The sequence below is a fragment of the Taudactylus pleione genome, unplaced genomic scaffold, assembly GCF_031769625.1.
Source record: "Taudactylus pleione unplaced genomic scaffold, aTauple2 ptg000541l, whole genome shotgun sequence".
Lineage (NCBI taxonomy): Eukaryota > Metazoa > Chordata > Amphibia > Anura > Myobatrachidae > Taudactylus > Taudactylus pleione.
The window spans coordinates 2,769,626-2,830,573 of record NW_028284943.1 but is presented as its reverse complement, the minus strand read 5'-3'; the positions used below and the strand labels follow the sequence as shown (position 1 = coordinate 2,830,573).

Sequence of the window (60,948 nt, the reverse complement as noted above, 5' to 3'; positions counted from 1 at the left end):
AACGATTTGAACGATTTTACCAAAGTTTTGAACGATTTGAACGATTGAACGATTTTTGACTGCATTAAAATGAATGGAATCGTCCAAGTCTGACTGCAAACACATCAGATGTCAGAAATCGTTATCTGACCATCGGGAACGCGCATCGTTGATCGTCCATCGTTCAGGCATGTCAGATATGAACGATTTTCCTTCAGATATGAACGACTGAACGATTTTTAAATCGTTATCGTTCATATCTGAAGGAAAAATCTGACCGTGTGTATGCACCATATGATAGCATGTTGTTTGCTATCAAAGGGTAGACTGTCGAAGCCGGATAATTGGCTGATACAGGATCGGTGTAAAATTAGATCGGGGCAACGCCATTTTGCGAATGGCAATGAGATGGCATTTTGCGACTGGCGGCCCAGCGCCATTTTGTTGAAACTCGCCATTATAAGTACATGCCGCGATGCTATTATTTAGCATTGTACGATTCCCACGCAATAGAAAGAAGTTAAAGGTCCTCACCATACAAATACAGGCAGTCATTAAAACATATAAAATGATTAGCCCTGCAAAACATGTACCATGGTGTACTCCACAAAACACATAGTCGCACAACTCTAACTACCATCTTTTCCCAATTCCCCAATACTTACACACTGCACACTTACATAAAAGGTTCCCTAGCATTAAAGTGTAATATCCAAGGTTTATGCAGTAATTATTAATGTTGTGTAATAAAGGTTATTTGATATCTAAGGTTTAGTACATGGTAAGCAGACCGTGTTTGGTGTTGTACTGATCTACTGTGTCTCCACAGACTTCCGGTATCATCGGTGAGAAGATCGCAACATGCATCTGCAAACTATGGACTATAGAGAGTTAAAACATTAAAATGTACTCTGTAATGTTAGCAGCTTAGATTAGCATGCAGCGGGAAAAAGGACACAAAGGGTTGTTACAGGCTGTTTGTGTCTATTCGAATTGACCTATGAACTATCCTGTAACAGAAGCACCTTTAAGAAGAACCAATGGAATCATGTCAAACTTGTCTATTGTATTGCCTATCCCTGTAAGAGTATATATATGCACTCTCTGACCCCAGTATTGAGTCTTCTTGCTGTGCTGTTGACGGAGGTTTCTAATGCTGATGCCGGTATCTGGGCCCAGAGCGCGTGCATATATAACAACTGTACCTTGGGTCTGTATGATTTATTTGTGCTAATTGTCTTTAGATCACAGCGTGTAACCATCTGTTTTTATATTGAATAATAACTTTTTGTGCTTTGGAACCACATTCAAAGTCTGAAAGCATTTATTTACTGTGTGACTCATTACGCTAAATAGCGACAATTTGAGAAGGTATAGACAGGATTGCATAGAGGTTTTAATTAGTATCCATAACCCCCAAAAAACCTCCTGTGTGTGGCTCGGTTTGCTGCTCCCATCCCTGATAGTTAATACATTTAAAAAAAACCAATGAAATTCCATAGACAAAAAACCTTATGGTTTCACATGTCCCATTAAGGCTTCTTAGACATGATCTGAAATTTCACAAAACCTATTGAATTTCTGCCACTCAAACTGAAAAAAAGCAGTGAAATTCTGATCATTAAGGCTGACACCTTAATGGACGTGTTCCTTGCGCAATACAGATATGGTATGCCACCACACCCTGTGGTTAACTGCAGATTCAGCACTCTCACAGAGTGAGCTTGCTGTCACTCACAAAATGATGGAGCTGCTAATTCACAGAATTGTGTGCTCATTGGAATACACATATGCAGTGTATGCAACTGAGGTCTGAGCAGAAGATAGAACTGCGCAGATGGGATTAGAGTGGTGTGGATGGTGGGAGGATACAGAGCTGCATAAATGGGTGAGACAGAAAGGCTTGTAGAGGGGGGAAGATTAAGCAGTACAGAGGGGGGGAGCCAAAGTGATGCAGATGAGTTGAAAACAGTGGTGCGGAAATAGAGTAGCACGGTTTAGGGGGACAGAGCGATGTGGATGAGGGTACAGAACAGTGCAGATGGGTAAAGGCAGATTGGTGCGGATGAGGGAATACACACTAGCACAAATGGGAGAACACACAACAGTAGGGATTGGGGAAGACAGATTGGTGCAGATGGGGAGGAAGACAAAGTGGTGTGGGTGGGGCGAGGAGAGTTGCATGGTTGGGGGGGGACAGAATGGTGCAGATGGAGGAAGAAAGACAGGGCGGTGTGGCTGGGTGGAAGGCAGTGGTGCAAATGGAAGGAAACAGAGTGACACTGATGCAGGAAGACAGGGCAGTGCAGATGGGGAAAGACAGATTGGTGCAGATGAGGGAATAAAGAACTAGCACAGTTAAGAGACCACACAGCAGCAGAGTTAGGGGAAGATAGAGCACAATGGAAGCACAGATAGTCTACATGCATAGACAGAGTATGATAGTTTTGGAAATTAGGGAGCTGAATGTCTGAATGAGATGGATGTATGGAGTGAGTGAGAAAGACTTTTCTGGACTTTTTAAATACAGATTTGCATAAGTGATAATGCACCAGATAGGTGTGAATGTATTGCTTTTCTAGAGGACCCATTGGAGTGTGGTCCCATTGCTTTATGCCATCTTGAGATGGGGTAAGGCGATTTATGCCTATGTAGACATATTCACAGTAGAGGACAGTCCCAGATTAAGGCCCACAAGGGCCCAGAGCTAAAAATTATTGAAAAGCCTCTTGTGTGATGCCGCAGGTAATTTGACCAAAGATGGGAGTGTGTAACTAGCGATGTAGGGGGTGAGACCAGTGATGTGGGGGTGTGGCCTGTACAAGGTTTGTGGGCGTGGCTAGCACCATGGAGGGCATAGCTAGCTCCTACCTTCAACCCACTTATTCTCCCCTCTTCTCTTATATCAATAGTATAATGTGAGGGTCTACCAATGAACAAAGCAGGGGCGTTTCAAGGGAGAAGAGGGCCCATGTGCAGTCTCCGTCCCCGGCCCCCTCCTCTCAGTTTGGCAGCTGGCAGCGCACTGAGCGCAGTGCCGCACTGATAGACTCTGGGCACTAAAGTGTGCCCAGAGTCTACAGTACATGCGCAGGTCACCGGGAAAATAGCTGCGGTGGCCATTTACCGCAGCAGGCGTGGAGGTACCGGTGGACTACCACCGCTGCTCCACATGCGTGATGATGGTAGGACTGAATCCTTGTGATTTCAAACCCCACCAATCGGCACACGCCCGTTCGAACTTGGTGTCGACTGTGAGCCAATCAGGGCTCGCAGACCGGCAGCCAGCAGGGGATGGCTGGAGCGAGCCAATCACAGCTCCCCACATTATTGCCCTGCCTCCGGGCGCCAGATTGCTTTAGCTGGCATGCTTGGAGCGGAGAACAGTCCGATGGCTGGGAAGGAGCGGTGAAGAGTTCCCGAAGACTGAAGAAGGAAGACGACGCCAAAAGTCCCGGAGGGCGGCGGCCATTACAAAAAATCTTACACAGGCCCCCGCCCGCTGGGCAAAGAGCAGCGGGCTGACACTCACCAGGAGTGGGGTCGGTGAAAACAGCTGAAGCCCTGGGACAGGAAAAAGAGCTAACACCAGCCACTGCTGCCCGGGTGAAGGCTCCAGGAAGCCTGGAGCTGGTGGAAGGCATTCCACCTCCAGTGAAGACCATGCAGAGGCTGTGGCTGGGCCCGGCTCGGCTCAGCCGAAGACCACAGGACTGGTAAGCCCCTGCATACCTAGCTAGACCATCAGGGTTCGGCGCTAGGCCGTGGATAAAGGTAACTCTGCGCTAGGCCGTGGGCATTGTAAGTTCAGCGCTAGGCCGTGGAGACTGGTAAATTCGGCGCAAGGCTGTGGGTACTGTAAAGTTTGGTGCTAGGCCGTGGAGACTGGTAAATTCGGCGGTAGGCCGTGGGCACTGTACAGTTTGGCGCTAGGCCGTGGAGAATGGTATATTCAGCGCTAGGCCATGGGCACTGTAAAGGTTCGGTGCTAAGGCGCAGGTATTTTTTGGAATTGGCGCTAGACCACAGGTACTAAGGGCAGGAGACCCTAAAGGCATTGTGTGCAACAGAGTTAAGGCAGTCAGGCCCCCCTTGAAAGGTAGGCTGTACTAGATCGAAGGATCCCCCACAGTCATGCGCCCCCTGAAAGGTAGGCTGTTGGTAAGTCGCAGTATCCTCTGCAGTCAGGCCCCCATTAAAGGTAGGCTGTTGGTAAGTCACTGGATCTCCCACAGTTAGGCCCCCATTAAAGGTAGGATGTGGTAAGGCATTGGTTATTGCATTGGGGTCTGGGTTGGGCTCTTGCTGTTGTGTTTGTTTGCAGATGCTGAGATCAGGACAAGAGTTTATTCGGTGAGCGTAAACTGTATTTTGTGTGCGGTTTGTGTTGTGTGTCACCCATTCCCTCTTCCCCCTTTTGGGCATTTTCATTAGGGGTACACCCTTGTGCTTGGCACGTAGGTTTAACCAGTCTGAGGCGAAAAGTTCCAATGAAGACCATCCACTGATCCCAGTGGAGGTCATCCCGACTCAGCACGTGTTTCCCTTCCAGAGCCAGGAGGGCGATTCCCAACCGTTACTGTCCGCGTCCAACCTGACGGTAGGAGCGTCATCGGTGGCCTGAAGGTGAGAGCCACGGAGTGCGAGAGGTAAGTGCCACACCTGCACAGCAGCAGGTGCACACATCGGCCTGCACCCCTCCCTTACACTACATACGCTGACCTTGGGGAGAGTACACTGATCCTGGAGAGAGGTATGCAGGGGGACCGGTCCATGTGCTGTCATGGAAGAACTGCGAGTGCACACTTAGAAAATGGCCATCGGAGAGCTCAGAGGGGGCATGTCCGGAGGAGGAGAGCAGCACAGGGAAGCCAGACTGCAGTGGAAAGGCACGCTGAGCTGAGCCTTACCTGTCCCCTGATGTCCGGGTGCAGTCTGGGTCATCTTTGGGGGCCCTGGCTAGCACTGACTCCTGGAAGAATGCCTACTGAGATCCCCAGATCAGTACTGGCGTCGCGGCACCGCAGGGGTGGCAGAGCGGCAGCACAGACGTTCCATGGACAGTCTGCTGCTGTGCGCTCTAGTCGCTTGTAGAAGTAACTAAATAAGATAAAGAAAAAAGATTTACGGGCTGATGAACAGCCCCCCTGCAAAATGGTGACCCGACTCCGGCTGGGCATCAACGAAACGGAGGTGGCTCGGGTCAGGGTATAGGGAGAGTGGACCCAATGCATCCTGGGGCTGTAAAGCTTTAACTGCGTGGAGCCCGGATTGGTTCCCATCACCTACACCCCAAAGTCTCCCTGTGGAGCTTATGGATCCTGAAGAAGAAATATCAAATCTTTCTGCTGATATCAGATTGCTACCAGACTCACTGTTTTGGAAGAAATAGCAAGGAGTCTGAGAACAGCACAAATGGTGTTATGGTTAGCATTTGTGCCTTACAGCACTGAGGTTGTGGGTTTGATTCCCACTACGGTCCTTCCACACTACAAAAATACACTGGTAGGGTAATTGGCCCCCAACACAAAAATGACCTTAGTGCAGAGGTTCCCAAACGAGGTCAGTTAGTACCTCAGGTTTTAGAGATATCCATGGTTGGGCACAGGTGGTTAAATCAAATTGACTGAGGTACTAAGTAATACCTCTTTTCCACCAAAAACCCGGGTCCGACCTGGGTTTTGAGACATGGTTCCAACCCAGGTCAGACACTGTTTACACAGCACCATCGATCTGGGTTATTTTCAGGTCAGCCCCGTTCACACTGAACCTGGGTCTGCCCTGCTAAACTTGTGAGGTCATAAAAAGTGTGAGGTGACTGCTCCATAATCACCAATCAGTTCATTTTAGGCATGATCCAGGTCGGATAACCCAGGTTGCGCCATTTACACTGCACCATTACCCAGGTCCATCCTGGGTCTGACCCTGTTAGCTACCTGGGTTGGATTGCTAGGTCACTTGAACCGGGTTATTTTTCAGGGACCCTTTTACATTGAGCTGCGACCTGGTGCGACCCTCTGGTGTAAAATGGGTATAAGTTACCTATGCTCAGCCATGGATATCTCTAAAACCTGAACTGTTGGGGAGCCTTGAGGACCGCATTTGGGAACCTCTGCCCTAGTGTGTATGTGTGTGCATGTGGTAGGGCACAGGTTCTCAAACTTGATCCTCAGGACCCCAAACAGTGCATGTTTTCCTGGTCTCCTTACAGAATCACAAGTGCTGGGTGACCTGGAAAACATGAACTGTGTGGGGCCCTGAGGACCAAGTTTGAGAACCACTGTGGTAGGGAATATACTGTAGATTGTAAGCTCTACTGGGACAGGGACTGATGTGAATGGACAAATATTCTCTTTAACCTTGACAAAGACTTGAATTGTTGAAACGCGTTGGTGTTTATGGGGAAGGAACAGACGCAGATGTGAGGAGTGGATTGTTTACATCAGGGATCGTGAAGACAGGGGCTTTTTCCGGGATTGCTTCTTGACTCACACATGTTTGCCGGTGTACATATACACCTCTCCATCTGGTACGTTACCTAAACCCCCAAGTGCTGGAGGATAATATGTTTTAAAATTGTTTTTCAAATAAATAGATTGTACTTCACTATATGTGGGAAAAAAAAATTTCTCTTTTATATACGTCTGAAATATATGCCTGGTGGCAATTATTGTGGAACAAGAAAGAAGAACCATTTATAAAGGGACTTTCTGTCTAAAGGACCTACAGGAGGGAATTACACTTTATACTGACCTAGGAGGAAGCGCTGGGACTTTACTGTTTCTGTTTATTCTCTTTAAAGTGCTGCAGAATTTGCGTGCGCTATATAAATAACTGGTAATAATAATATTAATAATAATAATTCCAAGTTAAAATCCACAACATTGTGTACTTACATGCTCTTGAAGACCTATGCAACATCACTTGGTTTACCTGGACACTAGGAGGTGTCAAAATAACTTGAGAGTACGGGGTAAATTTACTAAAGTGAGTGTTTTCAGAAGTGGAGATGTTACCCATAGCAACCAATCAGATTCTACTTAACATGTAACTAGCAGCTTCTAGAAGATAATAGCTAGAATCTGATTGGTTGCTATGGGCAACATCTCCACTTCTAAAAACTCTCACTTTAGTAAATTTACCCCTAAGAGGTATCCATGACTTTATCCAGTCACAGGGTATCATTGATGCCTTAATGAAGATCTTCAATGAGATTCTAGGGCAAAAACCTGATGCTCAGAATGCAAATAGAGCCCTCTGACCACGTGATCTACTAAGTGGAGAGCCACAGGACAATGTCTGTAGATTGCATTATCACATTATGATATCTTTAGGATATTGCAAAGGATGGAGGGGAGATGTGTCAAACATTCAAGAGAGGTAAAGTGAAGAAGTAGCCCACAGGTTCTCAAACAGGGTCCTCAGGACCCCAAACAGTGTACATTTTCCAGGTTTCCTCACAGGATCACAGGTGAAATAAATTCAAATAATTAGCTCCATCTGTGGATCTTTTATAATGTATCAGTGAGTAATGAGTACACATGTGCACCTGCTAGGTTACCTGCAAAACATGAACTGTGTGGGGTCCTGAGGACCGAGTTTGAGAACCTCTGCAGTAGCCTATAGCAACCAATCAGCTTCTAGCTATCATTTATCTAGCAGAGTCTATAAAATGACAGAAGCTGATTAGTTGCTAAGGGCAACTTCTCCACTTTATCTCTATCAAAGTGTTGATACTACTCCTCCTGGATGAGATCAAATTAATTATCCAAGATTAAAATATTAAAGGATCTATCCGGAATACTTTCCAACAAATGCGTTGTCTCAAGTCATTAATGGATGAACTTCAGCCCAATAATGTAAAATTAAGTATACAAACCACTCATAATGGAAGACAAGTCAATTTTCAAGGACCTGTTGCAGCAACTGGCGTGAATCAATGGACGGCACAGATTTCCGCAGCAAATGCTCGAACCCCCACATTAATTGAATGCATACTGCCATTAGCATAAGGTATTAAATCAGGGCCCTGTGCTGCCCGCCGCTACAGCCACTTTGTATGAGACTCAGTATCAACCTCTTAATGCCATATGGACTATTTATTTTATTATTATTTTTATTGAAAAAAATGGCAGTGATTAAGGCAGAGCAATGGCAATTATGAGATAACAGCTTTTTAGTGTGAAAAATAAATAAAACAATTGTTTGAAATTGGTTTCCGTGAAGGGATTTTGTCCTGTTCATGTGACTTCTTGTTGTGGAAACATAATACTCAGGAACAAATGTCATTTTATAGCAGTATATTCACACGTTGACAACCTGGAGTCATTAGTGGTCTTCGCTTACAAGTTCCCATATTCGTTGCCAGGACATCTCTCTATGTTCTGTAGGCAGTAAGTATCGGAGGAAGAACCCTACAGATATAATGCACAATGTGAGTATTACTCTTCTCATGAGCATGCCCCAAACACCCACACAAGACTTGCTTTGGCTCTCACCTTCCCACAGTCGTAAGCTTTGTGGTGCCACTGACGGCCAGATGACTAGTGGGTTCTTTTCATATATTGGGTTTAGGAGGTTTTGCCTCTGCTTGAAGTTATTAAGGAAACCCCAAAGAGAATGAGTCTGTTCCTGCACCTTGTATAAATGCCTGTTGAAAAACATGAATTATCATAGACTTTGTTATGAAGAAAAAAATACTCTGAACAAAACAAAGTAGTTTCCAAAACACTAATACGAGTTGCATCTCTCATTTAAGAGCCATATTTTAGAACCTGTAAGCTTCACCTTTATGTAATACTATTGCCATTATCCTCTTACTGTCTGGCCGCTCAGTGAATAGTCACCATTATCTCTGGACTACAGCGCACACTGTATAGATGCACCACTCACACCCTCTTCTTCTCTTATCCCTAACCCTTTTATCCCTCCTCTCTCTGACTTTCCAGAAACCTTAATCTGTTCCCATTTCCTTTATCTATTCCAAATAAATCTGTCCAACCTTTCTATCCCATAGCCACTATCAGAATACGAAATCTTTACCCTCCATTAAACTTCATGATTCATGGCTTCTGCTCCTATTCCTTCTCATGCCCCCTCCCTAATACCCCTTTTACACCAAAATCCCAGGTCCAACCCTGGAATTTGAACGCTGGTCAATCCCGGGTCGAACTCTGCTTCAGGCCCCGTTTACACTGCAACTCGACCCGGGTTATTCCCGGATTTGCCCCGTTTACACTGAACCCGGGTAATCCCTGCTTTTCTCTATAGAAGTCATTAAAAATAGTCTGTTTTAAGGTCTGACAAAGATGGTCACAAAAGGCAACAAAAGAGAGGGGTGGGGACTGTTTCCAGCATTGCTACAGGCTGCTGTTCTGGCTGTGGCAGGCTGTGTATCAGCCTGCATTTGTGGCTGCAGGTCAGGCTGTGGTGCAGGCTGCAGTTCTGGCTATGGCAGGCTGTGTGCCTGTCTGCTTTTGTGGCTGCTGGTCAGGCTGCTGTGGTGCAGGAGGTTAGGCAGGCAAGCGATGGCTTCATGTGCGTCTCTCTCTGCAGGGCACTGACAAATTACATCATCTGCCGATGCCCCAGAAGCTCCAATCAGCATCTTTCAGAGCTAGCCGGGTCAAATAAGCAGGGTAGCACCCGTTTACACTGCCTCATGACCCGGGAACAACCCGTTTTCAACCCTGCTCTCAACCCGAGTAAGATTGCCCGGTAAATCGACCCGGGTTTTTTTGTTGGGAGCCGTTCACACAGAGCCTCAACCCGGATCGACCTGGCAATAACCCGGGTTATTTGTTTGGTGTAAAAGGGGTATAACACTCCTCCACAACCTGTGTGGATCCTCTTTTTACAAAGTATGTTTGTAGGTCAGGCAAAATATATACAGTCTCTGGAGGAAAAAGTAAATCACCTGGAGAACAGTCTTTGCCAACACAACCTGTGCTACATCGGAATCCCAAACAACAAGGACCCAAATATACCTATGACTATACCGCAACCACTAGGGTTACACAGCAAAACTGACACTACTCAAATAGAAAAAAAGGTCAAAATAATTAAGCCCTGTCCAGTCATCACCAAAGAGGAAAACTTCATGGCCTACATAGAGACTAAACAACTGCATATTGAAGATAAAAATATCCTATTTTGCAAGATTTTTCAGTTGCAGTCTACCAACATCTATTTGAATATAATAAATGTTTCAATACATAAAAAGACAATAAAGTGAGGTAGAATCTGTGCCAGAGGGTTGGAGCAGAGGTGAACATGGACAAGCCAATTCCACAGCCCCAAATAATTACAAAATCAAAACATTGTGCAAGTGGTGGAGGTTTGGGAGGAAAGCCACACAAAGTGCATTGTCATTTTCAGTTCGTTATTTAATGCAGATGTGCTTCTATCTGGTCTTTAACTCTTTATATGTATATATTATGAGAACAAACCACCAATACACCAAGTGGGAGAGACATTTTAATTTGGTGTACATGTGTTCAGAGTAGTAATGCCTATGAGAGAGGTAGTGCCACATGCACACCTCTGTACCTACCACCTTCTGTTAAACCTGTCTACAGTATTTGAAACAATACCGAATCCCAGGAGGCCATAAGTAAATAACAAAAAGCATTCAGGACCTCATTCAGAGTCGGTCGTTGCGGCCGCACGGTCGTAAGGGAAAAGGGGCCGGATATGCAAATGATGCACTCGCAAGTTGCGTCCTTAAGATCGGATCGTTAGCTGGCCGACCAAGGGGAGGATGCGGCCGTAAGACAAAAAATACGCCCCCTTCTCGTACGCATTACACGTCATCTCCGGCCATATAAAGATTAATCGAGACCATCGGTAACCATCGGAACTGGTCGTAGAGCTTAAGGTTGACCATACCCTCTCTTAAGCACTACGATCAGGTCAGTGTACAAACCACCCATGTCACGTGTGCCATGACACTACTTTGTTAATTATACACTCCCATAAAACGCCGTTCGCATAATTAGGCACGCCTGCGTTCGGATCTCCACTCCCCCATTTTCAAGCACCTTCCCCTGTTACCACCCACAAACGCCTCATTCTGTCACTCAAACTACCGACCTGGCTGTGTTCAAGGAGAGAGAAATTTCTGATCGTAGCAGCTAGTTTGCGCACGCGCATTGCGAACTTTACGCATGCGCAGTTTAGCGAACATCGGTAGCGTACGACCGTGCGGCCGCAACGACCGACTCTGAATGAGGTCCTCAGTCTCTTCTTCTAGCGTGTGTATTCTTCCCTGACGTCAATCCACTCAGTGCTCTGGCATGGAAATTTTAAAAGCGGGATGGATATTGGTGAGTGACCATGATTTATAGAGACTGAATAATGTTGCTCCACATATAGTGACAGCTGTTCCAGATAATATAACCATGATGGAAGATACTGTACAATACACCCATGATTGGCATGCTGTTTTGGATTTAGCTAATGTAATATATTCTTTTCCCATTGCACCAGAATCTACCGATAGATATACATAGAAACAGAGACCACCTCTACCACCTCTGATGGGAGACTATTCCACCTATCCACTAACCTTTCTGTGTAGTCATTTTTCCTCAAATTTCCCCTGAACCCACTTTCAGTCTATGTCCTCGTGTTCTAGTACTTCTCTCCCTTTGAAAAATGTTTCCCTACTGTACCTTGTTAAAACCATTAATATATTTGAATGTTTATGTCATGTCCCCCTTTTCCTTCTCTGCTCCAAACTATAAATCTACAGATATTTTAGTATTTCCTGGTAAGTTTTGTGCTGTAGGCCATGCACCATATTAGTTGCTCTTCTTTGTACCGTCTCTAATGTATTTATATCCTTCTGGAGATATGGCCTCCAGAACTGAACACAGTATTCTAGATGAGGCCATCCCAATGTCCTATACAGTGGTATTATCACTTCTTTCTTCCTGCTACTGATTTCTCTCCCTGTGTAACCAAGCATCTGACTTGCCTTCCTCATTGCTTTGTTACATTGCTTACCTGCCTTTAAGTCACCTGAAATTGTGACTCCTAGATCCATTTCCACCTCAGCAATGTCTAATTTTACTTGAGAAGGACAGATATATATACATTGACTGTATCGAATAGGGTGTGTTTTCACTATTTAGACAATTCTATAATATCAGTGAACACTGAAAAACAAGTGAAGTGTGACTTACAAACTAAGGCCCGTATTCAATTTGAGGCGAAAAGCCGTTTTCGTGTGTTTTTAGCGGAAACTTTTTGCCGATTACGTCGTCATTTTCGCCTGTTTTAATTTTACTCCGTATTCAATTTGGAAGACTTTCCGCCTAGGCGGAAAGTCAATGCAATGTAATAGGCGGAAAAAAGTGCAGAATTGGGGTTTTAGGGTGCAACATTGCAGGAACCCCCGTGCAGCCTTCAGACAGTCCCCCAAAGGTACACTGTGTAAAAAAATAAAATAAAAAAACATTTAAGGACACCCCAAAAAAATCACTTTGAATTTGGGGTGAAAAAAAAAATGTTGGGGGACAAAGATAAAAACTTGCGAACTTAACTCTGGGAGGGTCCCCAAGTATGCCCCAGGTGTTTTTTTCATTGCAGGTGCTTGCAGCAGGTGGATTTTTCATGATTTTTTCAACTTAACTTTAGCAACTTTCAAATATGCTGATCCCCATTTTCAAGTACCCCAAATTTGCTGGGATAAGTTATTTTCTGCAAAAAAACCTCCAGAATACTATTCTTTACCACTTATACAAAAACGCTATTTAGCAGATATTGAGCCTGTTTAAAAACACCAAATACCTTCAGCAAGCCAAATCGGGGGGTACCATAGCTAACCCTCATGTCAGAGCATCTTTTGGGGGGTGTCAGGCTGATTTCCCCAAATCTGACAGTACTTTCCGCTAGTTTAAGTTTCGACGGGTCCTGTTTTCGCATACTTTCAAATTGAATAAGGTGATACGCGGGCACGCGTGATACTTTTCTGCCTGCGAAACACGTGATGTAGGCGAAAAGTCCAGGAGGCGAAAAAGTATCGTGGCTCAGCTCAAATTGAATACGGGTCTATACTGGGACACGTACAGTATTAGGGCCGTTTGTATCAACCCAAGAATATACAAGGACCCAGCGAGACAGCAATATTTTTAGGAATGCTGTCGTTGGGGCCAAAAAAGGTTATAACTTCCTGGGTGTCCATCCAGAGTGTCCGGCAGCAGCAGGCCATCATCTTATTTAAGAAACAGCTAGAGTGCATCTTGAATTACTCTATCAATTGGGGACTAAGAAAACCTCACGCCAGTGAACTTGAAACCAGGGTAACCAGTATCTGAAGTGATACTATATCTCATACCACTAACTTCATTTTCTAACAAGGGGAGCACATATCCCGAACTTTACTTTCAATTATAACTTAACCTGTCCTTGATTCATTTTCTACAGTGACTGTAGATGCGAAAGAGCCACAAAAGATCTTAGGACTCTTTGAGTTTGGGCCACCTAATATAGCACACATGGGACAAATATTACTATAAGGTTACACAGACAAAAAGTGTTTTCACATAGAACAAGAACATGCTTTATAAGCAGGGAAGGGAAGGCAGCTGTACAAAAACCTTACAGAAAGTAGTGATCACAGATCATGGTTTGCCTAGGGACCTCTGGCAAAAATCTGGTAACCTGGAACTTAGGAAATGCCTATTGAGTTTTGGTACAAGCAATTTACTGGACCTCGGGCAAAAATCTGGTAACTTGGAACTTAGGAAATGCCTATTGAGTTTTGGTACAAGCAATTTACTGGACCTCGGGCAAAAATCTGGTAACTTGGAACTTAGGAAATGCCTATTGAGTTTTGGTCCAAGCAATTTACTGCAAACCAAAGAAAATGCAGTCCACATATATAAACAACTACAGATACATACATACTGATCTAACAGTTGCCAGATGGGATAAATAGCAAATAGGAAGCATATATAAGACTTGTTTCATACTGATTCCACTGTCTAAAGAACAACTGAAGACCATAGATTGGGGACCCATGGCCAACTCAAGTTTCCATACTTGTGACATTGCATTATAAATACTCCCTATTCTAAGTGTACACAACTCACTGTTTTTAACACATAATGTTAGATAATTGTTGGAGGGAACAGAAATTATGTAATTATACCTGTAATTGTCGATTTGTAAAACACATTGCATATTCATGTTATCCTGCTAACTTTACTTGGTTTTGTTATTTAGCAAGCTTACTTACATAGCTACACATTGTAATACCAGTGCATATATAAAGAAATGTGATGGATCATTTGCTCCTTATTGTGAATCTGATTTACCCTTATTAACACCCGCAGAATACTAAGCTTTGACATTTTCTTTAGTAGGAAATCCTCGTTAAAGTGGATACTACACAAAGCTCATCAATAATGTTGCTAGCAGTCTTATTAAACTCAATGCTACTTACATAGCAATTTCATTAATTGATGAAGAACTAAGGAAAGTTAGAGAAATAATGTTGCAGAACAGAGTAGTTATGGATTATTTGTTGTTAAACGATGGTACAGAGTTGTATGGATTTAATATATCTGACAATTTTATGTAATTTAATACAAAAGTTTAAATATTATAGGATCTCAAAAAAACATGGCTCAAGATACGAATTAGATTTCGTTTGATTGGTTAACATATGGGCTAAATAATTGTTATATGATGTCTTAATTATATAAATAGGAAATAATTTCAATAAGACCTATCTAATTAGATGTGTATCAACAAACAGTTGTGTGAAAAGGAGTTTAATATAATCAATACATAGTATTCGAAAGGTCAAAAGACTAGTTGTTTTTTCAAGAACTCATTTTTTTTATTTAGGCTATACATACACTATGCATATACACCTTTTTATATGTTATTGATGTGGAGTAAAGTAAATTTGGATTATATATGATATTGGTGCACCCACCAAGCTGCATGTAGCGCTCTCACACTTCTTTACAATTGTTTCTTGCTGTTGGGGCAAACTTGGCTGGTTTTCCATCGGTTGCTTTGTGTATAAACACATATTGTTTCATATGCGCTCATTATATTTGTGCATGATATATGCTATGGTTCCTAAGCCAAAGACTATTGCCCTTCTATAAAATTATAAATCACGTATAAGAACTGACGTCAATACCACAAACCACCCCCATGTTGTTTTTTAAAGGGCAAAATACAATGTTTTCTAAAAGTCAGGAGGTGGTATGAGGATAGGGTTAAGGAATTATCTTAGACATACTGAGGATAATGCAGAGTTGGTAGCAAAAAGGGTACAAATTACTTCATTGCAAAGTAATTTTTTTTAAGTTTGCGCAGATGATGTATTTAATGCATACCACATGCAGAGTACAACGCTTGTGCCCATGATGTAAGCCATTTATTTTATGTGTAACAAATGTAATTGATATTAGACGTCAATGAATCTACCGATACCTCCCTAATACACCAGAAACAACTCAACATCTTGTGACACACAAAAAAAGAAATAATTTGATTAAACACAAAATCTATGCCCAAGTGAGGAAGAAAATACTAATTAGTGTGAAGGAAATGTTTGCAAATATTCAATCACAAACAGTTCGCTAGTGCCGGAACTGTCATCATCATCATAATTTGCACCTTACCCTGACCACCCACAAATAATACAGCTTATGCATCTTTCCCAGAATGCATGTGTTCGGAAATGAGCAAACCTTCCCTTGCTGGAATTGGCCTACATTAGAATGTCCCTCTACTGCTCCATTCTGACTATCCAGGTTCCGGTAGTCAAAACTGATAATACTCTAGGGCACCGTGATTGAAAAAAGTTTGGGAGCCACTGCCCTATTACCACCACACCGTACTGAATCAACACATTTAGGGACATATTCAATTGGGCACGAGGTTTAGCGAGGTCAAAAACCTTGCGCCTAATTTTGGAATGCCTTGGGTATGCGCACTCCCGATACCCGCGGTATCCAATTTTTAAAAAGTGGTCTTTTTTTACGCACCGCGTAAAAAGAATTCTGCACTTACCTGCTCGGGGGTCTCCGCTGCTCCCGGTGGCCTTCCCTCTATCTTCTCACTGGAGAGGGGGCTGCTGAGAGTCCCTGGAGGCTGGTGGGAGGGGCAAGGGCTGCTGGAAGATGTAGTTCTCCCAGCAGGGGGGGTGCACACAGACACTGAGGGGGCCACACAAACCGGCGCTGCAGGAGGTAAGTATTTACGGACTAATTAAGCTAATTGGAAACTTACAATTGCTTAATTAGTCCTGAGGGGGGGTTCCGCCAGGGTGCCAGAGCAAGTCCCGCTGATTTTTCCTAAAATTAACAGTTTTAGGAAATTTCACACTTGCTCTGGAGGTGCGAGAATAAAAACCTCCCGGTGCGTTAAAACTGAAAAAATCTGCACCTATTTGAATAGCTAAAAACCCGCACCCGCAGGAAAAACCTCGCCGGTGCAGGTATTTTGCTATTCTTGCACCCAATTGAATATGCCCCTTAGATTATAAAAAAAATTTAACTCAATGTACCAGTGTATTTTCTTTTAAACCTTATTAACAGCTGTCTAGTATTGAGCTAAACAATATAACAAAATAACTAGTTATACATAAGCAAACAGGTCCATGATCTCGATCCTGTTCCTTTGCTAAATATTTTCATCTTTAAAGTGCTGCTTAGAAAGGGGAAGTTTCTGTATCTTGCATAATTCTTTAGCAGTGCCAGCCTGATAAACGTGCATTCCCCTAGTAGAAAGAAATGCTCTGTACAGATTCACATGCTGCTAAAAATATCACTGCATTGAAATAACTGAAATGCTAGGCTTTGGTATTTGCACTTTTTTATATCCTGCACCAGCTTCGTTCTGGTCTTTGTCTAAGTTAAATGAGCGATATTTTGCTTATTGTGATGAAGATGGTTTCAATATTTCATCACACTTTATCTTGTAATAATCTGCAGTCAAAGTAAAGAGTCAGTCTAAGACATAAAAGTGCAGTTCACTTTGGGTTTATCATTAACTATATTGCTCTTATTCAATATTTCTTTCCTGGTCACTTACCTCTCCTTTTCATTGTTGCACAAGAAGGTTCCGTACTCCGAGCTGTAGGCGTGTGTTGCCAGTGTACACAAAAAGTTCTCATTAAACTCCAGTGACCTAGGGAACTGCAGAGTGAGCTGCCAGCAACAGTCCAAGAAAAGCAGAAAGTTAGGTGATTCTTGCTGAGAACGACTTTGTGACCACCCAAATCTGGCACAGCGCAGATGAAATGGGTGCCCAGCCTGCAAACAAACAGGAGTGAAGATATTGTGCAATAACCAAACTTCGAGTGTTCAACTGCACAAACAATATATGCCTAGAATGTGTAAAAACACAACCGCTTATATACCTGTAGCCATTCCCGCTCAATTAGGTCCTGGAATCCAGACATTGTGCGGCAGTCGGGGGACAGAATAAGCTGAGCAAGAGATGTCACCAGTAGCGTGTTGTCAGCCCCCTCCTCCCCATGGACAAGTACACAAGTACCCTCCCTGCAAGTAAATTAATATTTCGGAGTAAAATAATTGGCCTGGTCTCTCAACTTTCAAACCACTTAGAGGGAATCAGTATGTAGGGATAATGATATGCATCGGGATTTCGACGCCTATCATTAGACCCCTGCCAGGATTAGACAGTCGGAAAGCCGGCGGTTGGCATTTCGACCGTCGGCTTCTTGAAAGCATCCCCACTTGGAGGCATACAATATAAATCAAAGGGCAAAATCTGGTTGTTGTTGCTGGAGATAGGAACTTTAATGCTTTGCCCTGAACATCAAGGGTTACTGCTGGCAATAGCAGTATGCGAATGAGGAAGCCTATATACAAGGCTCAAATCAGTACATGGCAGAGGAAAATGATTGAAAAAAATGTTTTATTATTGAACAAGTATTTTTCAATGTGTAATGGCTCTTAAGTATTTTATTTTTTTAAAGTCATTTTTATCTATTTTGCACATAATTTTATGTCTGTTTCTCGTCGGCATTTCTTTTACATACCCATACAAGCATCCATCACTATCACCAGAATTTCCCTACTCCAAACACTCTTTGTGAATTCCCTTTTTCTAGCTCCTTATCTCTCAAGCTGTCTCTACAATGCTCCAGGCACCTCACCTCTCTATACATTCAGCAGCCAGACCTGCAGTGCTTAGAGCTTCTTTGACGTGGGACATCCAATGGGAAGATTGTAACCTGCTGATCCAACGACTCATTCCAAGATAGGGATTATAGCATGCATCAACCAGCCGAGTCAGGCTGCTCTGTAACACATGTCTCCTGAAGATACAAAGACTGATTATCTGTAGATTCAGAAAAAGAAGATAACTATGTACAATGTATTGTGTTGAACGCACCTCCCTAAGGAGCGGTGGAGCACTCTCCATTTGGGGTATCTGTCTTTACTCTCACTGCCACCCCCTGCGCTCCTAGCTTGTTTGGCTTCTTGTTCAGTACGTATGTCAATAATAAACCCACGTAGTTGCCCTGTCAAAGTAGCATTGAGCAGCATCTCATCTTCTTCACACCAACGACGGGTAGGACCAATCAGGGGCTGTGCAGAGCGTAACAAAACCTGAAGCACATGGAGGGAGGAAACTAAATGGCAGTGAAGACAGAGAGTAAGGGAATTTTAATTTAGTCACTATTAGTAGAAGTATACATAGGAGACTGATTTTGCGGGCATATTAAACTTATTAGTCAATTTTGTGTCAAACGGGTTACCTTCTTGATGCTGAACATCTAAGCACATCTTGTGAAGGACACTCTGAAAGTGGGTTGAGTAGGACATCCCGGCGGTCAGAATACTAACGGTCACAATGCCAGCTGCGGAATGCTGGCGGTCAAAATTTCTGACACATGTTGGTGAGTTTTCTAACCCTAACCCTCTCCCTAATCCTATTCCACCCCTCCCGCAGCCTAACCCTAACCGTCCCCTTCGGCAGCCTAACCCTAACCGTCCCCTCCCGCAGCCTAACCCTAACCCTCCCCCTAGTGCCTAACCCTAACGTTAACCCTAATACTCACCATTGGGATTCTGACTGTTGGGATTCCGGAGCTGGTATTGTGATGACTGTCTGGATTCCAGAGCCGGCATAGTGGCCATCAGGATTCTGACCACCGGCATTCTGACAACATCCCCTGAATGAACACTGGAGCAATACTGACTGGGGATAGAAGTATTCATTAAATATTGAGTTATAAAGCTAGAATATAAAAAAAGATTTTGAGAATAGTATACAAAATATGAGTTATTATAGCTGTGAGATTGGTAAACACTATATACTTTTTTAGGAACAAGAACATCTTTAAAACATGGACCTTTCTCTGGAAATTAGGATAGTTGGTGACATTGAATGCCATGCGTCGGGTAAAAGGAGATCTGAAATATATCCTCCATGGAATATGTGTTTTTCCACAATACACACCATGCAGACACATACTATCATCACATGATTTTATTCAAATACCAAGACTAAAAAGTATATTTTTTTCCATAAGAGGACCAGAAGAAGGGAATGGTATATTGCAGTCATTCAACAATAAAACCCCCCCCCAAAAAAACAGGGACATTATGGGAGTTAAAATTGACGTGAATATGTCAGGGAAACCTGGAATTAATAAAATTAGGGAAAGTTATACACTGTGCCTTGTATAACATACCGTCTTGTTCGTCCGGTGGTAGTAACTCAATATGGGAAATCTGTGGCCTTGTCTGAATGCTGCAGCCCGCCTCAAAGTGTCATCAGAACAGGATACAGGCACAATTACTTTTGCAGGATAACTAAGGCAAACCTTGAAATGTTCATTTACCTGACTCAATCTCCAAGAGTCAGTCTGGGAAGAGACACATTAAACAGTTACCTCACAGTTACAAATGCAGAAAAAAATATATTAATTTGTCATATCAGCAGTATAGAACCACAAAACCTAATGAAGGCAAAATATATTCTTCAATACTAAACTGACTTTCAACTTTTTCTTTGTTTAAAAAGTAAAGTTACTCCATTCCATTACAGACCGCCGCTGTGTGAGACAGCTAATTATGCAGGGGTTTTTTTTTGTGTTGCTGATACACACACATGACCGGCTTCTGTGTATAATGCTGCGTACACACAGGACGACTTGCTCGACCATCGATACCGTTGAACTTTTTTTTCTATTTAAAAATTGAACGATATCGTTGAACGATTTCATCAATGATCATGAACGATGAACGATTTCTGACAGTATTAAAATGATGAAGAATTCATAGATATCGAGCAAGTTGGCCAGCCTGTACGGTTGACCTCCGATATCGTCCATACGGCCACGTGCATCGTTGGTCGTTCAGTGCAAAAAAGTCAACGATATGAACGATCTAATGATAAACGATATCGTTATCATTCATATTGTTGACAAAAATCGTCACGTGTGTATGCAACTTAACTCCTACAATCCACACAGTGTCTGCCTAGCTGTCACTCACTACTTCCTTGTATAATTATAGACTCAATACCTCCCAACTGTCCTGATTTAGGCAGGACAGTCCCAAATTGCGGGCTATGCCTATGTTCCACCTTCCCGATTGGGACACCCCCATCCCAACTTATGGATTGGAACTGTTGGCAGGTGTGAAGAAACATCTCCCTACGAACATGGTAAGCTGCTGCAGTGGAATCAGCATGATTTACCGCCAGCCGCATAGCCGGCGGTTCAAATCCCGACTGCGGGAGCCCGGCAGGGGTGAAAATCCCGATCAGCAAAAGGTAAGTATTCACTAACCCTATTCTACCCCCTAACCCTAACCCTCCCTTAGGGCTGCCTAACCCTAATCTCCCCCCCAAGTGCCTAACCCTAATCCCCCCTTAAGTGCCTAAACCTAACCCCCCCTTCCCCGCAGCCTAAACCTAAGTCCCCCAGGGGGGGTGTCTATCCCTAACCTCCCCATGGGGGTGCCAAACCGTAACCTCCCCTTCCCTTAGCCTAAACCTAACCTCCCAGTGGGGTGTCTAACCCTAAATCCCCCCCGAGAGGCCCTAACCCTCCCCCCGTAGCTGTCCGCGCCCGGCGCTCGGCTTACTTTCGATCTGTAAGCTGGGTGTCGGGCTCCCGGCATAGGTCTAATGACAGGCGTCGGGATTTCGACACCTGTCGTTAGTGCCTTGCCGGGAATTAGACAGTCGGGAAGCCAGCGGTCGGCTTCCCGACTGCTTCCCGCTGCAGTAGAGTGAAAAAGAGCTTCGGTGGGCATAAACACTCCAATTACTTCATATATGTTATTCAGTTCAGTAATACTCAGCCTCCGATGTGTTAGGGTAATATAATCTTACTTGCTCTTTAAGTTTGTGATAAAAGTTCTCCATTGAGTCTCGTGGCCATCCTTTTCCTAACTTGCACCCTGGTGGTCTGAAGAAAAATGGGTAGCAGAGAGCAATGGAATCTAGCGAGGAGAGATCCTGCGGGCACAAAATGTAAGAACCTCACAATGTTGTAACCACTTCAAATATATACAGTACAAGGCAAATTTGCATTACAACCAAACTTATAACTAAATCATAATTGCATACAGTATATATATATATATATATATATAATATATATATATATATATATATTAGGGATGTGCAGGCTCGGTTTTACTCGGATTTACTCGGTTCTTATCGCCACTTTACCGCAAATTTGGATTTATTATATTGGCTATCCAAAACACATGATAGGCGATAGCCAATAAAATGCCGTTTAAAGATCCGAGTAAATCCGAGTAAAACCGAACCCGCTCACCCCTAATATATATATATATATATATATATATATATATACACAGTATAAAACAATTGAGCAGGCACTCCAGGGCTAATGGGGAGATAATTGTGCCGTGATGCACTCCAAATATTACCTCTCATTGCGGGGAGAGGACAAATGCAATGCATGTTAATGCGGTACTTATGATGACTTGTCCAAAACTCTCAGAGCAAACGGGGCTCTCTGTGTTTTGTACAACTTGTTGAGAGTGCCACCTCCACACGCGTTATGACATGTATCTGTCTCTTACTTGAATAAACTCTTATGCTGAATCCAAGTGCTGGTCTTCTACTTTTTCTGTTCGGAAGAGGTGAGTAATATATATATAAGTGATATATATATATATATATATATATATATATATATATATATATATATATTAGGGATGTGCAGGCTCGGATAGGTTCGAGTTTGCACGTGGAGTTCGGATTTTTCCCTCCAAAAAAACGGAACTCAGAACGAGGCAAAACGTCATCTTACATGGACGAACATCATCATTCCTGGTCTTTTGTCCAGGAATGATGATGTTCGTCCATGTAAGATGACGTTTTGCCTCGTTCTGAGTTCCGTTTTTTTGGAGGGAAAAATCCGAACTCCACGTGCAAACTCGAACCTATCCGAGCCTGCACATCCCTAATATATATATATATATATATATATATATATATAAACTTAGTTTACAGCAAATATAGACTTCCTATTAACCATTATAATAAATGTTGACAATATTATATTGTTAATTGTTATTCTTATTAACATTTATTTATATAGAGACATCAATTCTGCTGTGCAATGAATACAAATAATGTTGTGAGGATGGGACCACACATTGCAGGCAATACATCGTAAACTACATTGTTACTGACCTGCACAGAGCGAGCAATATTCAATGTTTCCTCCATGCCAGGTATCTCCAGCTGAATGACCCGCAAGTCCTTACACCTTAGGGTAACAATTCCGGAGCTGCTTCTGTCATCTCCATCCTGACTACTCTCCTTACTCTTAAGCATGCCCATGTTGTGAACACTACAGGAAGAAAGAGTGCACCAGTCACTAAATACTGTCATTTAGCTTTGTGGTTTATTTCATTAGGATACAACATGTTAACCTGGTATACTCAGTGTTTTCTTAATGTGTCTCTGTTTGTCACTATGCGGCATGTAGATATTATGCCAACATTCACAATGTCGTCAGTTTAGGGTTTGGCTACAGTTAGGGTAGGCTTAGAGTGCTAACACTGTACAAACGCTATGTCGACATGCACAACATCGACATTATAACCATGTCGACATTAAGACCATGTTGACACTGAGCATGTTGGCATTCTGGCATCGACATTCTGAATGTCGCCATTACATACCATACTCCACTATGCTGTCCTGATGGCACTGTTGTTATTATTATGAAAGGAAATATTTAAACAACAGATAAATGGTCTCCATTGATGATTATATACTGATGGGTGTGTAATAATAAAGGTGCATACACACGTAACTATTTTTTTAACGATTTAACTACACTTTAAAAAATCTGACAGAAAATCGTTCAGAAAATTGTTGGTAACAAAATCATTACGTGTGTATGCACCTTAAGACATACTTCACCTGCAGTGAGACCGTCCCTGCAGCATGTAAGAAGGGAAGTGATGATATTAGCGACCACTTCCCTTCTTACACACTGCAGGGACGGTCTCTTTTTGGTGACTCTGGGGTAAATTTACTAAGATTCGAGTTTGGTCGAGTTTTTTTTTTTTTAAACACTCTTTACTTCGCCGAAACTCGGGTGAGTTTTCCATTTTTCAACTTGCAAATTTACTAAGAAGTGAGTTTAGCTGAGAGTGAGTTGGCCGATGGTGAAGCAGATCGAGATCTCTCCCCCTAGTTGCGAGTTTAGATGAGATTACTCACCCGAGATTGCAGTATTTTCTCTTTGCCAAACTCACTCAAATAAGCAGCCTGCACATATCAGTGAGATATGTGAAGGCTGCTTGTGTTGTAGCTGTAAAAAATGGGTTAAAATATATAAAAAGAATGATATAGGGTCCCCCCAAAAGCCTAACCAGCCCCGAACTTGTCAGCCAGTCCTGGTATCTAAAATTACGGGGAAGAAAAAGAGTAGGGTTCCACCGTAATTTAGGTACCAGCACCAGGCTGCAGGGCTAGTCCTGGTTTTAATCATAGAGGGGAATAAATTGCGTAGGGGTCCCCCTATAATTAAAACCAGCACCGGACCCAAAACAACCGGGGTGTAATGCCACAGCCCGGAGACCCTATTACCGGGTCTCCAGGGCCAAAGTATTCTCACCCCAAGTTGCTCAGGCCAAGCCAGTGATCTCAGGGGGTTGTGACCCCCTAAAAAAGGGGTCCCCCCTCTGCCAAAACCCCAGGCTTGGTCTGAAGCACGGGCTCTTCCCCGCACCCCTGGGCTGTGGGTACGGGGGTAATAAAGTGTAAAATCAGTAAAAGTAAACTATTGTATTTTATAGTGGAACTACAAGTGCCAGCAGGCGGCCAGCAACCGTGCGGTAGGGTTGTAATAAACTTTTACTGTTTACGGTGTGTGTTGTGTCTTTATTTAACTATTTATTTTACAGTGGAGGTACAGGTGCTTGCCGCCTGCTGGCACTTGTAGTTCCACAAGTGCAAAAGGGCAGGCATGCTGGCACCTGTAGTTCCACTATTAAATACAATAGTTTACTACTATTTTATACTTTACTACCCCCGTACCCACAGTCCAGGGGTCTGGGGAAGAGCCCCGGGCTTCAGACCAAGCCTGGGGTTTTGGGAGAGGGGGGACCCTTTTTTGGGGGGGTCCCCATCTCTACTGAGATATCCGGCTTGGCTGAACGACTTGGGGTGATAATGCTTTGGCCCTGTAGACCCGGTAATAGGGTCTCCGGGATGTAGCATTACACCCCGTTTGTTTTGGGTCCGGTGCTAGTTTAATTTATAGGGGGACCCATACACATTTTTTCCCCCCTATATTTAAAACCAGTACTGGCCCTACAGCCTGGTGTTGGTACCTAAATTATGGTGGAACCCTACTCGTTTTGTTCCCCGTAATTTTAGGTACCAGGACAGGCTGACAAGTTCGGGGCTGGTTATGTCATTTGGTTATGTCATTTAAAAAAAAGAAAAAAAGCCTTTACATTAGGTATTCAGGCAGAAACATACACAAATCACACTGATCTGTGTAAGCATGCGCGCGGCAACCATTCACTGACGGGAGAGGGCTGGGGGAAGCCCAGCCAGTGATGGAGTGCTGGGCTTTACCCCCAGCCTGACGTTATTTGGAGGCGTACCATGCGGGCACGCCTCCAAATAACGTCACGTAGGGGGCATGGCCTATGGTAATGGTCAAAACCAGTAGTGCGCAGCAAAGCCGCGCGCGATGTAAGGGCGCCTTCTTAAGGGCCGGCACAGGGTGCTCCGACCCCTGGAGCCGGCCCTGCAAACTCCAGTTTGTCTTTAGTAAATTTGCGAGTGGAAAAACATGCCTAAACTCACGTGAGATTGCAATCTCACCCAAACTTGATTTTTAGCAAATATACCCCTCTGTCTCTGCGGGTAGTATTTAATAAGTCTCGGCAATCATTTATTTCTTATTGCTGCTAATAGCAGAAATAATAACTATCGGGTCTAGGACCCAATAATTAATAAATATGCCCCATATAGCTAATAGGAAAATATAAATATCTGGGAATATGGGGCATTTTTGGACTGCACTTTACGCTAGCTGTGCTATCAGCCCTGACTGTTCAAAATAGTCTGCGTTATCGCAACGTATGTGTGTGTAGCGTGAGAGAAGGCAATGACTTATTGTGAAGTAGATAACAGAATGTATTGTAAACATGCCTTCTCTTTTTTTGTTATTAAAGTATTTTTTTTTTAGATTATTGTCCTTTATAAGATACATCTTTGTTATTTTGTATTATATTTTTTGTAATTTTAATGGAAAAAAAAAATCTAATTTTTTTTTTGTGTTGTGTTATAGCAACACTTCTCTATTATTTTTGATTAGGCAACTTTTTATAACTTGAAGATGTCAGATTATGGTCATTGTATTACAGCTGTCAATGAAGTAGGAAAATATACAGTGGTCAGGCAAATTGATGGTTTTTGATATTTTACAGTTTGAATATTAGTATTTTGATGACAAATCTCGATTGAAAGCTCGTGCATCTTCTATTTAGCAAACCAACAAATAACCTCAAACTTCTACTATAGAAAAACAATGAAAATGTATATTTGTCCTCACCATTAAACCACAGTTACTAGTGGGATGTAGTCGGCATCCCGGTGTGCGGGATGCCAACAGTCTAAATACCGGCTAGCATATATTATAATATACTCTCAGCACACAGAATTTGCATATTACGTATTGTTGACACATGCAACTAAGTAGAAGTTTTGATATTATTACCTCTTCTCTACTGAATCCACAGCACAATGCAGAAGCCATAAGTCACATTTCTGCTGTTTTTTCCCTTCCGCAGGATAGGCTGAGAGTAACAAGTGATGGCTGCTGACACACAGGGTCCCGGTCACCGGAGGCATTAGGGGGCAGCTCACACGTACATTCTCCACTTGTGAACTCTGAATGAAATGTGCAAGCTCCATGTAGCGGTAGGGTGGAAGAGGCCTGTTACTGGAGCACAGAACACGGACATGAGTACATGTTACATATAAGGGTAGATAAGGGAAAATACAGAAATAGGAAAGACAAGATTGGTAAAATCAGGGCAATACAGTTTTGCCTAGAGTAACTAGCTATAACCCAATGGGGCTTAGCAGAGGTGAAGAGAGAATAGTTAAACATGTGCATAGTTGAAAGCTGCCCTTCATATTTACGGACTGTCCCAGGTTTTCAAAGATGTATTGCTGGAAATATCCCTAGATTTTTTGACTAATTGCACGGTACAAAACCTATTATTGTATACAGTATACTGCACACATTTTTCACTACATATTATAGTCATAGATATGAGCTATGAATGTTAATATGTATTAGAGTACTTAAAGAAACATTAATTACACCTAAGAACACTAAACGTCAGTATGGAGATTGTCATTTAGGAAGGTCCCACAGAATTTTGTGTCATGTGATTCCTTGGATCGGCTCAGAGGTGTCCCAAAAAACAATTTTTAAATATTGACAATGCAGCATGTGTAGAATATTAGCTGCTCCCCTTACCAGCTCTCCGTGACACTTTTCTCAGAAACTAGATGAGGACTGAAGATCTTGCAGAGAACAGGAGGGAGGAAAGTCTCTTGCTACAAGAAGGAAGTTGTGGTTCTTGTGACATAGAGGTAGAAAAAAAGTCTACAACTTAACCATTTGCTCATTGAAATAAAAGATATTGTGACATGATCAGTTATTTTGTCTCCACAAGTATTGCATGTTGTAATTTGTATATAATACATATTAGGCAATAATCATATATTATACTATATATATAACTATATATATATATATATATATATATATAATACAGTATATATTGATAGATAGATAATGTTCTATGTGCAAAATGACTAAGGGCTAGAGTATATCCGGGGGCCGTGCTACCATTAGGCATGCTTGAGGGTTGCCGTTGAGGTGACTGAGGTCGTCAGAACAAAAATGAAAGAAGTCTCTGAAATAGACATCCTTTTGCTACTTAGGGGTCACAGATATCTCCTGCTTACCTTCCTCTCCCGGAATGGCCTGCTGTCTCCATACACTATTATGGGGACAGAATTCATCAAGCTCCGAAAAAAATACAATAATTTCGGAGCTTGACTGCGGGAGCATTCGCCATCTTCAGATGGCATTTGCTCCCACTAGCCGCTCCTTCTCTATTGGAAAGAGTCCCGGGTTGTGAAGAGGGATGTTTTCGGATCCCTGCACCACTGTCCGGCTCCTTCTGCTGGACGCTGGGGCTTTTGTGCACCTGCGTTAGCTGTAAGTCACACATGCGCACTAGTTTCACTGCTCCTGCTCTACTATTCATGTATAACATGCCTGGCTGGTTCAGCATTGCAGGCCGGCAGCAGTGTCTGTCCTCTTCCCCTCTCCCCCTCTTTGAAAGTACATGGTAATCTGAGGTTTTTATAAACATTTGTGGTATATTCAGGCCAAATTACAGTCAAACACTTTCTGGGGCAGCTCACACTTAATGTGGAATAGTATTATTACAGAAGTTGCATTGAATATTGGACGGATCATAACTTCATGATCAATCTAGTATTCAGTATGAACTATGGTGCTGATGTGGTACTGACTGTACGGCTGCTTACCTAGCATATGTTGTGTGAATTTACACTGTGAATGCTTAGAAAATGAGCATGCGCAAAAGGAGCTGTGCACAATCATGTGCACTTTGGACCCTTACCGCCAAAGAAGTGGAACTGGGAGTGTGTGTGTGTGTGTGTGTGGGGGGGGGGGGTTAAGGGCGCTAGGCTGAAGCTATGCCTAGGCTGACAAGAAAAAGCTCCGGCCCAGTCTATATGTGCACCTTGATTTTCACAAGGCTCTCCAAATTTACTGAGGAACTTTGCACTGGCCAAAGGAAGTAGTAGGTTGAAGCCAGCCATAGCTGGTGTGTGTGTGCATGTCTTGGACCTGGTGCCCCCAACCTCTCTGGGCACGGCACTGACCACCCCCTTGATTCTTACTTAATGTAGAGAGGGGGCAGGATGGCATCTTCTATTATTTGTGGAGTTTGTCTGTGACTTCTTGTCCAAGCGCCACACTCCCAACTCATTACCAACATGCTGGAGCAGAATTTGGCAGCTTCACAGGTAAGATTCTGCCGGCTGCTCATGATAGCGGCCTTCGCTCAATGCAGGGCGTCAAGGTAACATTATGTCACTTATTTAGTGTTTTAGAACACCCTATTTCCTTGTACCCTAGAAAAGTGCCTAGGTTCACTTAGTGGTAGTGCCAGCCATGTTTCTGTAGGCTCCTGGGTGAACCAATTTGTGTGAACTAATGTAAAATTAGATTTCATTTTGCCATTGCAGCTGGCACACGTCCATGGGTAAAGAGACAGCGGCATTGAGTTGCCGTCATTTCAAATCTGGCGCTGTCAGAGAGCCAATTGGAGCTCGTGGACCGACAGCCAATCAGGAGCCGCCACAGTGGCGGATTCTGATTGGCTCGCAGATAGCATCAGATTTAAAATGAAGGAGAGCAGTGCCTCTGCCTCTCCATCCATGTATTCCTGCCGGGCAGGGGCCAGGCACCAAGTACACATGGAGATTAGAGTCTCCTCTCATCATGTCATCTCTGTGAGACTGAGGCTGGAGGGATGGTTGTGAAGGGGAAGGTAAGAGGCTGCAGGTGCGGCCTTTACTGTGGGGCATAATATTATAAGGGGCATTACTATGTGGCATAATATGTAAGGAGTATTAATACTGGGTGACATAATGTGTACGACAAATTTTTTAAAGGGTATTACTGTGTGGCATCACTTGTAAAGGGCATTACTATTTGGCATAATGTGTTACAAGGGGCACTACTACTGCATGACATAATGTGCTATAAGGGGCACTACTACTGTATGGCATAATTTGTATAAGGGGTACTACAATCTGGTACACTACACTGATGAAAAAGGGGCATCTCTTAAAGGCACGCCCCCTTTTGAGTGGACACACCCCCTTTGTACAGGCTTAGATTTTTCATAACCCCACTTAAAAATTACCACTTCAACAATATGAACAATTAGCTTTGTTACATAGTAAAACTTCTGCATGGAAAGAAATTTTGTACCCCCTAATGTAAAATAAATAATATAACTCATCCCAGAGTACCACCACAAGTCTTAAAAAGAAAAGACTTAATAGGGAAGAAAAGGAAAAGTATTTTGTTTTACTATATTTTGAAATAACCAGTGATGTCTGTATAATTCCTAAATGACAAATGGCCAAGATTTATAGAGACACCAAGGGCTCTATTTACTACAATCCGCATTTGTAATGCAGATTGTAGTGTGATATTACAGACTGAGGGCCTGATTCAGAGCCGGACGCTATTTGCGCTCGCTCGTTCATTAAAAAGGGGTGGCTATTAAAATGACCCGTTCGCACTTTGCGGTCTGTTCGCGCCTCTATGTCTGAACGAGCGAACAAAACTTGCGGTCATAATTTTGAAAAAGACGCCCGCTGGCCGCTCGCACCATACGTCATGTCCGCTATTTAATAGATTAATCGAGTACATCGAACAGCGTATGAACTGCTCGCTATTCTTGTGGTTGGTTTTTCCTACCACAATCTTGCGAGCAGTTCTGACTATAAATCAACCAAGTGACGTGGTCAATGAAGCTCCTGTATTAATTATGCACACCCATAAAACGCCCGTTTTGACCTTTAAGCATGCCTGCGTTCTGATTTCCACTCCCCGTTTTCAAGCACCTTCCCCTGTTACCACCCACATACGCCTCCTCCTGTCACTCAAAATAGCAGGCATTCGCTATTTAGCGAACAAACGATTTTCGGCCGCACTGACTGGTTCGCGCATGTGTATTAAAATCCGTACGCATGCGCAGTTGTGCGAACATCGGTCGGAACGAACGAGCGGCCGCTTACGAGCGGCTCTGAATCAGGCCCTGAATTCGCATTGCGAATTCAGGCATATCATAGGGATTTACTACAAATCCCTTGCAGGGACAGAGCTTGCGATAAAGCTCTGGGCCTGATTCAGAGCCGCTCGTAAGCGGCCGCTCGTTTGTTCCGAGCGATGTTTGCACAACTGCGCATGCGTACGGATCGTAATACGCATGCGCGAACCAGTCAGTGCGGCTGAAAATCGTTTGTTTGCTAAATAGCGAATGCCTGCTATTTTGAGTGACATGAGGAGGCGTATGTGGGTGGTAACAGGGGAAGGTGCTTGAAAACGGGGAGTGGAGATCCGAACGCAGGCGTGCTTAAAGGTCAAAAAGGGTGTTTTATGGGTGTGCATAATTAATACAGGTAGCGTCATTGACCATGTCACTGGGTTATTTTATAGTCAGAACTGCTCGCATGATTGCGGTAGGAAAAACCAACCACAAGAATAGCGAGCAGTTCATACGCTGGTCGATGTACTCGATTAATCCAATAAATAGCAGACATGACGTAGGATGTGAGTGGCCAGGGGGCGTAGTTTCCCAAAAAACGACCGCAAGTTTTGTTCGCTCGTTCAGACATAGAGGCGTGAACAGACCGCAAAGAGCGAACGGTTCATTTGAATAGCCACCCCTTTTTTCTGAACGAGTGAGCGCAAATAGCGTCCGGCTCTGAATCAGGCCCTCTGTCCCTTGCTATAAAGCTCTGTCCCTGCGAATCCCCTCCACACACTTATCACTGTATTTTCGCAAAAAAAATACTGTGACAAGTGCCAATGCATGCGCCGACAACTGTCGCTAAGCCCCACCCCCCGCAATTGCGGACCCCCCCGCGACCTCCCCTCCCTTAATTACACTTACCTGCAGTCAGAGGTGCTCCGGTGATGTCCTCCGTGGCTCCGGTCAGCTGACATCCCATACTGCACTGGGACCCAGTCAGGTGACGACCGGGCACCAGTGCAGGCTGGGAGACCAGCTGACCAGAGGGAGGACATCACCTGGAGCTCCGATCTCCGTTTTTTTTACTTTTTTTAGCAGAGATCAGCGTGTGGTCTGTTTAGACCACACAGCTGATCACTGGGGCCGGCTCCGGGCTCTGCTCTGCCCGTTAGAGCAGAGCAGGAGTCCGGTAACCGGGGGAGACCCTGGATAATGCCACCTCCAGGTGGCATTATTATCACAGGGCTTTCCCCGGTATTTTTTCACGATTTATTTTTAGTAACTTTGGCCAGATCACATTTCCCATTACAATTATGGGAAATGCGATCTGCTTACTAAAAATAAGTGATAATTAGGGCTTGGAGTAGAATTTTACGAATTCTACTCCAATTGCCCTGTAATAACTATAGATGATACTAAAATAATGTGAAAAGGGTGTGAAAACACCCTTTTTCACTTCATTTTAGTAAAAATAATGTTAATAAATAGAGCCCCTAGTGGCAGATATGAATGGTGATTAGCAACTTTATGCTCAGTTGGGGATACATGTGCTACTTGTGACCGCTATTTAAAAATTGTTACACTAATTAGTAGGACATGCTGTTACTGATTATTTGCTTTCAACAAACTGCACACTAACTACTGACATCTTATTCAGCCTGACTCAATGACTCTGCCAATACTTTATATATCAGCAAAGTGGCCACATATGATTTATTTATTTACTTTTTTTTCAAAGTAGACATTATTCAGATATATTTGGTTCCCTTACAGCAGTGGTCGGGGAACAGGGGCAAATTACCCCACTTGGGGTAAAACTGAAATTCCTGGGGGTAATGGACGGACAGCCGGGCATTTATATGAATCATTGCATACCCGGCTGTCCGTCCATTACCCCCAGGAATGGAGGTCACTGGTGCTGGGTGCAGCAGCGCACCCGCTGCACCCGGCATCAGTGACCACCAGCCTGGCGCCGCAGGGAGGCTCTAAGCCGGACGCCCGCTGAGATGTTATTACCAGCGGGCGCCCGGCTCCTTCCCTGCAGCGCCGTGTTAGCCGGAGGCTGGAGTTCTCTTCTGAACTCCAGCTTCCGGCTCTCTCCATGCGCACTATGGGAGAGATGTCATTACGTCTCTCCCATAGTTCCGAGGAGCAGCAGGGCGGACAGGACGGCGGTGGATGCAGGAGCAGGGATTAAGGTAATTGTTTATTTTTTGTACAAGCGGCATAACTATGGGGACACTACTACAGGGGCATAACTATGGGGGCACTGCTACAGGGGCATAACTATGAGGGCACTGCTATAGGGGCATAACTATGGGGCACTGCTACAGGGGCATAACTATGAGGGCACTGCTACAGGGGCATAACTATGGGGCACTGCTACAGGGGCATAACTATGAGGGCACTGCTACAGGGGCATAACTTTGAGGGCACTACTACAGGGACATAACTATGGGGGCACTGGTACAGGGGCATAACTATGGCACTGCTACAGGGGCATAAATATGAGGGCACTACTACAGGCGCATAACTATGGGGGCACTGCTACAGGGGCATAACTATGGCACTGCTACAGGGTCATAACTTTGAGGGCACTACTACAGGGGCACAGTGGCGTAACTAGGGTATTTGGAGCCCAAGGCAAATTTGAAAAGGGAGCCCCCCCCACATCCGGATATGTGCGCGCACTGAAAAAAAATGGGCTTGGTCACTTAAAAATGGGGCGTGTCACCATGACACACCCCTTTATTTTCACGCTGAACATTCCTATCCATATGCACCTTAACCCCAGTAGTACCCCTTATACAGTACCCCCAGTATGCAGTTGTGGTCCCTCTTATGCAGGCCCATAGTAGTGCCCCTTATACAGTATCCCCAGTGTGGTCCCCCTTATACAGCCCCCAATTAGTTCCCCTTACTCAGTGCCCCCAGTAGTGGTCCCCCCAAATACAGTGCCCTATGTAGTGTTCCCCCTTATGCAGTGCCCCCAGTAGCAGTCCCCCCCTATGCAGTGCCCTTTATATAGTGCTCCCAGCAGTGCACCCAGTACTGGTAACCCCTTATGCAGTGCCCTTTATACAGTGCCCCCAGTAGTAGTCCCCCCCCTATGCAGTGCCCTTTATATAGTGCTCCCAGCAGTAGTCCCCCCCATGCAGTTTTCCCAGTAGTGGTCCCCCTTATGCAGGCACCCAATAGTGATCCCCCCTATCTAGTGCCCCCTGTAGTGGTCCCCGCAGTGCCCCTAGCAGTAAGCCCCTTATATAGTGCCCCCAGCAGTAGTCCCCCCCCTATCATGCAGTGCCCCCAGTAGTGGTCCCCCTGATGCAGGCCCCCAGTAGTGACCCCCCTATCCAGTGGTCCCTGTATTGGTCCTTCCTGTTATTGCTCCCAGTTGTGGTCCCCCCAATGCAGTGCCCCTAGTAGTAGGCCCCTTTTATAAAGCCCCCAGTAGTAGTCCCCCCCAAGTATTGGTCCCCAGTTGAGGTTCCCCATCCCGATTAAGTGCCCCCTGTAATAGCCCCCCCAGTAGAGGTCCTCCCAATAATGGTGCCCCCAGTAATAGCCCCCTCAGTAGAGGTCCTCCCAATAATGGTGCCCACAGTAGTAGCCACCCCCCCACCGTTGTGCCCCCACCCCAGTAGAGGTCCCCCCAGTGGTAGCCAACCCCCTCCCACCGTTGTGCCCCCAGTAGTGCTGACAGGTTTTTTTTTTTTAAAATATAAAAACATACTTAACTGAATCCACGCTGCTGCTCCGGACCGCGACACCTCTGCAGCCCGCCAGTCCTCCCGGGCTGGCGCGCTAAGCATAATTGGAGAGACGTCACGATGTCATGACGTCTGTCCCATTACCCACTGCAGGAGCCCGACGGAAGTCCAGCTCTTGCAGTGGGTGCTGCAGCAGTCAATGAGAGTCTATCTGACTCTCATTGGCTGCTGTTTAACACACGCATTGCTGCCAGCGCTGGTGGCGATGCGTCTGTTATGCACAGCCTAAGCCCGCCTCCTGGCGCTATTGGGCAAGCGCTCAGGGGGAGGGAACGGGCTCAGGTGTGCAGCACAGGACCGGCGCTGGATGCCTAGCGCCGGTCCTGTGTAAATGTGTAGCGCTGACCGCACTCACTGCGGTCGGCGCTACACTGGTGGCTAACTAGGGCGGGCCGGACCATGGCCGGCAGCGCCCCCCCGCACCGCCGGTCCCACGGCGCCCAGGGCACGCACCCTGCTCGCCCTGCCCTAGTTACGCCACTGCAGGGGCATAACTATGGGGGCACTGCTACAGGGGCATAACTATGGGGGCACTGCTACAGGAGCATAACTATGGGGGCACTGCTACAGGGGCATAACTATGAGGGCACTGCTACAGAGGCATAACTATGGGGGCACTGCTACAGGGGCATAACTATGGGGGCACTGCAACAGGGGCATAACTATGAGGGCACTGCTACAGGGGTATAACTATGGGGGCACTGCTACAGGGGCATAACTATGAGGGCACTGCTACAGGGGCATAACTATGGGGGCACTGCTACAGAGGCATTACTATGGGGCACTACTACAGGGGAATTCTATGGGGGCACTACTATAGGATTTTCTTCCTTTCAAATCAAGGGGGTAACGTCGGGATATCTAAATATATTTTGGGGTTAAAGGTGAAAAAGTTTCCTGACCCCTGCCTTACAGATACAACTGATGTGGCATAATTGTAATTTTCTGCTCCCTGGTATTTATGTTACTTTATATTTTTTATTGTAAATGTTTTTATTTAAATGTCAGATCTATTGCTAAATTAAACTGAATATAATCAGACACAGGGACTGGGTCAGAGATGTACACTATTGCACAGTCGCTGCGACTTTGTACGCAACGGCTGTGCCATAACATGCTAATGCCGCAGAAGGCGTCTTGTATAAATACACATCTCTTGTCGGCTTCTGTGATCCGCTGCTGCGTCTGAGGACACAGCCATCGGATCACTTGCATGAACATCAGCCATTTTAGTAACCCTCAGGTTACTTAGGAATCAGGATGGCTGTGAAAGCCAGGGCCAGTGAAGCTGCATCGGCCTTGGCATGCCTTGAATATATGGACAATGCCCCCATTATCAAAAATGCTGCCTGTTGCCGCCCCTTCCCTGCCCCCAGACGGCTGTAGCATGTCCATCATGCTGCAGCTTAGGAGGCACTGTGATGGTTCCTTCAGTATAGATCCTGCGCATGTGCTGATTGCAACCATGGGAATTGTACCCAAATCATCCGGTTTAAGTACAACTCTGAATCAGGCCTATAGTCAGCACTAATAAGTTTGTCTTGCATCTATAATAAACACCTGTAATGTGTGCATCTATGGGTGACTCTTATATTAGTGGCTCTTTCACATAAAGCAAATTTTAGTTCAGTGCTCCATTAAGCAATGACATATTGGGACTAATTTATAAACCCTGAGCAGTAAGAACATTTGTGTAATTACAAGTAAATATATAAATTAATAGACGCGGCTGTAGGAGAACAAACACAATAAGGATCTGATCTGTCACACGGCCATTCTCTTCTTCTCCAGAGAATACGGTCTGTCCCCACGCTGGGGTGCGACACTTCTCACTTGTGTCATAGACATCGGAGGACAGGTCATTTTTATATGTGGGGGCAAAGCTGTTTTTTTCTTCCATGAAACCCTGGAACACCTACAGTAACAAACATTTATATGTAATGGTTAGGTGACAGCTGACAACTTTTTGATGGCTACTTTTAAACCAATATGTGGGCTAAGTACCAGGTGTGATCTTTGGGCAGAGATGTTAGTAAATCCGGCGTAGTGAAAAGAAGCAGAAAAAACATATAATAGCTCATATGCAGATTTGGAGGAATCTTGGAGATGTGCCCATATCTGTGCATGCATGGTATGTGCCTGTTTTACTACAGGTCACCATCAGTGCTTGTACCTGCTGTATACCAGATGCAAAAGTTACACCTCCAAAAAGGTGCACTTATCTATCTGTGAGCGCCACATCACACCCCATTTGTATCCCTTCAGTCTGCCGACACATGTTTAACTCTATCAGCCCCAAGGTACGCAACTTTCCAAAGGGCCGTCTGCATTGATATTACACCCTCACGGTATCTTTTGCCCAGTGACTAGCATTTTCTCACACAGCAGGAAAAGGATTTCATATTGCTGAGAAGTGCTAGCAGGAAATGCTGGGACTTGTAGTTTAACAGCTGGAGGATGATGAGTGTCCTAAGTCTAAAATTCTGCCACTGTCAGTGCTTTGGAAAAGGTTACAAAGGACCGTGGGGTAACAGTCACATGACTTACAGGAAAAATACAATATCCATGATTGTCATACCTGTCCTCCATTCTTCTGTTTAACATGTTGATCTCTGAAAACTAGAGAAGAATTTGGCAGATCGATGCAATAGTTAAAATCACCACACCAAAAGACATAGGGCCTGATTCAGAGATGTACGCTAACCCGAAGATTAGCGCACATCTCCGATGTTTGGAGGACTGTGCATGCGTAGCAGGTGTACTGCGCATGTGCAGCCCTCCGACTGTGAGCCCGCTCGCAGTGTGTTCCAGCCGCAGCCTGGGAAGCTTTAGCTCCCGCAGCCTGGCCAATGGAACATCGATGGTCACGATTGTTTAGGTGGTGACCGATGGTGACCCCAGGCTGCAACCTGGGTCACAGTGCTGGGATCACGCAAATGCAGCAAGGAGATATGTGACACCTCCTTCTGCATTTGCATTTTAAATGGATGGAAGTGCACAGCTGCTTGTGTGCTGCTGTGCAATTCCGTCCATCTCTGAATCAGGCCCATAGTCATGGAAAAACAGGCTCCACCCCTAGTGACAGAGAACAGAATAGTGATCAAGTTCATACAATCCATCTGCTCGTAATGGTGCTGCAGAGTCTTGTGGAAGGCTGTGCTGGGATCACGAGTTTGATCCCAGCATCAGCCGACGTGCAGGGGCAGGCAGAAGGGATATGTCCTCTGCGGGACACATCCGTTGCCGGCGCTGGGACAGTAATGTCCCTAGCGTCGGTGCAGATACCGCGGGCACCTGGTGAAGGGACCGCCTGGTCCCTTTCACCAGTGCCGGCGGTACTGTGGCGCCGGGAGAAGCTTGGCTCCGGGCGCAAGCTCAGCGGAGCTTGGTGCCCGGCAGCCAAGAAGCGGCGGGTAGCCGGCGCTGGGAGAGAGTACTTGCTCCCAGCGCCGGTCTGGCATTGGGCGCGGCGGGCGTTTGGCTCTGGCCGCGAGCCAAATCTGGCTCGCGGGCCAGCAGCCAATCAGAGGCGGCCGCGACGAGCCAATCGTGGCTCGCCGCGTCATAGCCCCGCCCACTCGCGCCGTCTTGTATTAGACGGCGCAGAGCGGGAAAAGTCTGTTCGGCGGCGGAGAGGGAGGAGAGAAGACCTCCCGAAGAGTGGAAGATCGGCGCGGCAACAGGGGCGGCGGCCGCGGAACAGGCCAGAAGACGCCGCTGTCAAGAGAGAAGACAGGCGGCGCCGGCTGGAGGAAGAGAAGAAGAGGCGGCGCCGCTGGCCAGGACGGGCCAGCGGCAGAAGAATGCGGCTGAGGACCGGAGAGGACTGCGGGGGTGGGAAGTGAAAGAGCGTCACGAAGCTCCCCCCCGCAGCCTCTTCCAACGTAGCAGGTAGGCCCTCCGTGAGGCCCACCATATACCCCCTCCCTAGACCGCCAGGATTGTCGGGCGTTAGGCCCGTGGAGCGTTGTCGGGCACTAGGCCCGTGGGTAAGTAGGCGGGCACAAGGCCCGGGGCACTATAGTGGGCATTAGGCCCTATAAAAGGATTGGCCCGTAATAAGGTGTGAGTGGCCTGGGTACTAGGCCCAGGCCACTAAATGATCGAGTAGGCGGGCACTAGGCCCGTGGCCATAAACCAGGCGTAGGCCTGTACCCATACAGGAGGGCACTAGGCCCTATATCTGAGCCCCAATAAAAGTGGTCTGGACATTAGGCCCAGGCCACTACCAGAGCCCACCGTTAGGCAGGCCACTAGGCCTGAGCTGCAAAATAGAGCGGGACTCTGGGCAGTAGGCCCAAGTCCCTTGAGTACCCCGCAGTAGGCAGGCATAAGCCCTGAGCCGCTGGTAAGATCCTGGGCGTTAGGTCCAGGACCCTGAGCCCATTAGGTAGCCCCCGCATAGATGATTAGAGGTGTGAGCAGTGGTGGAGAGCTGTACGGCTTCCACCCATGAGGTAGTGGTCTCCCCAGTCACCGAGAAGAGGAGCTGGCCAGCTCTGGATAGGTAGCAGACATTTAAAGGGACAGCACCGTGTTTTGCTCTTGTGTATTTAGTCTGTGTTTGGTGTTCCGTGCAGGGCAAATGTTTAGTTTTGTTATATCTGTCGCACTACACACACTGTAGGTTGAGGGTGATGCCGTTTTAGTATGTGTAGTTGCTTGACATAGGTTTAGGCCCTGCACGGCTGTGTTGTGTATCTCCTTACAGGGACCTGTAGGCGAGTGAGCGGACGAAGAGCAAGAGTGGACACGGTGAGAAATATCTGTGTGTACTGTCTCTCCCTGTTTGTTTGTCACTACCTATCTCCTTCCTTCTGGGCGGACGGTGAACCTTGCAACCCGGTGCAAGGACGGATCTTCACCTGGTGCGTGAGTACCGATAGGTGAAAATTCGGGATCTGAGGCCAAAAGTGCCAATGATGATCTTCACTTAAAACCTGAATTTATCCCCCGGTTCAGTAGGGCGCGTCGGTCGACGTGAGGAAGGACGGTACTCACCTCGTCTCCTTCCCCCTAGGTCATCGTGTCCGTGTTCTATTCGGAGGTTCCAGGACCGTCTGCTCAACACACGGCCTGAAGGTGAGAGGGTGCGACGCAAGGTAAGTAACAGACGTACACCTGCACGGCAGCAGGCATTGCACCGCACTCGCCCCTCACATTTGGCGTAGTCGGCAGGATCACGGACACGATGTGGACCACCGGCAAGAGGACCCCCCTACGGACAGCTCCGGAGTGGAACCATCCCCGGGCGTATGAGGACAAGAGTGACTGGATTACGGTGTCGGGAGAAGACATCATGAAGATGGTGCAGCGGTCGGTACAGCGCGGCAAGGAAGAGCGCCGGGAGAAGGGGCGCAAGAAATCAGCTGTGACCCCCTGCAAGACGTGTCAGCGGCTGGGACATGTTGCCAGCGAATGTCCCTGGAGAGAGTTTAGGGCGACAGAAGAGGAAGAAATGTCCCCGTTGGAGATCACACAGATGGCCCAGCAAGCTGTCCAGAGATGTGGTCAGAAGTACTCTGTGAAGAAGAGACTCTGGTGTATGCTCTGCGGAACCTATGGGCATGAGCATAATAGCTGTCCACGTGATGAAGAGTGGCACCAGGAGAATGAAGAATTACGGTGTGAAGGATGTGGAGATCCAGAGCATGAGCTTCGAGATTGTCCGTGGGACGAAAACCGGATGATCTTGGATGGCCGAGCCCAGAAGTGGATAGAAGAAGCCAGGGAAGTGGAGCAGAAGAGCCTGCTGGAAGTACGTTCGCAGGTGCCCATTGTTCCTGAGCAGGAGCCGAAGGGTAGAGACCCCTTTGTGATGAAGATGGCAACAGCACCCCCATGCTGGAAGTGTCGGCGGCAGGGACACTTGGCCCATGAGTGTCCCTGGGAAGAGGCAGTGACACTGTTATGCTCCGAAGAGGTCCCAGTGAAGAAGGATCCTTGCCCGCAGAGGACGAATGTGGATGACTGGGAGGTGAAGATGCCACACTATAAGGAAGAGCGTGAAGACCCAGTGGCAAAGAAGTCTAGTATCTCCCCATGCTGGAAGAGTCCGAGACCTGGATACCCGGAGATGTCAGCGGAAGAGGTGGAGTACGCTGAAGAAGGAAAGTGTCGCTTGCTGCAGGAGTCTGTGGAGAAGAGTCCAGACTCATGGAAAATGTCGGCGGAGACCTGGGAGGAAGAGGATGCCCCGGAGGAATCGACTATTGGGTGGTGGTTAGTGCCACACGCTGAATTCAGTGAAGATGCCCCAGACAAGTTGGAAGAAGAGTGGGTGGCTGCGGCACCCTTAGAAGAAAATTCCCCATGGTGGCCCATCGTGAGTGGCACTTCCGAGTTGCCACTCCCACAGAGGATCCGCAGAGTGAAGTCAGGAGGTACGAAGATGGAGAGCCCGGAGCCAGTGGAGAAGGAATGTGGGGTCATAGTCGGTCCCGGCTGGGCCCTTGAACAGATCCTCGCTGGAGGGACCATAGAATACCCTGACCCGCGGACGTTGGAGATGGAGGAAGACTTTGTAGGGACTACAAAGGAAAAAGGGGGCGGAAATGTGGAAGGCTGTGCTGGGATCACGAGTTTGATCCCAGCATCAGCCGACGTGCAGGGGCAGGCAGAAGGGATGTGTCCTCTGCGGGACACATCCGTTGCCGGCGCTGGGACAGTAATGTCCCTAGCGTCGGTGCAGATACCGCGGGCACCTGGTGAAGGGACCGCCTGGTCCCTTTCACCAGTGCCGGCGGTACTGTGGCGCCGGGAGAAGCTTGGCTCCGGGCGCAAGCTCAGCAGAGCTTGGCGCCCGGCAGCCAAGAAGCGGCGGGTAGCCGGCGCTGGGAGAGAGTACTTGCTCCCAGCGCCGGTCTGGCGTTGGGCGCGGCGGGCGTTTGGCTCTGGCCGCGAGCCAAATCTGGCTCGCGGGCCAGCAGCCAATCAGAGGCGGCCGCGGCGAGCCAATCGCGGCGAGCCGCGTCATAGCCCCGCCCACTCGCGCCGTCTTGTATTAGACGGCGCAGAGCGGGAAAAGTCTGTTCGGCGGCGGAGAGGGAGGAGAGAAGACCTCCCGAAGAGTGGAAGATCGGCGCGGCAACAGGGGCGGCGGCCGCGGAAGAGGCCAGAAGACGCCGCTGTCAAGAGAGAAGACAGGCGGCGCCGGCTGGAGGAAGAGAAGAAGAGGCGGCGCCGCTGGCCAGGACGGGCCAGCGGCAGAAGAATGCGGCTGAGGACCGGAGAGGACTGCGGGGGTGGGAAGTGAAAGAGCGTCACGAAGCTCCCCCCCGCAGCCTCTTCCAACGTAGCAGGTAGGCCCTCCGTGAGGCCCACCATATACCCCCTCCCTAGACCGCCAGGATTGTCGGGCGTTAGGCCCGTGGAGCGTTGTCGGGCACTAGGCCCGTGGGTAAGTAGGCGGGCACAAGGCCCGGGGCACTATAGTGGGCATTAGGCCCTATAAAAGGATTGGCCCGTAATAAGGTGTGAGTGGCCTGGGTACTAGGCCCAGGCCACTAAATGATCGAGTAGGCGGGCACTAGGCCCGTGGCCATAAACCAGGCGTAGGCCTGTACCCATACAGGAGGGCACTAGGCCCTATATCTGAGCCCCAATAAAAGTGGTCTGGACATTAGGCCCAGGCCACTACCAGAGCCCACCGTTAGGCAGGCCACTAGGCCTGAGCTGCAAAATAGAGCGGGACTCTGGGCAGTAGGCCCAAGTCCCTTGAGTACCCCGCAGTAGGCAGGCATAAGCCCTGAGCCGCTGGTAAGATCCTGGGCGTTAGGTCCAGGACCCTGAGCCCATTAGGTAGCCCCCGCATAGATGATTAGAGGTGTGAGCAGTGGTGGAGAGCTGTACGGCTTCCACCCATGAGGTAGTGGTCTCCCCAGTCACCGAGAAGAGGAGCTGGCCAGCTCTGGATAGGTAGCAGACATTTAAAGGGACAGCACCGTGTTTTGCTCTTGTGTATTTAGTCTGTGTTTGGTGTTCCGTGCAGGGCAAATATTTAGTTTTGTTATATCTGTCGCACTACACACACTGTAGGTTGAGGGTGATGCCGTTTTAGTATGTGTAGTTGCTTGACATAGGTTTAGGCCCTGCACGGCTGTGTTGTGTATCTCCTTACAGGGACCTGTAGGCGAGTGAGCGGACGAAGAGCAAGAGTGGACACGGTGAGAAATATCTGTGTGTACTGTCTCTCCCTGTTTGTTTGTCACTACCTATCTCCTTCCTTCTGGGCGGACGGTGAACCTTGCAACCCGGTGCAAGGACGGATCTTCACCTGGTGCGTGAGTACCGATAGGTGAAAATTCGGGATCTGAGGCCAAAAGTGCCAATGATGATCTTCACTTAAAACCTGAATTTATCCCCCGGTTCAGTAGGGCGCGTCGGTCGACGTGAGGAAGGACGGTACTCACCTCGTCTCCTTCCCCCTAGGTCATCGTGTCCGTGTTCTATTCGGAGGTTCCAGGACCGTCTGCTCAACACACGGCCTGAAGGTGAGAGGGTGCGACGCAAGGTAAGTAACAGACGTACACCTGCACGGCAGCAGGCATTGCACCGCACTCGCCCCTCACAGTCTCAGGGAATAGGACTGTGCCCCCTTACCATTGGGAAGCTAAGCTTGCGAGCTATTTTATTGTAGTAATTTCTCTCCTTCACTTGAGACTGCCCAGCTGCCATGTGGCTGCACACAAAGCAGAGACTGGTGGCGTGGAACTGCATTCAAATGGCCACTGCACCTTTGTTTCCTGTGGCTCCTCCCATACCGGTCTTCACAGTATCTACTGCAACATCCCTGAAAGAGGTAAAGCCAGATAATGAGCAGAGAGCATGCAATGACCAACCCAACCACTGACCGGTAAACCCAATTACAATGACTGACCTGATAAAAGGTGCATGCTCGGGTCTTATGTAAATGAAGAGACAGACACTGACAAGGTGCTTGGAGGTCAGGAGGATGTACTTGTTATCCCTGGATATGGTTTTCTGAAGCTCGGCAGCCCACAGCTTCTGGTTGGTTGTGCTCTAGAGATATGCTCACAATCATTAACAAGTACAGAATGGGAGAAGAAATGATCTTTAGATTAAACCTATGTAGTTACCTCACCTGATAACTTCATGGGCAGTATAAATAATGCTTGGATTTTATGACCGAAAAATGGCTGCCTCAACTGTGTATTATTGGCCTTATTCAGAGATGTACAGAACTGATGTTCGCATACAATTCCAATGGTTTGATATCTGCACATGTGCAGAAGCCACACTGCGTGTGCAGATCTTGTCCTATGACATCGCTCACAGTGCCCTGGATGCCACAGCCAGATTGATAGGATGCAGGAGTTCTGGGGTGATCCGAGAACCATTTCCCAAAATGGAGGTGTGTCGCCTCTGCTTTGTGATAGTGCCATTGGACAGTGACTGTATCTTCTGATGCAGATTTACTGGCATTGGCAGCGGAGATGAGGTAGCCATTTTGAGTAGCCTTAGGCTCCTGGGGATGCTATGGTTGAAATGTAGATCCGACGCAGCCCTCGGATCTCTGATGCAGGAAGTAGGAGTGTTGTTACACTAAATACCTCCTTCAGCATTTGCATAATTTTGCATAGCTGCTACATACAAAGGCTGTGCCTCTAGTGTCCATCTCTAAATCAGACCCTATGCTCATGGCTTTCCGTATTTCTGCAAACCTAATCCTCTGTTTTAGGTTTATTCTTTCTGTAGAGCTAATCCTCTGTATAATGTTAATGGTTTCTGTAAGGCACCTTGAGTCCTTTTGGACTATATAAATAAAATGATTATTATTAAAGTCATAGCTACACAAGGAGCTACAATAATACATCACCGCAGCACTCACCTTGCATTGACAATGTTCCCTGCATTTAACTCCACCATCTCCTCAAGTCCAATAGCAAATATATCTATTGGCTTATCTAGTGGATACAAAGGTAAGGTTAGAGGATTTGTAGAAATTCATCATATGTGAGACATTACAAATGATCCGAAACCATGATAATCGGAGAGGATTTACACATAACATAAGAAACAAAGGGCCTGATTCATTACGGATATTGCGATCACAGCTGCGATTACACATGCAGTTCTGCTGCAAAAATATGTTAATGTTTGCAACTGCTCAGCCAGCATAGAGATGCCCACTACCGCTTTCTCACATCCGTAATACCTCGCTATCCTGCGTATACATCGGTAACACTGAGTAACATTGGACCCTCACACAGAATTACAGCAGGTCTGACCTGGTTCAGAAATTACGTCTCATCGCATGCAGTGAGTACTCAAGCTGCGAATGCCGTTGCAGTGGCTAATTTATGCATTCCCAGGAAACTGAGTTCAAACGGACAGGCATGCCTGCGTTTCTCCGACCACTCCCCCGTCACCACCCCCAAAAGTTGATGTCCCATCGCTCACTCTGCGATGGCTTTGTATCTGTATATGTGATCGCAGTGCAATTGCAATGCTGACATGCGCACGCACACTAAGATGGTTTCCAAATTAGCGGAAGTGACAGGTTACACATTTTCCTGGGGGTAGCAACAAGGCTCTATTAGTCCCATCAGTCAGTGGCCGTACACACCACCAGAAATTATCCACTGACTGGCGGGACCTTCAGGCACTCCTAATCACCATCTGCTCATTTCATCAGAACTGTAACATGCTGATTAAGGTAGACAGTATTGTACACTGGAGCCAACTGCTTTTATGTTTTAGTTAACACGTGGTATATAACTTGATAAAATCCACAATAGACAAGACTTACCCCAACTATGCAGCCATTGATTCTATTGAATTTGGAACTCTTTAACAAATCCTGCCAAATTGGAGCAGGTCTTGCTGATCGAGAACATATACATATAACCTTTGTGTCGTCATCATCATCATCATCATCATCATCATCATCATCATCAGATGAGATCTACACCCTATAGAAGACCAGTAAAGTGTATTTATTCCGGTAGATTACAGCAGTAGTTGACAGTACAACATACACATAGCTCAGCACACAACAGAGGTATAGATCTTGTTACCTTGGAAATCTTGGACACCAGCATTTTTAGGAGCATCTAGAAGCCAATCTGTCAGGGTTTGATTACTCCAAGCATTCACATTCCATGTCCCAATAGAGACCCGGATATTCCTGGGCTTGGTGCACCTGTAATGATCCTCACACATGCTCCGTAATACTCTTGGAGATGCTAGAAGAGAATAGAAATTGCTGAAGTCAGTCTGCATACACACATATCCAGTCATTAGAAAATATTACATAGTAAGTAACAAAGTTACATACTTAAATGCACTATAAACAGAATAAACCAGACATTGGCTTCATTTCCTAAACTGCTAGGATCTGAATGCTACTGAAATGGCCCATACAGTGTGAACGTGATGGTTTATTTCTACACCACGGATAATGAGGGTATAAAACTACAACAAAAATGTTTCAAAAACATTTTCCAATACGAGCAAACAAATCATTTGCTTTAATGAAGACTGGTGGACATAGGGATACATTTATTGTGATCTGCGGGATTGGAAAAACCCAATCTGAAAAGTTAGAGGTGGGTGGTGCCAGTGGCGTTACTAGGTGGGTGCGGGGGGTGCGGGCCACACCGGGTGTCACCCTCCAAAGAGGTGACACCAAAAACCGCACACTACCCCTCTGTTACAGTAGCTGCTGCAAGGTCATGGACAGGGAATCCGCCTGCTGCCCGCCCACTCCCCCACCCTCTTCCGCAGCCGCCGCCAGTCCCGGCCGCTGTGCTTAAAAGTGGTTTGTTTGATTTTAAAGAAGGTGGCGTGAGACGTCATGGCGTCAACCTGCGCCGCTGCTGCGGTGGAAGAGAGGAGCCCGCTGCCTGACTGCCGCCGCTGCTGTTGGAAGTTAGAAGCCTGCTGCCCGACAGCCGCCGCTGAAAAAGAAACATTTTTGTCGTAGTTTTATACCATCATTATCTGTGGTGTAGAAATAAACCATCACGTTCACACTGTATGGGCCATTTCAGTAGCATTCAGATCCTAGCAGTTTAGGAAATGAAGCCGATGTCTGGTTTATTCTGTTTTTAGTGCATTTAAGTATGTAACTGTGTTACTTACTATGTAATATTTTCTAATGACTGGATATGTATGTATGCAGACTGACTTTAGCAATTTCTATTCTCTTCTAGCCTCTCCGAGAGTATTACGGAGCATGTGTGAGGATCATTACAGGTGCACCAAGCCCAGGAATATCCGGGTCTCTATTAGGACATGGAATGTGAATGCTTGGAGTAATCAAACCCTGACAGATTGGCTTCTAGATGCTCCAAAAAATGCTGGTGTCCAAGATTTCAAAGCCAGCTCCCCCACTTCTGTCCCCAGCCAGCCACCCCCTCTTCTGTCCCCTGCCAGCCAGCTCCCCCACTTCTGTACCCAGCCAGCCATCTCCCCCACTTCTGTCCCCAGCCAGCCAGCCACCTCCTCTTCTGTCTCCAGCCAGCCATCTCCCCCACTTCTGTCCCCAGCCAGCCAACTCCCCCACTTCTGTCCCTAGCCAGCTCCCCCACTTCTGTCCCCAGCCAGCCATCTCCCCCACTTCTGTACCCAGCCAGCCAGCTCCCCCACTTCTGTCCCCAGCCAGCCACCCACCCACCCCCTCTTCTGTCCCCAGCCAGCTCCCCCACTTCTGTCCCCAGCCAGCCAACTCCCCCACTTCTGTCCCCAGCCAGCCATCTCCCCCACTTCTGTCCCCAGCCAGCCATCTCCCCCACTTCAGTCCCCAGCCAGCCATCTCCCCCACTTCTGTCCCCAGCCACCCCCTCTTCTGTCCCCCAGCCAGCCCTCTTGCTTCCCTTAACTTCTTCTCTTTCAGCGGCGGCGGTCGGGCAGCAGGCTTCAAACTTCCAACAGCAGCGGCGGCGGCAGACAGGCAGGCAGGCAGCGGGCTCCTCTCTTCCACCGCAGCAGCGGTGCAGGTTGACGCCATGATGTCTCACACCGCCTTCTTTGAAAACAAACAAACCACTGTTAAGCACAGCGGCCGGGACTGGCGGCGGCTGCGGAAGAGGGTGGGATAGTGTCCCCAGCCAGCCATCTCCCCCACTTCTGTCCCCAGCCAGCCATCTCCCCCACTTCTGTCCCCAGCCAGCCACCCACCCCCTCTTCTGTCCCCAGCCAGCCAGCTCCCCCACTTCTGTCCCCAGCCAGCCCTCTTGCTTCCCTTACCTTCTTCTTGACTGGCTCCTCTCTTTCAGCGGCGGCGGTTGGGCAGCAGGCTTCTAACTTCCAACAGCAGCGGCGGCGGCAGGCAGCGGACTCCTCTCTTCCACCGCAGCAGCGGCGCAGTTTGACGCCATGACGTCACACGCCGGCTTCTTTAGAAACAAACAAACCACTTTTAAGCACAGCAGCCGGGATTGGCGGTGGCTGCGGAAGAGGGTGGGGGAGTGGGCGGGGAGCAGGCAGATTCCCTGTCCATGACCTTGCAGCAGCTACTGTAACAGTGGGGTAGTATGCGGTTTTTGGTGTCACCCTTTTGGAGGATGACACCCGGTGCGGCCCACACCCACATTGTGATGCCTCTGGCACCACCCACCTCTAACTTTTCAAATTGGGTTTTTCCAATCCCGCAGATCACAATAAATGTATCCCTATGTCCACCAGTCTTCATTAAAGCAAATGGTTTGATTGCTCGTATTGGGGACAGAAGTGGGGGAGATGGCTGGCTGGTGACAGAAGTGGGGGAGATGGCTGGTTGGGTACAGAAGTGGGGGAGCTGGCTGGGGACAGAAGTGGGGGAGTTGGCTGGCTGGGGACAGAAGTGGGGGAGCTGAAGTGGGGGAGCTGGCTGGCTGGGGACAGAAGACGGGGTGGGTGGCTCGCTGGGGACAGAAGAGGGGGAGCTGGCTGGGGACAGAAGTGGGGGTGGCTGGCTGGGGACAGAAGTGGGGGAGATGGCTGGCTGGGGACAGAAGTGGGGGAGCTGAAGTGGGGGAGATGGCTGGCTGGGGACAGAAGTGGGGGAGATGGCTGGTTGGGGACAGAAGTGGGGGAGCTGGCTGGGGACAGAAGTGGGGGAGTTGGCTGGCTGGGGACAGAAGTGGGGGAGCTGAAGTGTGGGAGCTGGCTGGCAGGGGACAGAAGAGGGGGTGGGTGGCTGGCTGGGGACAGAAGAGGGGGAGCTGGCTGGGGACAGAAGTGGGGGAGCTGGCTGGGGACAGAAGAGGGGGTGGCTGGCTGGGGACAGAAGTGGGGGAGATATCTGGCTGGGGACAGAAGTGGGGGAGCTGAAGTGGGGGAGATGGCTGGCTGGGGACAGAAGTGGGGGAGCTGGCTGGGGACAGAAAAGGGGGTGGTTGGCTGGGGACAGAAGTGGGGGAGCTGGCTGGCTGGGAACAGAAGTTGGGGAGCTGAAGTGGGGGAGATGGCTGGCTGGGGACAGAAGTGGGGGAGCTGGCTGGCTGGGACAGAAGTGGGGGAGCTGGCTGGGGACAGAAGTTGGGGAGATGGCTGGCTGGGGACAGAGTTGGGGAGCTGGCTGGGGACAGAAGTGGGGGAGCTAGCTGGGGACAGAAGTGGGGGAACTGGCTGGGGACAGAAGAGGGGTGGCTGGCTGGGGACAGCAGTGGCGAAGATGGCTGGCTGGGGACAGAAGTAGGGGAGCTGGCTGGGGACAGAAGTGGGGGAGATGGCTGGCTTGGGACAGAAGAGGAGGTGGCTGGCTGGGGACAGAAGAGGGGGAGCTGGCTGGGAACAGAAGTGGGGAGAGATGGCTGGCTGGGGACAGAAGTGGGGGAGATGGCTGGCTGGGGACAGAAGTGGGGGAGCTGAAGTGGGGGAGCTGGCTGGCAGGGGACAGAAGTAGGGGAGCTGGCTGGGGACAGAAGTGGGGGAGTTGGCTGGGGACAGAAGTGGGGGTGCTGGCTGGGAACAGAAGACGGGTGGCTGGCTGGGGACAGCAGTGGCAGTGATGGCTGGCTGGGGACAGAAGTAGGGGAGATGGCTGGCTGGGGACAGAAGAGGAGGTGGCTGGCTGGCTGGGGGCAGGAAGTGGGGGAGCTGGCTGGGAACAGAAGTGGGGGAGATGGCTGGCTGGGGACAGAAGTGGGGGAGATGGCTGGCTGGGGACAGAAGTGGGGGAGCTGAAGAGGGGGAGCTGGCTGGCTGGGGACAGAAGTGGGGGAGCTGAAGTGGGGAGCTGGCTTGCTGCGGACAGAAGTGAGGGAGCTGGCTGGCTGTGGACAGAAGTGGGGAGGATAAGTGGGGGAGCTGGAAGGCTGGGGACTGAAGTGGGGGAGCTGCTGGGGACAGAAGTGGGGGAGCTGGCTGGGGACAGAAGAAAGGGTGGGTGACTGGCTGGGGACAGAAGTGGGGGAGGCTAGCTAGGGACAAAAGTGGGGGAGATGGCTAGCTGGGAACAGAAGTGGGGGAGATGGCTGGCTGAGTACAGAATAGGCGGTGGCTGGCTGGGGACAGAAGTGGGGGAGCTGGCTGGGAACAGAAGTGGGGGAGATTGCTGGGGACAGAAGTGGGGGAGATGGCTGGGGACAGAAGTGGGGGAGCTGGCTGGCAGGGGACAGAAGTGGGGGAGCTGGCTGGCAGGGGACAGAAGTGGGGGAGCTGGCTTGGAAATCTTGGACACCAGCATTTTTAGGAGCATCTAGAAGCCAATCTGTCAGGGTTTGATTACTCCAAGCATTCACATTCCATGTCCCAATAGAGACCCGGATATTCCTGGGCTTGGTGCACCTGTAATGATCCTCACACATGCTCCGTAATACTCTCGGAGATGCTAGAAGAGAATAGAAATGGCTGAAGTCAGTCTGCATACACACATATCCAGTCATTAGAAAATATTACATAGTAAGTAACACAGTTACATAGTTAAATAAACAGAATTAACCAGACATTGGCTTCATTTCCTAAACTGCTAGGATCTGAATGCTACTGAAATGGCCCATACAGTGTGAACATGATGGTTTATTTCTACACCACAGATAATTAGGGTATAAAACTACAACAAAAATGTTTCAAAAACAGTTTCCAATACGAGCAAATAAACCATTTGCTTTAATGAAGACTGGTGGACATAGGGATACATTTATTGTGATCTGCGGGATTGGAAAAAAACAATCTGAAAAGTTAAGAGGTGGGTGGTGCCAGTGGCATCACAAGGTGGGTATGGGCCGCACCGGGTGTCACCCTCCAAAAGGGTGACACCAAAAACCGCACACTACCCCACTGTTACAGTAGCTGTTGCAAGGTCATGGACAGGGAATCCGCCTGCTGCCCGCCCACTCCCCCACCCTCTTCCGCAGCCACTGCCAGTCCCGGCTGCTGTCCTTAAAAGTGGTTTGTTTGTTTCTAAAGAAGGCGGCGTGTGACGTCATGGCGTCTACCTGCGCCACTGCTGCGGTGGAAGAGAGGAGTCCGCTGCCTGCCTGCCGCCGCTGCTGTTGGAAGTTAGAAGCCTGCTGCCTGACCGCCGCCGCTGAAAGAGAGGAGCCAGTCAAGAAGAAGGTATGGGAAGCAAGAGGGCGGGCTGGGGACAGAAGAGGGGGTGGCTGGCTGGGGACAGAAGTGGGGGAGATGGCTGGCTGGGGACAGAAGTGGGGGAGATGGCTGGCTGGCTTGGGACAGAAGTGGGGGAGCTGGCTGGGGACAGAAGTGGGAGAGTTGGCTGGCTGGGGACAGAAGTGGGGGAGTTAGCTGGCTGGGGACAGAAGTGGGGGAGCTGAAGTGGAGGAGCTGGCTGGCTGGGGACAGAAGAGGGGGTGGGTGGCTGGCAGGGAACAGAAGAGGGTGAGCTGGCTGGGGACAGAAATGGGGAGCTGGCTGGGGACAGAAGAGGGGGTGGCTGGCTGGGGACAGAAGTGGGGGAGATGGCTGGCTGGGGACAGAAGTGGGGGAGATGGCTGGCTGGGGACAGAAGTGGGGGAGCTGGCTGGGGACAGAAGTGGGAGAGTTGGCTGGCTGGGGACAGAAGTGGGGGAGTTAGCTGGCTGGGGACAGAAGTGGGGGAGCTGAAGTGGAGGAGCTGGCTGGCTGGGGACAGAAGAGGGGGTGGGTGGCTGGCAGGGAACAGAAGAGGGTGAGCTGGCTGGGGACAGAAATGGGGAGCTGGCTGGGGACAGAAGAGGGGGTGGCTGGCTGGGGACAGAAGTGGGGGAGATGGCTGGCTGGGGACAGAAGTGGGGGAGCTGGCTGGGGACAGAAGTGGGGGAGCTGGCTGGCTGGGGACAGAAGTGGGAGAGACGGCTGGCTGGGGACAGAAGAGGAGGTGGCTGGCTGGCTGGGGAAAGAAGTGGGGGAGCTGGCTGGCTGGGGACAGAAGAGGGGGTGGCTGGCTGGGGACAGAAGTGGGGGAGATGGCTGGCTGGGGACAGAAGTGGGGGAGCTGGCTGGGGACAGAAGTGGGGGAGCTGGCTGGCTGGGGACAGAAGTGGGAGAGATGGCTGGCTGGGGACAGATGTGGGGGAGATGAAGTGGGGGAGCTGGCTGGCTGGGGACAGAAGTGGGGGAGCTGGCCGGCTGGGGACAGTGGGGGAGCTGCTGGGGACAGAAATGGGAGAGCTGAAGTGGGGGAGCTGGCTGGGGACAGAAGTGGGGGAGCTGAAGTGGGGGAGCTGGCTGGCTGGGGACAGAAGAGGGGGTGGGTGGCTGGCTGGGGACAGAAGAGGGGGTGGGTGGCAGGGGACAGAAGTGGGGGAGCTGGCTGGGGACAGAAGTGGGGGAGCTGGCTGTGGAAAGAAGAGGGGGTGGATTGCTGGGGACAGAAGTGGGGGAGATGGCTGGCTGGGGACAGAAGTGGGGGAGATGGCTGGGGACAGAAGTCGGGGAGATGGCTGGCTGTGGACAGAAGTGGGGGAGATGGCTGGCAGGGGACAGAAGAGGAGGTGGCTGGCTGGGGACAGAAGTGGGGGAGCTGGCTGTCTGGGGACAGAAGTGGGGGAGATGGCTGGCTGGGGACAGAAGTGGGGGAGCTGAAGTGGGGGAGCTGGCTGGCTGGGGACAGAAGTGGGGGAGCTGGCTGGCTGGGGGACAGAAGTGAGGGAGATGGCTGGCTGGGGACAGAAGTGGGGGAGATGGCTGGCTGGGGACAGAAGAGGGGGGTGGCTGGCTGGGGACAGAATTGGGGGAGCTGGCTGGGCACAGAAGTGGGGGAGATGGCTGGGACAGAAGTGGGGGAGCTGGCTGGCAGGGGACAGAAGAGGGGGTGGCTGGCTGGGGACAGAAGTGGGGGAGCTAGCTGGGGACAGAAGTGGGGGAGCTGGCTGGCTGGGGACAGAAGTGGGGGAGATGGCTGGCTGCGGACAGAAGTGGGGGAGATGGCTGGCTGGGGACAGAAGAGGTGGTGGCTGGCAGGCTGGGGACAGAAGTGGGGGGGATAGCTGGCTGGGGACAGAAGTGGGGGAGCTGGCTGGGGACAGAAGTGGGGGAGCCTGGCTGGCTGAGGACAGAATTGGGGGAGCTGAAGTGGGGGAGCTGGCTGGCTGGGGACAGAAGTGGTGGAGCTGGCTGGCTGGGGGACAGAAGTGGGGGGAGCTGCTGGGGCAGAAGTGGGGGAGCTGGCTGGGTATAGAAGTGGGGGAGCTGGCCGGCTGGGGGACAGAAGAGGGGGTGGGTGACTGGCTGGGGACAGAAGTGGGGGGAGCTAGCTGGGGACAGAAGTGGGGGAGATGGCTGGCTGGGGACAGAAGTGGGGGAGCTGAAGTGGGGAGCTAGCTTGCTACGTACAGAAGTGGGGGAGCTGGCTGGCTGGTGAGAGAAGTGGGGGAGCTGAAGTGGGGGAGCTGGATGGCTGGGGACAGAAGTGGGGGAGCTGCTGGGGACAGAAGTGGGGGAGCTGGATGGGGACAGAAGAAAGGGTGGGTGGCTGGCTGGGGACAGAAGTGGGGGAGCTAGCTGGGGACTGAAGTGGGGGAGATGGCTGGCTGGGGACAGAAGTGGGGGATGGCTGGCTGGGGACAGAAGAGGGGGTGTCTGGCTGGGAACAGAAGTGGGGGAGATGGCTGTGGACAGAAGTGGGGGAGATGGCTTGGAAATCTTGGACACCAGCATTTTTTAGGAGCATCTAGAAGCCAATCTGTCAGGGTTTGATTACTCCCAAGCATTCACATTCCATGTCCCAATAGAGACCCGGATATTCCTGGGCTTGGTGCACCTGTAATGATCCTCACACATGCTCCGTAATACTCTCGGAGATGCTAGAAGAGAATAGAAATGGCTAAAGTCAGTCTGCATACACACATATCCAGTCATTAGAAAATATTACATAGTAAGTAACACAGTTACATACTTAAATGCACTATAAACAGAATAAACCAGACATTGGCTTCAATTTCCTAAACTGCTAGGATCTGAATGCTACTGAAATGGCCCATACAGTGTGATCATGATGTTTATTTCTACACCACAGATAATGAGGGTATAAAACTACAACAAAAATGTCTCAAAAACATTTTTCCAATACGAGCAAACAAACCATTTGCTTTAATGAAGACTGCTGGACATAGGGATACATTTATTGTGATCTGCGGGATTGGAAAAACCCAATCTGAAAAGTTAAGAGGTGGGTGTTGCTAGTGACATCACAAGGTGGGTACGGGCCGCACCCGGGTGTCACCCTCCAAAAGGGTGACACCAAAAACCGCACACTACCCCACTGTTACAGTAGCTGCTGCAAGGTCATGGACAGGGAATCCGCCTGCTGCCCGCCCACTCACCCCACCCTCTACCGCAGCTGCCGCCAGTCCAGGCTGCTGTGCTTAAAAGTGGGGGAGCTGGCTGGGGACAGAAGTGGGGGAGCTGGCTGGGGACAGAAGAGGGGGTGGCTGGCTGGGGACAGAAGTGGGGGAGATGGCTGGCTGGGGACAGAAGTGGGGGAGCTGGCTGGGGACAGAAGTGGGGGAGATGGCTGACTGTGGACAGAAGTGGGGGAGATGGCTGGCTGGGGACAGAAGAGGAGGTGGCTGGCTGGGGACAGAAGTGGGGAGCTGGCTGTCTGGGGACAGAAGTGGGGGAGATGCGGCTGGAAGTGGGGGAGATGGCTGGCTGTGGACAGAAGTGGGGGAGATGGCTGGCTGGGGACAGGAAGAGGAGGTGGCAGGCTGGGGACAGAAGTGGGGCAGCTGGCTGGCTGGGGACAGAAGTGGGGGAGATGGCTGGCTGGGGACAGAAGTGGGGGGACCTGAAGTGGGGGAGCTGGCTGGCTGGGGACAGAAGTGGGGGAGCTGGCTGGCTGTGGACAGAAGAGGGGGTGGCTGGCTGGGGACAGAAGTGGGGGAGGTGGCTGGGCACAGAAGTGGGGGAGATGGCTGGGGACACAAGTGGGGGAGCTGGCTGGCAGGGGACAGAAGAGGGGGGTGGCTGGCTGGGGACAGAAGTGGGGGAGCTGGCTGGGGCAGAAGTGGGGGGAGCTGGCTGGCTGGGGACAGAAGTGGGGGAGATGGCGGACTGTGGACAGAAGTGGGGGAGATGGCTGGCTGGGGACAGAAGAGGAGGTGGCTGGCTGGCTGGGGACAGTAGTGTGGGAGCTGGCTGGCTGGGGACAGAAATGGGGGAGCTGGCTGGGGACGGAAGTGTGGGAGCTGGCTGGCTGGGGACTGAAGAGTGGGAGCTGGCTGGCTGAGGACAGAAGTGGGGGAGCTGAAGTGGGGGAGCTGGCTGGCTGGGGACAGAAGTGGGGGAGCAGGCTGGCTGGGGACAGAAGTGGGGGAGCTGCTGGGGCAGAAGTGGCAGAGCTGGCTGGGGATAGAAGTGGGGGAGCTGGCCAGCTGGGGACAGAAGAGGGGGTGGGTGACTGGCTGGGGACAGAAGTGGGGGAGCAAGCTGGGGACAGAAGTGGGGGAGATGGCTGGCTGGGGCAGAAGTGGGGGAGCTAGCTGGGGACAGAAGTGGGGGAGCTGGCTGGGGACAGAAGTGGGGGAGTTGGCTGGCTGTGGACAGAAGTGGGGAAGATGGCTGGCTGGGGACAGAAGAGGAGGTGGCTGGCTGGCTGGGGACAGAAGTGGGGGAGCTGGCTGGCTGGGGACAGAAGTGGGAGAGATGGATGGTTGGGGACAGACGTGGGGGAGCTGAAGTGGCGGAGCTGGCTGGCTGGGGACAGAAGTGGGGGAGCTGGCCGGCTGGGGACAGAAGAGGGGGTGGCTGGCTGGGGAAAGAAGTGGGGGAGCTGGCTAGGGACAGAAGTGGAGGAGACGGCTGGGGACTTAAGTGGGGGAGCTGGCTGGCAGGGGTCAGAAGAGGGGGAGCTGGCCGGCTGGGGACAAGAGGGGGAGCTGCTGGGGACAGAAGTGGGGGAGCTGAAGTGGGGGATCTGGCTGGGGAGCGAAGTGGGGGAGCTGAAGTGGGGGAGCTGGCTGGCTGGGGACAGAAGAGGGGGTGGGTGGCTGGCTGGGGACAGAAGAGGGGGTGGGTGGCTCGGGACAGAAGTGGGGGAGCTGGCTGGGGATAGAAGTGGGGGAGCTGGCTGGGGACAGAAGAGGGGATGGCTGGCTGGGGACAGAAGTGGGGGAGCTGGCTGGGGACAGAAGTGGGGGGATGGCTGGCTGTGGACAGCAGTGGGGGAGCTGCTGGGGACAGAAGTGGGGGAGCTGGCTGGGGACAGAAGTGGGGGAGATGGCTGGCTGGGGCCAGAAGAGGGGGTGGCTGGCTGGGGACGGAAGTGGGGGAGCTGGCTGGGGACAGAAGTGGGGGAGCTGGTTGAGGAGAGAAGAGGGGGTGGCTGGCTGGGGACAGAAGAGGGGAAGCTGCCTTGCTGGGGACAGAAGTGGGGGAGCTGGCTGGCTGGGGACAGAAGTGGGGGAGCTGGCTGGCTGGGGACAGAAGTGGGGGAGATGGCTGGCTGTGGACAGAAGTGGGGGAGATGGCTGGCTGGGGACAGAAGAGGAGGTGGCTGGCTGGGGACAGAAGTGGGGGAGCTGGCTGGCTGGGGACAGAAGTGGGGGAGATGGCTAGCTGGGGACAGAAGTGGGGGAGCTGCTGGGGCAGAAGTGAGGGAGCTGGCTGGGGATAGAAGTGGGGAAGCTGGCCGGCTGGGGACAGAAGAGAGTGTGGGTGAATGGCTGGGGACAGAAGTGGGGGAGCTAGCTGGGGACAGAAGTGGGGGAGATGGCTGGCTGGGGACAGAAGTGGGGGAGATGGTTGGCTGGGGACAGAATTGGGGGAGATGGCTGGCTGGGGACAGAAGAGGAGGTGGCTGGCTGGCTGGGGACAGAAGGAGGGGAGATGACTGGGGACAGATGTGGGGGAGATGGCTGGGGACAGAAGTGGGGGAGCTGGCTGGCAGGGGACAGAAGAGGGGGTGGCTGGCTGGGAACAGAAGTGGGGAGCTGGCTTGGAAATCTTGGACACCAGCATTTTTAGGAGCATCTAGAAGCCAATCTGTCAGGGTTTGATTACTCCAAGCATTCACATTCCATGTCCCAATAGAGACCCGGATATTCCTGGGCTTGGTGCACCTGTAATGATCCTCACACATGCTCCGTAATACTCTCGGAGACGCTAGAAGAGAATAGAAATTGCTAAAGTCAGTCTGCATACACACATATCCAGTCATTAGAAAATATTACATAGTAAGTAACACAGTTACATACTTAAATTCACTATAAACAGAATAAACCAGACATTGGCTTCATTTCCTAAACTGCTAGGATCTGAATGCTACTGAAATGGCCCATACAGTGTGAACGTGATGGTTTATTTCTACACCACAGATAATGAGGGTATAAAACTACAACAAAGATGTTTCAAAAACATTTTCCAATACGAGCAAACAAACCATTTGCTTTAATGAAGACTGGTGGACATAGGGATACATTTATTGTGATCTGCAGGATTGGAAAAACCCAATCTGAAAAGTTAAGAGGTGGGTGGTGCTAATGGCATCACAAGGTGGGTACGGGCCGCACCGGGTGTCACCCTCCAAAAGGGTGACACCAAAAACCGCACACTACCCCACTGTTACAGTAGCTGCTGCAAGGTCATGGACAGGGAATCCGCCTGCTGCCCGTCCACTCCCCCACCCTCTACCGCAGCCGCCGCCAGTCCCGGCTGCTGTGCTTAAAAGTGGGGGAGCTGGCTGGGGACAGAAGTGGGGGAGCTGGCTGGGGACAGAAGTGGGGGAGCTGAAGAGGGGGAGCTGGCTGGCTGGGGACAGAAGTGGGGGAGCTGAAGTGGGGAGCTGGCTTGCTGCGGACAGAAGTGAGGGAGCTGGCTGGCTGTGGACAGAAGTGGGGGAGCTGAAGTGGTGGAGCTGGAAGGCTGGGGACTGAAGTGGGGGAGCTGCTGGGGACAGAAGTGGGGGAGCTGGCTGGGGACAGAAGAAAGGGTGGGTGGCTGGCTGGGGACAGAAGTGGGGGAGGCTAGCTAGGGACAAAAGTGGGGGAGATGGCTAGCTGGGAACAGAAGTGGGGGAGATGGCTGGCTGAGTACAGAATAGGCGGTGGCTGGCTGGGGACAGAAGTGGGGGAGCTGAAGTGGGGAGCTGGCTTGCTGCGGACAGAAGTGAGGGAGCTGGCTGGCTGTGGACAGAAGTGGGGGAGCTGAAGTGGTGGAGCTGGAAGGCTGGGGACTGAAGTGGGGGAGCTGCTGGGGACAGAAGTGGGGGAGCTGGCTGGGGACAGAAGAAAGGGTGGGTGGCTGGCTGGGGACAGAAGTGGGGGAGGCTAGCTAGGGACAAAAGTGGGGGAGATGGCTAGCTGGGAACAGAAGTGGGGGAGATGGCTGGCTGAGTACAGAATAGGCGGTGGCTGGCTGGGGACAGAAGTGGGGGAGCTGGCTGGGAACAAAAGTGGGGGAGATGGCTGGGGACAGAAGTGGGGGAGATGGCTGGGGACAGAAGTGGGGGAGCTGGCTGGCAGGGGACAGAAGTGGGGGAGCTGGCTGGCAGGGGACAGAAGTGGGGGAGCTGGCTTGGAAATCTTGGACACCAGCATTTTTAGGAGCATCTAGAAGCCAATCTGTCAGGGTTTGATTACTCCAAGCATTCACATTCCATGTCCCAATAGAGACCCGGATATTCCTGGGCTTGGTGCACCTGTAATGATCCTCACACATGCTCCGTAATACTCTCGGAGATGCTAGAAGAGAATAGAAATGGCTAAAGTCAGTCTGCATACACACATATCCAGTCATTAGAAAATATTACATAGTAAGTAACACAGTTACATACTTAAATAAACAGAATTAACCAGACATTGGCTTCATTTCCTAAACTGCTAGGATCTGAATGCTCCTGAAATGGCCCATACAGTGTGAACATGATGGTTTATTTCTACACCACAGATAATTAGGGTATAAAACTACAACAAAAATGTTTCAAAAACAGTTTCCAATACGAGCAAATAAACCATTTGCTTTAATGAAGACTGGTGGACATAGGGATACATTTATTGTGATCTGCGGGATTGGAAAAAAACAATCTGAAAAGTTAAGAGGTGGGTGGTGCCAGTGGCATCACAAGGTTGGTATGGGCCGCACCGGGTGTCACCCTCCAAAAGGGTGACACCAAAAACCGCACACTACCCCACTGTTACAGTAGCTGTTGCAAGGTCATGGACAGGGAATCCGCCTGCTGCCCGCCCACTCCCCCACCCTCTTCCGCAGCCACTGCCAGTCCCGGCTGCTGTCCTTAAAAGTGGTTTGTTTGTTTCTAAAGAAGGCGGCGTGTGACGTCATGGCGTCTACCTGCGCCACTGCTGCGGTGGAAGAGAGGAGTCCGCTGCCTGCCTGCCGCCGCTGCTGTTGGAAGTTAGAAGCCTGCTGCCCGACCGCCGCCGCTGCAAGAGAGGAGCCAGTCAAGAAGAAGGTATGGGAAGCAAGAGGGTGGGCTGGGGACAGAAGAGGGGGTGGCTGGCTGGGGACAGAAGTGGGGGAGATGGCTGGCTGGGGACAGAAGTGGGGGAGATGGCTGGCTGGGGACAGAAGTGGGGGAGCTGGCTGGGGACAGAAGTGGGAGAGTTGGCTGGCTGGGGACAGAAGTGGGGGAGTTAGCTGGCTGGGGACAGAAGTGGGGGAGCTGAAGTGGAGGAGCTGGCTGGCTGGGGACAGAAGAGGGGGTGGGTGGCTGGCAGGGAACAGAAGAGGGTGAGCTGGCTGGGGACAGAAATGGGGAGCTGGCTGGGGACAGAAGAGGGGGTGGCTGGCTGGGGACAGAAGTGGGGGAGATGGCTGGCTGGGGACAGAAGTGGGGGAGCTGGCTGGGGACAGAAGTGGGGGAGCTGGCTGGCTGGGGACAGAAGTGGGAGAGATGGCTGGCTGGGGACAGAAGAGGAGGTGGCTGGCTGCCTGGGGACAGAAGTGGGGGAGCTGGCTGGCTGGGGACAGAAGAGGGGGTGGCTGGCTGGGGATAAAAGTGGGGGAGACGGCTGGCTGGGGACAGAAGTGGGGGAGCTGGCTGGGGACAGAAGTGGGGGAGCTGGCTGGCTGGGGACAGAAGTGGGAGAGATGGCTGGCTGGGGACAGACGTGGGGGAGATGAAGTGGGGGAGCTGGCTGGCTGGGGACAGAAGTGGGGGAGCTGGCCGGCTGGGGACAGTGGGGGAGCTGCTGGGGACAGAAATGGGAGAGCTGAAGTGGGGGAGCTGGCTGGGGACAGAAGTGGGGGAGCTGAAGTGGGGGAGCTGGCTGGCTGGGGACAGAAGAGGGGGTGGGTGGCTGGCTGGGGACAGAAGAGGGGGTGGGTGGCTGGGGACAGAAGTGGTGGAGCTGGCTGGGGACAGAAGTGGGGGAGCTGGCTGTGGAAAGAAGAGGGGGTGGATTGCTGGGGACAGAAGTGGGGGAGATGGCTGGCTGGGGACAGAAATGGGGGAGATGGCTGGGGACAGAAGTCGGGGAGATGGCTGGCTGTGGATAGAAGTGGGGGAGATGGCTGGCAGGGGACAGAAGAGGAGGTGGCTGGCTGGGGACAGAAGTGGGGGAGCTGGCTGTCAGGGGACAGAAGTGGGGGAGATGGCTGGCTGGGGACAGAAGTGGGGGAGCTGAAGTGGGGGAGCTGGCTGGCTGGGGACAGAAGTGGGGGAGCTGGCTGGCTGGGGACAGAAGTGAGGGAGATGGCTGGCTGGGGACAGAAGTGGGGGAGATGGCTGGCTGGGGACAGAAGAGGGGGTGGCTGGCTGGGGACAGAATTGGGGGAGCTGGCTGGGCACAGAAGTGGGGGAGATGGCTGGGGACAGAAGTGGGGGAGCTGGCTGGCAGGGGACAGAAGAGGGGGTGGCTGGCTGGGGACAGAAGTGGGGGAGCTAGCTGGGGACAGAAGTGGGGGAGCTGGCTGGCTGGGGACAGAAGTGGGGGAGATGGCTGGCTGCGGACAGAAGTGGGGGAGATGGCTGGCTGGGGACAGAAGAGGAGGTGGCTGGCTGGCTGGGGACAGAAGTGGGGGAGATGGCTGGCTGGGGACAGAAGTGGGGGAGCTGGCTGGGGACAGAAGTGGGGGAGCTGGCTGGCTGAGGACAGAAGTGGGGGAGCTGAAGTGGGGGAGCTGGCTGGCTGGGGACAGAAGTGGTGGAGCTGGCTGGCTGGGGACAGAAGTGGGGGAGCTGCTGAGGCAGAAGTGGGGGAGCTGGCTGGGTATAGAAGTGGGGGAGCTGGCCAGCTGGGGACAGAAGAGGGGGTGGGTGACTGGCTGGGGACAGAAGTGGGGGAGCTAGCTGGGGACAGAAGTGGGGGAGATGGCTGGCTGGGGACAGAAGTGGGGGAGCTGAAGTGGGGAGCTAGCTTGCTACGTACAGAAGTGGGGGAGCTGGCTGGCTGGGGAGAGAAGTGGGGGAGCTGAAGTGGGGGAGCTGGCTGGCTGAGGACAGAAGTGGGGAGCTGCTGGGGACAGAAGTGGGGGAGCTGGATGGGGACAGAAGAAAGGGTGGGTGGCTG

At 49.6% G+C, this 60,948-nt stretch overlaps 1 protein-coding gene across 1 annotated transcript; it reads right to left on the bottom strand.

Annotated features, from left to right (window-relative positions):
- Nucleotides 1-8,116: 8,116 nt before the first annotated feature.
- Nucleotides 8,117-27,066, bottom strand: LOC148500887 (myotubularin-related protein 9-like). Its single transcript, XM_088451261.1, has 11 exons — nucleotides 26,990-27,066; nucleotides 26,219-26,443; nucleotides 22,663-22,822; nucleotides 21,325-21,450; nucleotides 19,676-19,849; nucleotides 18,370-18,587; nucleotides 18,131-18,292; nucleotides 17,369-17,510; nucleotides 17,041-17,261; nucleotides 8,478-8,629; nucleotides 8,117-8,393 (listed from the first exon to the last, which is right to left on the bottom strand). The coding sequence occupies exons 2-11, from the start codon at nucleotides 26,413-26,415 to the stop codon at nucleotides 8,308-8,310; spliced, it is 1,638 nt and encodes a 545-aa protein (XP_088307387.1). The 5' UTR covers nucleotides 26,416-26,443; nucleotides 26,990-27,066; the 3' UTR covers nucleotides 8,117-8,307.
- Between the last annotated feature and the right edge of the window lie 33,882 nt (nucleotides 27,067-60,948).

What these genes read in the sequence shown, in the direction of transcription:
- LOC148500887 (XM_088451261.1), bottom strand. Translation starts at nt 26,415, where the DNA reads ATGGAGCTTGCACATTTCATTCAGAGTTCACAAGTGGAGAATGTACGT. An exon ending in GTGGATTCAGTAGAGAAGAG is followed by an intron (nt 22,823 to 26,218) that starts GTAATAATATCA and finishes TTCTTCCTGTAG; the next exon opens with TGTTCACAACATGGGCATGC. An exon ending in GCTGCTGAATGTATAGAGAG is followed by an intron (nt 17,511 to 18,130) that starts GTGAGGTGCCTG and finishes ATTTACTTGCAG; the next exon opens with GGAGGGTACTTGTGTACTTG.